Source organism: Eubalaena glacialis, chromosome 4, assembly GCF_028564815.1.
Source record: "Eubalaena glacialis isolate mEubGla1 chromosome 4, mEubGla1.1.hap2.+ XY, whole genome shotgun sequence".
Lineage (NCBI taxonomy): Eukaryota > Metazoa > Chordata > Mammalia > Artiodactyla > Balaenidae > Eubalaena > Eubalaena glacialis.
The window spans coordinates 185,420,992-185,481,939 of record NC_083719.1 but is presented as its reverse complement, the minus strand read 5'-3'; the positions used below and the strand labels follow the sequence as shown (position 1 = coordinate 185,481,939).

General features: G+C 55.2%; 2 protein-coding genes across 3 annotated transcripts; both read left to right on the top strand.

Annotated features, from left to right (window-relative positions):
• The first annotated feature begins 607 nt into the window (after positions 1 to 607).
• On the top strand, positions 608 to 12,573 carry MKNK2 (MAPK interacting serine/threonine kinase 2). Of its 2 annotated transcripts, none has more exons than XM_061190829.1 (14): positions 608 to 738; positions 881 to 1,016; positions 4,573 to 4,660; positions 4,758 to 4,859; positions 4,940 to 5,037; positions 7,098 to 7,177; positions 7,501 to 7,574; positions 7,823 to 7,927; positions 8,062 to 8,117; positions 8,208 to 8,303; positions 8,768 to 8,962; positions 9,401 to 9,565; positions 10,304 to 10,347; positions 10,695 to 12,573. In XM_061190829.1, exons 2-14 carry the CDS (start codon positions 966 to 968, stop codon positions 10,924 to 10,926), a joined length of 1,386 nt encoding a protein of 461 aa, XP_061046812.1. In that variant the 5' UTR covers positions 608 to 738; positions 881 to 965; the 3' UTR covers positions 10,927 to 12,573. The 2 variants fall into 2 exon arrangements, with proteins under 2 accessions (XP_061046812.1, XP_061046811.1); XM_061190828.1 differs by having other exon boundaries at positions 10,689 to 12,573.
• Positions 12,574 to 31,796: 19,223 nt separating this feature from the next.
• On the top strand, positions 31,797 to 54,784 carry BTBD2 (BTB domain containing 2). Its single transcript, XM_061190827.1, has 9 exons — positions 31,797 to 32,194; positions 43,626 to 43,745; positions 47,469 to 47,625; positions 48,844 to 48,949; positions 49,123 to 49,320; positions 52,411 to 52,603; positions 52,754 to 52,841; positions 53,193 to 53,339; positions 53,820 to 54,784. Exons 1-9 carry the CDS (start codon positions 31,806 to 31,808, stop codon positions 53,979 to 53,981), a joined length of 1,560 nt encoding a protein of 519 aa, XP_061046810.1. The 5' UTR covers positions 31,797 to 31,805; the 3' UTR covers positions 53,982 to 54,784.
• The last annotated feature ends 6,164 nt before the right edge of the window (positions 54,785 to 60,948 follow it).

Here is a 60,948-nt window from a genome sequence, read left to right as displayed (position 1 = left end):
AGGACTGAAGGACGGTCCTTCACAGGTCTGTTCCCACCCCCTAATGTGGTCCCCTTTCCCAGCCAACAATCGCGTGAACTCTTGAGAAGCAACCTGGGGAGGCAGCCGGGCCTATAAGCCTGTTGGGGTGCGCCTGCACGACAGCTGGGGCCAGGATCGGGAAGCCCAAAAAGAGAGCCATGGCAGATCCTAGAACAGAGATGCAAGAGGGAGCCATGGCAGGTTCTAGAGCGGAGGTGTCGTCCAAAGGAGTCAGTGTATTCTAGGCCCCGGCCGACAGACTGCCGTTGTTGCCAGAGGGCAGGGCCGGGCTTCGGCTCAGTGTCAAGGTCCCGCGGGCCTCCCGGAGCCTCCAGCAACCCTGCCCGCGCCCGCCAGGATCCTTCCCGGGTCCCGCCCCCCGAACCCCGGGCACCACACAGCGCAGGCGCGCAGACACGCCCCCGCCGCCAGAGCGGCCTTCCAGTCCCGCCCCCGCCGTGCGTGCGTGGGCGGAGCCATGAGGGGTGGGGTCTGCGTCGGGGCGGGGGCGGGGGGGGCGGGGCCTAGCCTGGCCTATAAAAGTGGCGGCGACGCGGCCCGCCCGGCTCCTCTCGGCGGTGGCGGCCTTGGCGGAGGAGTCCGCGGTGGCGGCAACGGCGACGGCGGCGGCGCTGTTCCCCGCGCGGTCCGCGCAGCGGGCTCCGGGCTGCGCGTCTCGGGCGGCGGCACTGCGGCCCCGGCCGGAGCCCGACCCCGGTGAGTGTGGCCCTGCGACCCCGGCCCGACCCCGACCCGGACTCGGGGAGCGGGCCCCACGGAGCCTCGCCGTCCTGGCCCGGGCTCCCGGCGCGCCTGCCGCGGCCACTCAACGCCCTCCTTTGTCTGCTCCCGCCCACAGGGTCCCTTCACCGGCCGCCCCCCCGCCCACGGGCCGCCCCCCGGGCCCCGCGTCCCCTCCCCCGCTGGCGGGGCCCGGACAGAAGATGGTGCAGAAGAAAACAGCCGAACTTCAGGGCTTCCACCGTTCCTTCAAGGTGAGGGCCGGGTCGGCTTGGGGCCGCCCCGGGTTGGACCACCCGAGTGGCCGGTGGCGGGACGCGGAGCCCGCCCCCCAGGATAACCCCGGGGCTCGTGCCAGCTCCCCACCCTTCGCCTGGAGCTGCCCCAGCCTGGTGTGCATTGTCGGGGCGGGGGGGGGGGGTGGCGGTGTCAGCAGCCCACAGTCCAATCTCAAGCACCCTGAGACCTGTCGGGTCTTTCTTCCAGAAGCCCCAAACCGGGCTGGGGACCCCTACATATGTGTCCCCTGCCGACCCGAGCCAGGCATGTGCTGGTATGGTGAGGAGGGGGGAGTTCAGTAGGCCACAGTCAGTCCCTAGCGCCCAGGGGCCTCTGGGGTCGTTCCTCCAGGAACCCCGGGCAGGGCTGAGGGGCGTCCTGCCCGTGGGGGCCCCTGGCTGTGTGTCCCCTGCAGAGCCCAGCCGAGTGTGCACTGCTGGGGACTGTCAGCAGGCCACAGTCCGGTCCCCAGCGTCATGGGGCCTGCGGGGGTCTGCAGGGTCCTTCCTCCTGGAACCCCAGGCGGGGCTGCAGGCCTCCCCTGCACCCTCCTGGGTGGTCTGCAGAATGGGGCAGTGGGCTGGATGCCCTCCCAGCGCAGCACGTCCCAGACACCCCAGGCCCAAGGCTATTTCCTGTCGGAGCAGGAAGTTTCTGCGGCGGCCCCATGGCTGTGGCATGGGGCCGCCGCAGTTCTAGTCTCAGATGAGCGAGTCTGGGGAGGGCAGGCAGGTGCTAGGCAGGGGCCCCACAGGGCCTGGCCCAGGGGACACAGTGATGTCAGCGGCCACCCCACCCCGCTGGCCGTGTTATGTAATGGCTTCCCTGGGCCTTCTTGGGCAAGAACCTGTTGCCCTCTAGAGAAGGCAAGACCTGGGTGTCTGTGCGTGTGTGAGTGTGTGTGTGCAGCACGCGCACGCCTACAGGCGAACTGCACACCAGGGTGGGAGGAGCGAGCTGAGACTGTTTGGGTTAAAATTCCCAGGCCCGTCCAGCCAGCGTCCCGGGCCAGCGCCCCACCCCTGCCCACACGCCTGTCGTCCTGGCTTCTCCCCCCAGGGCAGCCACAGCCTTGGCACGTCCAAGTGTTCAGGGCTGGGCGGGAGCAGGGTGGACTTGAGACGTCACTGGTGGTGGTCTGTTCTCTCCGGGGGCTGGGTGGGAGCCGAGATGGGGTCAGCGCGTGGGGCCGGCACAGTGGCCAAAGCAAAGTCGAACTTTCTGGATGGTTCTAGCCACCTCCTGCCAAGGCCTGCTGACTGGAGGCCCGCAGCCAGCCCTGGGCCTGGCCTGGCAACACTGCCTGGTACTTCGGGTTGGTCTCTGCAGGCCGTGCGAGAGCCCAGCGCTGAGGTGGGACTGTGGGAATCCTGAGGGAGTTGGAGGGACACTGGGCAGGGAGTGCTGGCTCTGAGGTGGCCCTCCCGGTGGCCAGAGGCCGGCCTCGCTAGGTGTCTCCTCCCACTGCACCCCAAGCTTCCTCGGGCCGTGGCCACCGCCCTCCCTTCAGCCTGGCAGCAGCGTCTGCCAGGTGTCTCTGATGTATTTTCCCCATTTCTACATGGGAGAGTGGAGCCTTGGACAGCGTGGGCATTTGTTTTAGCACCCCCCGCACGTGGTGACAGGGACACAGGAGCTGGCATGGCTAGTGTCCCTTCACCTTGGTGACTTGGCCGCCCCTTCTCTCCAGGGTCCAGCTCTTTGCATTGGAGGCTGGCACAGGGGTGTGGGGTCGGTGACAGGCCCCCTGAAGTCCTCGTGCCCTTACGTGGTCCTTTCGAGTCACCCCTGGGTGCTGGTCAGGTTAGGAGCTGAGGTCACTAGGCCGAGGTGAGGTAGCTGGTGCGGGCCGCCGCTGGCCCCGAGCCTCACGTCCACCCTCCCTCCTGATCACCCCACGTTGCCACCCTCGGGCCCCTCCTCCTGGGAGGAGGGAGTCACCTGACGCCTCCAGACGCCCCTGGACTGAGCCTTCTCAGAGCGCTGACTGCCGGTGCTGGCACAGCCGTGTGCCTGGCTCCCCGTGGGTGCCGGACCCCGGGGCGGGCAGGGGCAGGTGCTGGTGGACGATCCCCCGCCGACTGGCTGGAGCGCCGCCTTCCTCCCCTCCCCCGCCCGCTGGGCCTCCTAGCAACTATCTGCAGGGCGGGTGGGTGGCGAGGCCGGGAGGGCCCACGCCTGTTTTTCAGCCGCTCCCTGTGACCTCTGCCTGCCCCTGTGCTGCCGGACTGGCTTCCGGGCCTCCCGTCTGCAGGAATCTGGCCTGGCCCCTTCTGCTGTTAGGCCCCTGGGTATCTCCCTGGGGCTCTCCCGGAGTTCCTTCTCTGCCAGATGGTCCTCCTGCTGGAGCCCTGCTTCCCCTTGTCCCAAGGCCCAGAGAGGGGCAGTGACTTGACCCAGGTCCTCCAGCATCAGAGCTGGCGCCACTGCCGCGTGTACAGGGCCCCCACGCCCACCCGAAGCCCTGGCCACCTGGACCGCCAGGATTCGGGGAGCTAAATGAGAGCAGACTCCTAGGGAACCACGGTGGGGCCTCAGAGCCCCAACTTTAAAGCCTCAGCCTCGTGCGTTGCTGGGGGCCACCAGTCCTCACGCTGGATCCACAGAAACTGGAGGAACCCCAGCTGCCTTCGTTCCCTTGTTAGGATCCCACGCACCCCCCCCCAGTCCCAGAGGCCGTCAGGTGACCTTGAGCAGGCCCCTCCCTGCTCAAGGGCTGTTTCCTTAGCTGGACACCGTGGCCTGTGAGGGGCTCCGTCCTGGGGTGTCTGAGGGTACACGGGACAGTGCGCTGTGGCCGGGCCAGGGAGCGGCCCAGTGCTCACGCGGGAGACCGCGGGTGCCTTTCCCGTGAGCCCCCAGAGCCGGGTCCCAGTGGTGCGGAGCTGGAAGCAGACGAGCGAGGGGGGTCGGACCAGGAGAGGAGGCGCAGAGCTGGGGGACGGGGCGCATTGTGGGCGCGTCAGGAGCAGAGGTGTGGTGGCGGGAATCGTCTCGGGCCGGGAGGTGCAGCGGGGATGAGCGGACAGCGAGAGGCAAGGAGGGCAGTGGTGCCCCATTCCACAGAGGGGAGACTGAGGCCAGGAAGCCATGGGAAAGCAGGCAGGGCCGCCTGGCTGGGAGCCCCGCCCCGGGAAGCCGCTGACTCACTCCCTCGCACTGGCTGCCTTGTGCCTTTGCCTTTGATCCCTGTGCCGGCAGGGGTGCGGGCGGTCAGCCGGGCTGTGGTGCTGGCCCCATCCTGCAGGTGAGCAAACCGAGGCTCAAGACATGGCCTGGTGCCCCACGGCGACTCAGGCCTGGCCTGGGAGGCGGCACCCCCTCCCCTGCCTGCGTCTGACCTCCTCCCATACCACACCCCCTCCCCAGAGGCCCCGAGGGCCCTGGGCTGGGGGTGAAGGGTCCATTTCCTTGTGGTCAGGCAGAGCCAGGCTTTCTGCTCCGCAGCATGGGGACGTGGAGGCCGGGGCACTCTGGGTGCAGCTGCCCTGCAGGGTTGGGGCCTGAGCTCTGTCCTCTCCTCTCCTGCAGGGGCAGAATCCTTTCGAGCTGGCCTTCTCCCTAGACCAGGCCCACCACAGGGAGCCTGACTTCGGCCTGGAGTGCCCGGCCCGCCCTGGTGAGGGGCTTGGGGGGAGGGCGAGCCTCTGGCGGTGGCGGAGGGCTGGGCCACCTCCTGAGCCAGGTGGGCCTCACCTCTGGCTGCCCGTGCACAGATATGCCCGCAAGCCAGCCCATCGACATCCCCGACGCCAAGAAAAGGGGCAAGAAGAAGAAGAGGTGCCGGGCCACCGACAGCTTTTCGGGCAGGTTCGAAGGTGAGTGGGGCCGGCGGGGGCAGCGGTGTTGGGGAGATGGGCCGGCCCAGGGTGGCTCTCACCAGCCCCCTGCTCCGCAGACGTCTACCAGCTGCAGGAGGACGTGCTTGGGGAGGGTGCCCACGCCCGCGTGCAGACCTGCGTCAACCTCATCACCAACCAGGAGTATGCCGTCAAGGTGAGACAGGCCCCAGCACCTGGGCGGCCCCCCTCGCCCCTCCCCAGCCGTGCCTGGGATCTGGCACCCACCAGGGGTGGCAAAAGGAGGGGAGCTGGCATTTGAGCTGCCGACTGGCAGCCGGGGAAAACCAGTGTCTAAAAATGGCCTCAAGGCCGGTGACTCAGGCCACACCTGGGAATCCAGGTCAGCCTGGGCTGAGCCCCCAAGTCCGGGTGGGAAGTGACAAGGGGTGGCCCCGCTGCACAGGTGGCCAAGGACCTGGTGCCAGAGGGACCGCCGAGAACTGGGGGCTTCAGTCAGAGCTGATGCTCATCTGCTGGGTCACTCAGGCCAGGCCCCTGTCCCCAGGGATGACGAATGCTTCCCTGTACTGGTTACAAAGATTGAAAGGCAATGCCCTACTCGGGCCCTGGGGGAGCTGGGCATCAGGGGAGACCAGGGCAGGCCCGCGAGAGCCTCTTGCAAGCCCTGGGCCGCCTCTGACCCAGGGTGCGCCTGCGCAGCCTGTGCTGCCTGGCCGGGCGTCAGACCCTGTGTTCCAAGAAGCCTTCCAGGCTTCCCTCATGACCCTGCATCTGGGCTGGGTGGGGTAACGGGAGACTGGCTGCCCAGGAAGGAGGGCCAGGTGCACAGTGGCAAGCGGGCTGGCCGGAAGCCTCAGGCCCTGGTGGAAGCGTGGTGACCAGGGTGGCTGTGGTCCCCGCCCCTGGGAGCGCCCGGGTTGGGTGGGTGATGGTGCCATAGGACTGCACACCTGGCATCAGGCACATTCTGCACGGTCAGTGTCCTTCCTAAGGCCCCTGCTGGGCAGCCTGGCTTCTGTCACTATGACGGACAGGGAAACCAAGGCTCAGAGGGTTGGGTTAGTTGTACCGTGTGTGACCCCTCAGAAGGCCGTTCCCTCCCGAGAGGGACCACTGTCTCCTCCGTGGAGTGGGGGGCCCTAGCCACATTCCCAAGGGACGGAATGAGGTTCCGGTAACTCCAGGAGGGCACGGCTGCTGGCCTTATCTCAAGGAGCTCTAGGAATCTGGTGGTTCTGCCCCTCTGTGGGGCAGGTGTATTTGTCACTAGACAGGTGGGACAGTGTTTAGGGTGGTCGCCAAGCCCCGGTGACCAGTGGATGTGCGTGCCCGCCTGCTGCTGGAGCCTGGCCAGTGGAGCACACCACGTCCCCTCCCCCAGGCTGCTGCTGGGCTGGGAGCCCCAGGCACAGTGGTGACCCAGGCTGCCCGCCCACCCAGTGAGAGGGGGCCCTAGGTCCAACCTGGGAAGAGGTTCCCAGCAGGTGTGTGCGGCCTGGCTTTGCTGGGAGAGAGCTGGCACGCACTTTTTTTTTTTTTTTTGGCATGTGCTTTCTGACCTCCCCTCTCTGGGAGCGAAGCGGCTCACCCCAGGGGGTGGGCCCAGAACCCTCCCGTCCTTAGAGCTCCTGGGTGCCAGAGGTGGGTGGGCGCAGAGGCGTGGGCTGGTTTCCTGAGACTCTGGGGTCCTGGGAGGCTGTGCCCCCTGACCTGGCCTGAAACAGACTTGGGCTTACGGGGCCGGGGCATCTGTCCAGACTGGTGCCCAGGCAAGTGGGATGGCTTGGCTGGCAGCCAGGTGCCCCCAGGCCCCTCCAGTCCCCTGGGTGGTGTGTGAGCCGGCACAGTGGCCCCCAGTCTCCTGGTCAGGGAGAGGAGGCCGCTAGGCTAAGGAACCTGCTGCCCTAAAGGAGTATCTTGCAGGGGTTCCAGGCCCCAAATACACCCCAAGGCTTGTGGCAGTCAGGGGTGGAGAGCTACCGGCTCCTGTCCCGCTCACCCCTCCTGTGATGCCTCTGGGGAAACACATTGCCCCCAGTTTGTTTTGACACCAAAGTTTTGACTACCAGTAAATTCTGGGCCCCCACAGGATAGCTCTGCTTTCCAGAACTTCAAAATCTAAGCTCTGACGAGCTTCAGGCGTGACACAGGGGAAGTTTCTGGCAGGGGAGGGGGGGCGGGTCTCAGGCTGTAGGGGGTCTGGCTGACCCAGTTGGTGTCTGTGTGTGTGTCCTCCCCCCGCTGATGTTTCAGATCATTGAGAAGCAGCCGGGCCACATTCGGAGTAGGGTTTTCCGGGAGGTGGAGATGTTGTATCAGTGCCAGGGACACAGGTAATGTGACCTACCCTCCACAACACTGGGCCCCAAGCCATCTTTCAGTGGCTGAATGGGCCCGAGTGCCTCATCACCCCCAGCAAGCACTTAGTGAGCACCCACTGTGTGCCAGGCCCTGTGCTGGGCATTGTGGGTGGGCCCAGCGGCAGGCAGGCTGACAGTCCCGAGGTGGGCAAGGCGGAAGCAGGCCCGTGGCCCCAGGCGCGGCCTTCCTGTGGGTAGGTGGGGTGGAGAAGGCGGGCCCCTGCTGGGCCGGGCTGTGGCTGCCTGCAGGCCTGAGGAAGCCTCACTCCTCCCCCGCCTCCCTGCCCCAACCCCAGGAACGTTCTAGAGCTGATTGAGTTCTTTGAGGAAGACGACCGTTTCTACCTGGTGTTTGAGAAGATGCGGGGCGGTACGTGGGGCCTGGCAGGCTTTTCCATCTGATCCTAACGGGCCGGGGGCTTAGGGCCACCAGGGAGAACCTTTCAGGGGGGCCTGCACATCAGAGGGGCCTTGGGTCCACACGTCAGCTCAGGTTGGAGGACTCTGGACCCAAGGAGGCCGGAGTGGGGGCTTCCCTGCCAGGGTGGGGTGGGGTGGGTGCTGGCCGTTGGGCAGTGGAGGTGACCCCTGTGTGTTCTGCTCCATGGCCTGGCCCAGGCTCCATCCTGAGCCACATACACAAGCGGCGGCACTTTAACGAACTGGAGGCCAGCGTGGTGGTGCAGGATGTGGCCAGCGCCCTGGACTTTCTGCACAACAAAGGTGGGTGGCCACGCTGCCTGCCCCAGGGGTCCCTGGGTGTCTAGCCCAGTCCACCTGCCCAGGACTCCTGGAAGACGTGTCCACCCACCCACGGACCCCTGACCCGCCTTCGTGGTTCTTGATTCTCCCTGCAGGCATCGCCCACAGGGACCTAAAGCCGGAAAACATCCTCTGTGAGCACCCCAACCAGGTGAGGGGCACCTGGGGGTGGCCTTCCCTGCGGGCCAGGGCCCCCAGGGTCGGGACCCCCACCCTCACAGCCCCCTCTGACCCCGCCCAGGTGTCCCCCGTGAAGATCTGTGACTTTGACCTGGGCAGTGGCATCAAACTCAACGGGGACTGCTCCCCCATCTCCACCCCGGAGCTGCTCACCCCGGTGAGGGCCTGCGGGCTCAGGGCGCCCCGAGTGGGGTGCGGGGGGGAGGGGTAGCTGGCAGGGGCGGAGAGGGCGGGAATGGCCCCGAATCCGGTCCCAGGCTGCAGTTGCATAACTTCGAGGTGCGGAGCCTGCTTGGCGGGTCGGGCCTCGGAACTCGGGCTTCCGCTTAGCAACAGCCGCTGATTGGCCGGGCAGAGCGGTTGGGCGGGGCCGCGGTCGGGCGCGGTGAGGCTGGGCGGGCTCCCGGCACCTGTTGATTGGGTGGGGGTTGGGGCGGGGCCGAATCCCTCAGCAGCCTCTGATTGGCCGGAAGGGCGAAGGCGGGGCTGGCTCCCTCAGCAACCTGTGATTGGTCGGGCAGGGCTGTCTGGCTGCGGGCTCCGGGAAGTCCCTGTCGGGGCGCCCCCCCCCCCCCCCCCCTCCGCGGGCCCTGACGTCCCCGCTCCCGCCCCCGACCGCAGTGCGGCTCCGCCGAGTACATGGCCCCGGAGGTGGTGGAGGCCTTCAGCGAGGAGGCAAGCATCTATGACAAGCGCTGCGACCTCTGGAGCCTGGGCGTCATCCTCTACATCCTGCTCAGCGGCTACCCGCCCTTCGTGGGCCACTGCGGCAGCGACTGCGGCTGGGACCGCGGCGAGGCCTGCCCGGCCTGCCAGGTGCGAGTGGGGTCCTGCCGTGGTGGCCAGGTTCCAGCCTTCTACCCACCATGTGAGGCTCAGGCGTCATGGCCTGATCCCCCCAAAGCCTGGCCGCCCAGAGCCACCTTTCAGTAAATCGGGCCCCATTTGAGCAGAGCCCACCAAGTGCCTCCCCGAGGCCACTCTCTGGCCCAGCCTCCCAGCCACCCCCAGATGGGTGGGTCTCTGCCCTCCTCGGCCTGCCAGAGCCCCCGGCCTTGCCAGCTGAGCTCAGGGCACTTTCCCCGACCCTAACCCTGGGCCCAGGTCACATGCAGCTGGTGGAGGCTGGGGGCCTTGACAGAACTTGTCACTCAGCGGTGCTCCTCCGGGTCCAGGCTTGCCCCTTCAGGCATCTGCGACGTGGCCTCAGCCCTTGCTGGCTGCAGCTCACCCCACCTTCCATGTTCCCTCCAGAACATGCTGTTTGAGAGCATCCAGGAGGGCAAGTACGAGTTTCCGGAAAAGGATTGGGCCCACATCTCCTTTGCTGCCAAAGACCTCATCTCCAAGCTCCTCGTCCGTGACGCCAAGCAGAGGCTGAGTGCTGCCCAAGTGCTGCAGCACCCCTGGGTGCAGGGGGTGAGTGGGAGCCCCAGGGAGGACTGGGGGGCCGCTGGCCTCCATCCAGCCTCTGCCAGTGGGCTGGGGTGACTCAGAGCAGGGGTACGACAGACCTAGGCGGCTCAGCATCGAGACCCCCCCCAGAGCGGGCAAGCGCGCAGCAGGGAGAACCCCACTGCCTGCTGGCCAGGTTGGGTTGGAACTGCAGGAGCTGCTTCTCAGCGAGTCACCAGGCCCTGTGTCCTGGAGGCGCAGGGGCCTCTTCTCACCTGGCACAGAGTGTCAAGCTGAGGTCAGCCAGGTGGCAGGCAGGCGCCTGCCACCCCCCGTTCAAGGCTGTGTCCCCACCAAGCTCAGAAGAGCTTGCTGTTTCTTCCGCCCAGTTGTCGTCCTGGCGGGGCAGATGCCTAGGCCACCAGGGCAGGGGGCTTAACAAAAATACAAGTTGGCACTGTGGGGAGCAAAGACTGGAGACCCACTGTCAAGGCGGATGGGCTGGTGGAGGGGGCTCCCAACCCCTGCTGGGAGCTGGGAACCCTCTGGAAGGGGCAGCTTTGGTGAGAGGCAGGCCCCGCCCACGACGCGCTCTGGCAACGTCCACCACGCTCACCCGGCTCGGGCGGCGCCCCTCCCCCCAGCTCGGCTCGGTTCCCGGGCAGGTGCACCGCCTTAACCCCCGGTGCTGTCGCAGCCAGCTGGGCGCCCCGAGGCGGTCGGGCTTTGCTCTCCAGCCTCACCTCTCCTGTCTCCTTGCAGTGCGCCCCGGAGAACACCCTGCCCACGCCCATGGTCCTGCAGAGGTGAGGCCCGTGTGGGATCTCGGGCTCCGAGCGGGGAGCCCCGGGTCCAGGAGGGGGCGCTAAATGTTAAGATGTTTAAGGAAGACTACACGATCCTCTTTCAGTCTTGGCGGGGGAAGTCGTCCAAGCGCTTGGGTGTCCTTGTACCGGGTGATGAGTTTGTGACCCCACCGCGAATTCCAGTCCGCCGGCCCCTCCCGCCCCCTGCGGAGTCTGGGGCCTCCTGGGGCCTGCAGCCCCTCCCCCAGGGCACTGCACAGACCCCGGGGGTCCCGAGGGAAGCAGGGGGGACGGGCCGGCGGCTACCTCCCTCTCCTTGGTGACCTCCACCCTGTCCCTAGGAACAGCTGCGCCAAAGACCTCACGTCGTTCGCGGCCGAGGCCATTGCCATGAACCGGCAGCTGGCCCAGCGCGAGGAGGACGCGGCCGAGGAGGCGGGGCAGGACCAGCCCGTGGTCATCCGAGCTACCTCACGCTGCTTGCAGCTGTCCCCGCCCTCGCAGTCCAAGCTGGCCCAGCGGCGGCAGCGAGCCAGCCTGTCCGCGGCCCCCGTGGTCCTGGTGGGAGACCACGCGTGATCCTCTCCTTCCCTCTGTACATAGGCCGCCCCTCCCCCCCTCAAGTCTAAAGATTTTTTTAAGCTATTGCTCGCGGGTGACCAGCGGGCTGCCCTCCCCCGGCTGGATTCCGAGGCGCTAAGCTCAGCTCGGGGGTCTTTTTATATAAGGTTTTTGCTGTTGGGTTTTTTTCGTGTTCCCCTCCTTTTTTTTTTCCCTTTCAATGGTGTTAAATGCAGAGCAGGCGCCCAGGGAGGAGAGCGGAGGGCCTGTGGCTGGGTGGGGCCCTCCCGCTGCCCCGGCCCGGGATGCGCCGGGTACTGTGAAGGCCGCTCCCCGCCGCCCGCGTGACTCAGGAGAGGAGGGCGTGGCGTCTCCCCGAGCCGGCGGGACCTCGCCGCCCCCCTCCCCGGCCCTCAGTGTTTTCAGGGATGGGTCGACCCCCACCCACCTCTCCTCGACGAGACGGTAGCTTCCTTCCCTCCTCTCAGACACCCTGGCAGCCGGGCCGGCCGGGGGCTTCTCAGGTCTCCCCTGTCGCAGGGCGGGGCCTGGGGTCGGGCGGGGTGGCGCCCCCCGCTGGAGCCCCCCCCGACTGACAATCGGGGCTCCCTCGAACCTTGACCTTAAGCTGCGGCTGCCCGGGGCCCCTCTCCGGGCTTGTCCACTGGGGACTGCCCACCCGGGAAGGGGGGTGCCAGAGGAAGCGCGAGGAGCCGGACAGGCCCCCGTCAGCCGACGTGGGGGTCCCGCGGACCCCCGACCCGGGCACCCGAGTGCCCCTTCTCAGGGCTCAGTCTGACCACGGCCACGTCCTGCCCGGCCGCCCCTCGGGTCTGGCGTGGAAGCTCTGTCAGCCCCGTTCCCGGGATCTCGCGGGACACTCCCCCCCCCCCCCGCAGGGCGGTGTCTCTGTTCCGCCCACCTTCAGGAAAAGGCCGCAGCTGCCGCGCCCCTTCCGCCCGCGCCCGAGTCAGACGTCGCGTGACCCGCCGGGTTGGGGAGATTGACGCCCTTCGTCCTCGGGTGGGAGACTCTATGCAATTCACAGGCTTCCTTTTCCACGTGCACACGGGCTTCTGCCGGGGTTGGGGGCGCGGGCAGCCGCCCAGACCGCCCTCCGGCTAGCTGTTCGTCCTGTCTCGTTAGTTTTCCAGAACATCAGCTGACTTCCCTTCCCTGTTCTTGACGAATACTTGAATGTGGGGGGGGGGGGCGGGCCTCGAGGCGTGGGGGGCTCGAGTGCCGTCTCTGCGGCCCCCCGAGTCTCGGAGATTGTCGCCGTCCTTGGTGGCTGGTGGGGGGCCGCCGCCCCGCCCGCCCGCCGAGCTGTGGACTGGCCTTTCCAAAGACTCCGGGGGCGGGGAGGCCATCCCCCATCATTTCTCGCCCATCAGTGATTCCATGTTTTGCAACCGAGGATTCTGCCTTTTTGTAAAAAAGAAACAAATGGACTCTCGCCCGCTGCAGGCGCCATGGCTATTTTACTCCGGAAAGCTGAGCTGTGAGCAGCTTTTTTTTTTTTTTTTTTTTTTTTCCTCAAAGGTGGGACAGCCACTTCCTCCCCCACCCCTGTCACAACGACAGTGCGGCCCGGAGGACTGGTCAGAACCGTTACTGTGAACGAGCCTGGCGCTGGGGGGAAGGGGGCACAGCAGTGTTTCAACGTTAAGATGTGTAAAAAAGACAAAAAAAAGAACTCAAATTTTTTTAAAGTGGGGGAAAAACATCCAAGCACTTTAACTCCACTGTACCAGGTGAACTGATACAGCTCAGAAGTTTTCCTTTACACCAACTGTCAACGCCGGTATTTTGTATTCTGTTTTGTAAGGATTTAATAAAAGTCAAAAACTAGTTTGCGTGCCCGCACCCGGGCTTTCTGTTGCCTTGCGACAAGCTGCCTCAAACCTAGTGGCCCAAAGGCATTTTGATATTGCTGATGATGCTGTGAGTCACCGATTCAGATGGGGCACGGGTGGGCTCGGCTTCTCTCTGCTCCGGGACACCTGGGTCCTTGGCAGGGAAAGACTCATCATCCGCAGGTGTGGGCTGGGCTGGCACCAAGGCTGGCTCGGCTGGGAACGAGGGCCAGGTGCCCACACGTGGTCTCCTGCGTGGCTTGGGCTCCCTCGCAGCATGGCTGGTGGATCTGAGCGGCCTGGCCTCGGAAGCCTTCCTGCATCACCTCCCCATGTCCGAGCTTAGGTTGGGGTCAAGCGCACAGCTGTCCCAGATCCAGAGGGAAACGGGAAAACAGCTTTGCGTGGGGGAGGGGCGCCTTTAGACAGCGCAACCTAATTCGATAAAACCCGGTGATTCAAACCTCCCCCTCATAGCTGGCCCACCTCCCTCTCTAGACTCCATCCCCTCAGCCATGATTAAGTTCTTGCTGTATGCGGGTTTGTGCTGGACAGTCCAGGGCTGACTTCAGATCCTGGGGGGCATGCAGGGAGGGAGGCGGTGGATCAGGGAGGGCTCCCTGCAGGCAGGAGGCAAAAGGGGGTGGCAGGGGAGTCCAGTGGTTAAGGATAGCAGTCCCGCCTGGCATCGCAGTCTCTTCCAGACTGCTGTGCTTGTCAGTTTCCTCAACTGACAACAGGGATCTGAGAGGAGCCAGGTGAGGAGGCCAGCAGGTAGTACAGTGAGAGGGGCAAGAAAGAAGTAGATGTGGTCGCCTCTGCAGGGCCTGGAGTGGGGAGCAGGCAGTCCCAGGGTGGACCGGTCCAGGTCAGCCCCCGGAGCCTTCTGTGTCTGGCTTCTCTCACTGAGCATCACGTCCTCGAGGTCCGTCCGTGTTGCGGCGTGTGTCAGTGCCTCACTCCTTTTCATGGCTGAGTGATTGGTCCATCATCCGGACCACGCTGTGTTTATCTATCACCCATCGATGGACACTGAGGTTTCTGCTCTTTGGAGTTGTGAGTCATGCTGTGAACATCAGTGTACGTTTGTCTGGTGGTTGTTTCATTGCCCCCGGGTGGACACCCGTAGGAAGAATGTGAGCAGGGCACAGACCCCATCAGATGCCATTTTTGGGAGGACTGTTCTTGTCACCAGGTGGAGTGTGGGCTTGGGGCCCAAAGGACCCCGAGAGCCATTGTCACCCTTGCAGCCAGTCCAGTGAGGGCTGACGGGCCTGGTGAGGGTGGAGGCCACAGAGCACACAGATGCTGGGTGTCTGCCAGCGCCCGGGGACAGCCTGCATGTTGGCGGGGGGGGCGAGGGGGGGGCGAGAGGGGGGCTCTCCGGGCTGTCCAAAAGGCCTCCTGGCAAGGTGTATGCGCTAGGATCTCCTCTCCTGCCCAGGATCCCGGGCTCGCCAGGTGGCACCTTCCCCCACCTGGCCCTTCCGGAGGAACCTTCAGGCACACTTTGGAGCCTGGCCCTACCGCTGCATTTGCTCAGCCTGCCTGCTAGAGCCCTCCTCTCAAACCCCGCAGTCCCCCTCCCAATGCCTCCAGGCCCCGCCCCGTCCCTTGCCTGGCCCGGTATATGTGGGGGGAATGGGGTGGGTGCCGCATGCCAAGCCACCGCCTTCCTAGGTGGCACCGAGCCCCGCCCATCCCCGCCAGGCCCCGCCGCTGACCTCTGCCTGCCCCCTGCCGCCTGCCAAGTTGCAGCTGCCAGGCACAGCTTGTTCTCGGAGCTGCCGCTGTACATTTGATGTTTGCGGTTTCCTCTTGGCCGATCCCGCCCCTTCCACGTCCCCTGGAGGAGTGGCAGGAAAATCCCGGAGCCGGAGGAGCTGAAGCCTTTCCCAAGTTGGCGACCGTGGCCACCTGTCTGCATCTCAGTAAACGGGGCTCACGGGCTCATGGCAGGTGCTTCAGCTGGTCCGGGGCATCTGCAAACTGGGTCTGTCACCCCGAGATCACGGCGAATCACATATGTGATTCGGGAGCTGCCCTCCACGCTGCCCCGCACATACAAGAGGGCCACACATGCTGATGTACGGTGTTAAGAGTAGGGGAAACAGGGCGAGTATCTGGAAACTTTGTACTGTCTTCGCAGTTTTTCTGTAAACCTAATACTGTCTTTTAAAAAAGAAATTTTATTTTGAAAAATAAAGTGAACTGAAAAAGACACAGACACAAAAGGCCACGTAGCGTGTGATCTCACTTATGTGAAATGTCCGGAACAGGCAAATCCACAAAGACAGAGAGTGGATTGCTGGTTGTCAGGGGCTGTGGAGGGGGTGGGGGTGACTGCTGATGGGCACTGGTTTTCTTTTGGGGGGATGGAATGTTCTGGAACTAGAGGTGATGGTTACATAGCTCTGTGAATGTACTAAACGCCCCTGAAGTGTTCATTTTATTTAATTTTTTCGCCACGCTGTGCAGCAGGCAGGATCCTAGTTCCCCGACCAGGGATGGAACCCGTGCCCCCTGCATTGGGAGAGCAGGGTCTGAACCACTGGACCACCAGGGAAGTCCCTGAAGTGTTCATTTTAAATGGGTGAATTTCATGTTCTGTGAATGTCTCCTAAATAAGAATGAAAAAGATGACAGGCCCGAGTCTGTGTTGAGTCTGGTACACAGTGAGTGCTCAATAAATGCATGGAGGAATGTTTTATCACCAGCACAGGTGTCTCCGCCCCAGAGTGTAGGGATTTGTGCAGGTTTTGTTCCCGCCATTGTCACCAGTCACCAACCCAAGTCCTCCCCGTGGATCATCCCATCTCACAACCTCTTTCACTGTTCCGTCTCAGGAAACTGAGGCCTGTCCTGGTCTTAGACTCACCCAGAAGGAGGAGAAACTGGTTTAAAGCGAAGCCTGATGAAATCAAGTCGGATGTGAGGAAGGACTTACCCCGTTGGTGGAAGCCTGCATGGGGTGAGCTGGCGAGGGAGGGAGGGGGCGGGGCACCTGGGTGAAGAGCGTCACCTGCCAACCCACCTCGCCTGCCTCTGGCATTTGGATGGGCATCTGGAGCCCGTCGGCCCTGAGCCATTGTGTGCCGTGAACCCTCTCCGGTCCCCACACTGGGCTGTATTCATCCCCTCCGTCCAATGGGCATCACACTCCCCTGCACATAGGGTTTGGGGTTTGTGGGCAACTTCGGGAAGATGCCGTGGGGTTTCTGTCACGTCCGCCAACTCCAGCTCTCCCCGGCCTCAGTTTCCCTTTTGTGACCTCCTGAGAGGCGGCAGAAACCTGGGACAGCAACAAGAGGGGCTTGTCCAGTGCTGCATCCTTGGCTCTGGAACCAAGGAGGCCTCCAGGGTCTGGGTCCCAGGATGCTGGTGCCAAAGGCCGTTGGGGAGAGCATCTGGTGAGCAAGTCCCCAGCAGAGATTTGCAGACAAACAGGGACAAGAGCCTGTTGCCAGTGGGGGTTTTTTGTTTTGTTTTTTTGGCTGGTCCGCAGTATTCGGGATCTTAGTTCCCCAACCAGGGATTGAACCCGTGCCCCCTGCAGTGGAAGCGCAGCGTCTTAACCACTGGACAGCCAGGGAAGTCCCCTGTTGCCAGCGTTTTATCTGCACATTCAAAGGGGCATCCACCCCGCAGGTGCAGGGGTCGGAGTTGTGGGTCGGAGCCCTGATGCCTCCCCAGCTGAGGTCATCAGCCCAGTGAGTCACCCCTGGCCACTTATCCCTTCCCTGGGGACCTGGTGCCAGGCACACGATGGGGAGAAACCGGCTCGCCACCACTCCAGTCCTGGGCCAGGACCCTCCCCTGGGCGTGAAATTTAAGGGGGTGCCAAAAAACCTCCATCATCCAGATAATGTTTTGTGCTTAGAATGTTTACCGTGACAGCTGTAGATTCATAGCAGTTGTAAGGAATAACATTTTCCCCAGTGGCAACATTTTTGCAAAAGTCTATTACAGTGTCACAAGCGAGATCCTGACATTGCTACAAGTCGATACTGTCTCTTGTATCCCCTTGTGTGTGTGCCTTTCATGGTACCAACCAACACCGCTCTGGGCTCAAAGCAAAATAGAGCATGCTTTTCAGGTGACAAACACTCCACTCACCCCGTTCTCACTTGGAAATAGAAGGAGTCAGACTGGACCGTGGAAGCCGGTGTCTTCTGATAGAACCGCCTGGTGTGATGAACGTGTACTCCACCTGTGCAGCCATCAGCCACATGTGGCTACTGAGCATGTGAAATGTGGCCAGTGAAGAGGAGGGGCAGAATGCTTCACTGATTTCACTTTCATTTATTTACATTTTTGTGGCCCGGTGGGGCTGCTGGCTGCGCCTTTGGAGAACGCAGGTCAAAAGGCCCGGTCTGTGTGTTACCTTGGGTTTCACCCCAGGTCCTTGGTTGATCCTCAGTTTGTTCATCCTGAGCCCCGGGCATATGGTTGGTGCTCAATAAATGTTTGTGGTGGGACAGGTTGAGTGAGTGAGGTCTCTGGATGGGCAGTCCCTCCTGGCCTTCTAACCCCCTCCATGTGACTCTGGCCCCTCCACGTGAGACTGGGTTTGCCCTCACCTGGGCCTCAGTATGCCCATCTGCAAAATGGGTCAGGGCGCCAGAGTTCCAGGAGAGGGGGCTCCCCCTGTCCTCAGCACCTTCACCCCTCGCCGGTGTAGATCCTCGGGGTTTCACGCCCCGTGACAGCCACCCAGGGGGATACACTCCACAGCAGTGGGTGGCACCTGGGGGGAGGGCCACCGGGACCCCCACCCTAGCAAGAGATAGAAGCAGGGCTGCATCTGGGGCCGGGGGTGCTCTGGGCATCCCAACAGGGAGGAGGAGGAGTCTCAGATGGGGAAACGGAGGTGCAGCCACGTAAGTCACCTGCCTGCGGGTGCAGAGCTTTTGTGTCCTCAGTTGGAGCCGGTCCCGCCTCCTTCTTTCCCTCCCGTCTGCCTTCCTTCCTATCATAAAGGAAGGCACACGTTGTACCTGCTCTCTATCCAGAAGCACTTTACGCCCCAGAATGAATGTATATAAAATATATTTGTCCCGTGGGTTTAAAAAAAATCCTCAGTGAATAAATGTTTTCATTTACAGTCTCCACACTGGAGGGCACACTCCACACACACTGAAGGGTTTTCCTGATGGCCAGTGGGGTGCGGGAGGTCCCTGCCCACAGAGGAATTCTCCTCCCGCTGCCCACAAGACCAGTGGGCGTCCTTGCCTGGGTGTGTCAGGTGATGTCGCCTGCACGCTTGCCTCTTTGGTGTGCTTGTCCTGTCTTGTTTGTCTTGCCTCCTCGGTTGGGTGGGTGCTGGTATCTGGGGCCTCTCCTGGCTCGGGTAGGAGCTGGGGAGGGTGGGGCTTCTCCCTGTGAAGAATTTAGGGACCCAGAACCTTCTGGAAGGGGGGAGGAGGTGAGGAGCTGGAGTCAGGGAAGTGGCGGAGGTTGAAGGAGCTCAGGTGGCTGAGCCCCAGACCTCCTGCTGCTCGAGGATCTCTCTCTCTCTCTCTCTCTCTTTTTTTTTTTTGGTCTCACCTCGTGGCACGTGGGATCTTAGCTCCCCGACCAGGGATTGAACTGGTGCCCCCTGCAGTGGGAGTGCAGAGTCCTAACCACTGGACCACCAGGGATGTCCCAGGAGGTAGAAGGTCTATTTAAAAACCCTGCACTGGGTTCATTCGGGTAGAACTGCCAATCTTGGTTGCCTGTCCTGTTCATTCCCTTCCTTTTTATTTATTTATTTAATTAAAAATTTTGTTTGTTATTCAATTCTAGTTGATTTACCATGTTGTGTTAATTTCTGCTGTACAGCAAAGTGATTGTTATACACATATATACACACTCTTTTTTCATGTTCTTTTCCATTATGGTTTATCATAGGATACTGGATATAGTTCCCTGTGCTCTACAGGAGGACCTTGTTGTTTATCCATGCTATATAAACTGACTTGCATCTGCTAATCCCAAACTCCCAATCCTTCCCTCCCCCACCCCCCTCCCCCTTGGCAACCACAGGTCTGTTCTCTATGTCTGTGAGTCTGTTTTACTTTGTAGATAAGTTCATTTGTGTCATAGTTTAGATCCCACATATAAGTGATATCATATGATATTTGTCTTTCTTTTTCTGACTTGCTTCACTTAGTATGATAATCTCTAGGTCCATCCATGTTGCTGCAAATGGCATTATTTCATTCTTTTTTAATGGCTGAGTAGTATTCCACTGTATATGTGTACCAAATCTTCTTTATCCATTCATCTGTCAGTGGACACTTAGGTTGCTTCCATGTCTTGGCTATTGTGAATAGTGCTGCCATGAACATTGGGGTTCATGTATCTTTTTGGATTAGAGTTTTGTCCAGATATATGCCCAGGAGTGGGATTGCTGGGTCATATGGTAGCTCTGTCTTTCGTTTTCCATTCCCTTCCTTTTTGATGGTCACCAGGCCTGCAGGTTGGCCCTCCATGATCGTGCTGTCGGATACTCATGCTTTGTGTAGCCCTCACCCTCGTGGAATAGGATGGACCAGGTGACCAATGGGATACTGGGGAAATGACGGGGTGTGACTTCTCTCACTGTCTCTGGGATCACTCATCTGGGGGAAGCCGGCCACCATGTTGTGAGGATGCTCAAACAGCGCTATGGAGAGGCCCACGTGGAGAAGGGCTGAGACTCCTGCCAACAGCCCATGTCACCTTGTCCTTTGCTTCTGATCTGACTTCCTGCAGAGGCTAAGCCCCTTTTCCTGCAGAATGTCACTTCTGGCAGCTCCAGTGCTTTTAGCTCATTTCCTGAACCCCTGAATTTCTTACAAGTGGGAAATCAGAGTCAAAGGCTTGATGGAGTCAGGGTAACATTTTTGGCTTGAATACTTCCTAGGTGGCACTTGCATCCCCTCAGGTGGGATCTGGTGGCTCCATGTGCTACAGTTTATCCTTGGACTAGAGTGACATGAGGGACTTCCCTGGTGGTCCAGTGGGTAAGACTCCTCACTCCCAATGCAGGGGGCCTGGGTTTGATCTCTGGTCAGGGAACTAGATCCCGCATGCATTCCGCAACTAAGAGTCCGCATGCCACAACTAAGAAACCCACGTGCCGCAAGGAAGTTCCCACATGCCACAGTAAATAAAATAAGACCTGGCTCAGCCAAAATACATACATACATACACGAACTATTTTTTTAATAAATAAATAAATAAATAATAAAATAACTTAAAAAAAATCGAGTGACCCGAGTCACATGGATAAAACTCTCGGGACGAGCTTCTAGCACATAGAGTGGCTTGATTTCCCCTTTCATGACTCGCCTGCTTATCTCAACACTGCTGATCACCACTGCTGGAACCAAGAGTTTCATTAAGAGCTCCAAACTCCTGGCTGGTCTCAGTTGAAATTGTCTCTTTCTTCCTTTCCCCAAATCCAGTCACATCTTCAATTTATGATGTAACAAGGGCCGTGCTGTCCCTGTGGGTGAATCTTCTGTTCTGCGCTTTGGCAAACCCCATAGTCTGATGGGGTGTGAGACTTTAAATGGCCCAGAAATTAAATCCAGGCTGAGCACCTGGCACAGGCTGGGCCGCATCTGTTTGCGGTCACTGACCCATTTGTAAGGGGTACCCTCCTGGGCCAGGATGTCAAGGAGAGGCTAGGCTGGCTTCTCAGAAGCGTTTCCACCTTAGACGCCAGCTAACTTAGGCCAAGTAGAAGGAGGAAGCATCAACCCACAACTGACCTCGTTGTGTGGGGGAGGAAAATGTTTTCCTCTACCCTCTTAAGTTCGTAATTGGGAGCTGCGAATTAAACTGACAAAGGATATTTTAACAGGAGACAAAGCATACAAATGTATTAATTTTTAATTTTACATGCTTGGGGCATCGCAGAAAGAAGTGAATCCCCAAAGGAACAGTGAGATTTGAGAGCTCATAGGCCTTCGTAACAGAGGAAAGGGAGAGGAGAAAGGCCACTTATGGGAGAGCAAACAAATGTTAGGAGAGATAAATGGGCCTTTGGAGAATAGGTGAGACATATGATAGTTTGTGACGAAGTCTGTCTGGGAGCTGACTTGTCTTCTCCGAGAAGAGAAAATGAGTTGATTCCAGGCAGGGATTTATGACAGTATGAGGCTCTGTGTTTAGGTAGATAACAGATTTCAAGAACTCAGATGCTGTCAGCTCAGAGTAATTCTTACACCAGAGTGGCACATTTGGGATGGCTAATCCTGATCTCCAGTTGGCTCCTCCCAAATTTTCTGCCTCCTCTCCGAAATTTTTCTTCAATATCAGGCATTTTTGGTGTGAATGATATCCCTGACGGACAGCCCCAGTGTCCAAGAGTCAGGGAAGTGGGGTAGGAAATGATCTCCCACCTTGCTTGCCAATGATGGTTTCCTAAAAATTGCTGAAGCTCCAGAATGAATGAAAACTCCTGGGATTGGCTATGTTAACAGCGCCCTCTAGAGGCCACCACCAGCTTAGACAGGGCTGGGGGTGGTTCAGGGAGCCCTGGGTGTGAACCTCAAAACCCTCTCCAAGAATTTCTGCGAGGGACTCAGGTGTCTGATATCAAACAGGAAGCATATCAACATGGTGGGGCAGAAAGGCTTGGCGACATTCTCTGGTCACCCCCGCGTCTGGGTGGGGTCAACTTTCTGCATTCACAGCTAATCTCTGTGTCTTTGAAAAGATGCCAGAACTGATGGTAGAAATGTAATATTTTTATGCCAACTGAACTTAATTGCAGTATAGTTTACTAATGGTGACCTGCACAGATCCTAAGTGTACTTCGATGGGTTTAGACAAGTGTGGGAACCCATGTCACCCACACCCCATCAAGACCTAGAACATTCCGGCATCCTATAAAGTCCCCTCCACTCCCCCAGACAACCGTCTTCCTGATTTCTAGCACCGTAGAAATTACACCTGTTCCGGAACTTCATCCAGTTGGTCCCCCACGGGATGTCTTCAGCATCTGGCTAAAGAGCTGTGACTTTGCAAAGGTATGACGCGAGGTAAGAAAGTTTGTATTCAGAGAAATTTGAAACATTTAAAAAAAAATCTTTTTTGATGGGGACAATTTTTTTTTAAGTCTTTATTGAATTTGTTACAATACTGTTTCTGTTTTGTGTTTTGGTTTTTTGGCCACGAGGCCTGTGGGATCTTAGCTCCCTGACCAGGGATCGAACCTGTGCCCCCTGCAGTGAAAGCACAGAGTCTTAACCACTGGACCGCCAAGGAAGTCCCTTAAAACATTTTTTTTACTTGAAACATAAACACCTTTATGGATAGATGTGTTGGTTTCTTCCCGGCAGACATGGAAGGGTGAAATGTGTACAAAATAACTAAAAATCTTGTAACTTATTCCTCAAAAGTAATTTAACCACCTTGACCACCTATGGGTCCTAAAAATGGTGATTTGAAATAGCATTATGGTCAATTCACCAGTTTTTGCGTTTCATCCTGATTTGTTTAGAAAAGATCTTTTTTTTTTTTTAATTTTGCATGCGCTGGGTCTTCATTTTTCGTTGTGGGCTTCTCTCTAGTTGTGGCGTGTGGGTCTAGTTGCCCTGCGGCATGTGGGATCTTACTTCCCCGACAAGGGCACCTGCATCCCCTGCATTGGATGGCGGGTTCTTAACCACTGGACCACCAGGTAAGTCCCTAGAAAAAATCATCTTGCCAACAGGAAGGGAGATGTTCTGATCAAAATCATGAGCTTGACCTTTTCTAGGCTCTGACATTTCAAAGAGGGGAGGAAGGCATTCCCTTTCTCCATACAAAGGTGATGTTTTAAAAGTTTATATTTACAAATTTAAAATGGTTTCAAATCTAAGGGCTTTTATTAGAAGGCTTTCAGTTTAACATAAAGAATATGGCATATTAAAATAGAACATTTATTTCTCACATTTCAGAATATTTCCTTATGTGTTGCTAAAAGAAATGTGTCTCAGGATTTTGGCTTTTTTGTTTGTTTTTTAAATTAATTAATTAAATTTATTTTTGGCTGCGTTGGGTCTTTGTTGCTGCACGCGGGCTTTACTCTAGTTGGGTATCTAGAGTAGTGGGGGCTACTCTTTGTTGCGGTGCACGGGCTCTAGGCACGCGGGCTTCAGCAGTTGTGGCTCGCAGGCTCTAGAGCGCAGGCTCAGTAGTTGTGGCACACGGGCTTAGTTGCTCCGCGGCATGTGGGATCTTCCCGGACCAGGGATCAAACCCATATCCCCTGCACTGGCAGGCGGATTCTTAACCACTATGCCACCAGGGAAGTCCAGGATTTTACGTTTTGATTCATCTTTGCAGCAACAGGGCAGTTACAACAAGATGGAACTTTGGGGGGCTTCCCTGCGCTACTGAGCCTGTGCTCTAGAGCCCATGAGCCACAACTACTGAGCCCGCGTGCCACAACTACTGAAGTCCGCATGCCTAGAGCCTGTGCTCTGCAACAAGAGAAGCCACCCCAATGAGAAGCCCGTGCACCGCAACAAAGAGTAGCCCCCGCTCACCACAACTAGAGAAAGCCCGCGTGCAGCAACGAAGACCCAAGGCAGCCAAAGATAAATAAATTTATTAAAAAAAAAAAAAGATGGAACCTTGGGGATCACCCATCACCTATTTTACTTCCTGCAAAGATTTGCATTTTTGCATTGATGTTGAAATGGCTAAAGCTTTCTGAATTCTCTACCTTTGCTTTAATAAAAACCCTACCAGTTGGTGAACTACTATTCCAGAGAATGGAAAATAAAATATGACTATGGCTTTATACCAAAATTTGTTATACTCTAACTTACTGATGTCTTTTAAAACATCATGTGTGCAAACCTTTTTATTGTGAGTTGTAATGCATTTTCAGAAAAGTGCATGCAATGCCAATGGATAATTTAACAAGTTATTATAAAGCCAACACATGATCACGGCCAGCACCTTAGGAGTCCTCCCCACCCCACCCCCCTTGCAACCACAGGGGTCATCTGGACCCTGTCCTCCCTTCCCCCAGTGTAGCCAGTAACTTGAATTTTATGATTATTACTTTCTCGCTTTGTTTATGGTTTGACCACATGAGTGTGCAGCCCAAATAAATTTAGTTTTGCCTCTTTTAAAACTTTACATAAGGGAAAGTGTATTGCATGTATTCTTTTCTGTCTGGTTTCTTTCAATTAATATTCATCCAGGTTATTGCATGTAGCTGAGTGCATTCACTTTCATGACTATATGTATTCCATTGTGTGAATATACCATCAAATTATTTACTATTTGACTTGAGTTATTTTCAGACTTGGGCTTTTACCCCCCCCAAAAATTGTGGCTATGGATATGTCTGGCTATATACGTCTGTGTGTTTCACTAGAGTATATACCTAGGAGTGGTATTGCCAGGGTGTAGTGTTTATGAATCTTCAGACTCATGGATAATGGTAAACTCTTTCCCAAAGTTGTTGTACTGATTTATATTGCCACCCACCACGAGGATGCGATAGCTCCCATTGCCTTGCATCTTTGCCAAAACTTATCAGTACACCTGAATTTTTATTTCCCAACCTGTTGGGTCTGTGGTGTTATCTCATTGTAGTTTTGTTTTTTATGTTTATTTATTTACTTATTTATGGCCATGCCACACGGCTTGTGGGGGTCTTAGTTCCCGCACCAGTGATCAAACCCATGCCCCCTGCAGTGGAAGTGCAGAGTCCTAACCACTGGACTGCCAGGGAATTCCCTTATTGCAGTTTTAATTTCCATTCCTCTATTTACTAATAAGGTTGAACATCTTTTCATGATTCATTGGCCATTTGGATTTCCCCTTTTGTGAATCATTTAGTTAGGTATAGTCCAGTTTTCAACTTGGCTGCCTGATTTTTCTCTCAATGATTCCTAGGGTGTCTTTTGAATACTTTTTTTTTTTTTTTTTCCCCACACACTGCGGCCCCTGCATTGGAAGCACAGAGCCCTAACTGATCTCAGGTGGCCTCGGCCTGCAGTGGCTTGAAGCAGGATTTCAGTTCCCAGCCAGAAATTGAAGTCAGGTCGCAGCAGTGAGAGCGCTGAATCCTAGCCACTAGACCAGTGGCCAGTGACAAGGCCCTGGCCCTTTGGCTTTACAGAAATTAATTCCCACAAAGACATGGAAAGTAGTGAAACAAGTGAAGTGTTTATTAGGAGGAAAAAGAGTACGTGTGGATAGACACATGGCTGGGCTCAAAGAGAGAGCTGCGCCCTCATGGTAGTTTGAATCACTTATATGGGGCATTTCTTCCAGGTTTCCTTTGGCCAATCATCTTGCTTTGCCTGGTTCTGAGTCCGTATTTGGTATACCTCAGGGTCCTTCCCTGCGGGCCTGTGCATCTCCCAGACAAGATGGATTCTAGTGAAGAGGCCTATGGGTAGTTGACATCACTTACTATGGGGTGACGCCCCCTCTCTTTTGACCTCCAAGGAGCCTTTCTGCACATATGTAGTCAGGAAGGTCTCCTTGACTTCGAGAATGAGGAATATGTGCTCTTTTATCTCTTATCTGGGCAGGGCCCAGCCTCCTCTCTGTCCACAGGGGAGAAACTCCAGATGCTCAGACTGGGGCCCATCTATCTCCGGCCTCATAACCACTGGACCACCAGGGAAGTCCCTGAACAGTTCTTAATATTAATATAACCCAATGTTTCATTCTTTTCCTTTATTGTTATGTGACCTGTTTCAGAAATCAATCCTTGGGAATTCCCTGGTAGTCCAGTGGTTAGGACTTGGTGCTCTCACTGCCAAGGGCCTGGGTCCAATCCCTGGTCAGGGAACTAAAGGTACCACAAGCCTTGCAGCAAGGCCAAAAAAAAAAAAAAAAAAATCCTTACTGCAAGGTTATAAAAGTATTATTTTGTATCACCTTCTAAAATGTTATTGTTTCATCTTTCACATTAGGTCTGCAGTCCTCCCCAAATTGGCTTTGTGTTTGGTGTGAGGTAGGGGTCACGTTTTGTGTATTTTCCATAGTGATATCCAGTTGTCGCAGCATCATTTATTGAAGAGATTGTCCTTTCTGCACTGCTCTGCATTACCACCTCTATCATAAATCAACCCTCTGGATGTGGATACGGTCTGTCTTGGGCTCCTAATCTATCCATTTGTCAATCCTTCAGCCCCTTTCTTACTGACTACTGTATAACTGTTTGAGAAGTCTCAATAGCTATCTGAAACAGTATTGTGTGTGATGAGAATCCCGCATATAGAATGGCTTAGTTCTCCATCAACAATGAACCAAAGGGGGACTTGCCTGGCGGTCCAGTTGTTAGGACTCTGTGCTTCCACTTCAGGGGGCCCAGGTTCGATCCCTGGTTGGGGAACTAAAATCCTGCAAGCCATGTAGCACTGCTAAAAAAAAAAAAGAACCTAAGGGTCTCAACACCGTTGGTAATCTTTGCCTGAATCAATAATTTCATGAAGAGCTGAAAACTCTTGGAGATTTCATCTGCTTCACCAGCCTTCAAGCCCAGAAGCCCTCCAACTTCAGAATGAGTGTGATGCTGTCAGGTGGGGCCAGAGCAGGCAGTGTGCATTTGAATCTTAACTTACCCATGTACAGGGACTTCCCTGGTGGTGCAGTGGTTAGGACTCGGTGCTTCCACTGCAGGGGGTGCGGGTTTGATCCCTGGTTGGGGAAGTTCCTGCAAGCTGCATGGTGCAGCCAAAAAAAACAAACAAAAAAAATTACCCATGTACAATTTTCATTGCATTGCAGTTGGGTGGTTGTAGGGTCTCTTCATGAAGCCTTCAGACATTGAATGGCTTATGTTGTTTTCCTTCTGTCTCATAAAGCAAACTGCTTAGAGCTGACCTCCCTGACCCTCCAATAGCTAAATGCCATTATCAAGGAAGACCTGATGGCTCTAAGCTACCAAGTAAGAAGTGTCAGGAGTCAGGATACCTTTTTTTTTTTGGCTGTGCCTCGTGGCATGTAGAATCTTAGTTCCCCAACCAGGGATCGAAACTGCTTCCCCTGCATTGGAAGTATGGGGCCTTAACCACTGGACTGCCAGGGAAGTCCCGATAGAACACCTTCTGACTAAACATGAATTTAAACAACTAGACCAAAGGACTTGGGTGTATTGTACAATGACCACAAATTCCCCCCATTCCAATATGCATGCCCCTTTGCAATGGAACTCTTAGCCAGAGGGGGAGTCAGTTTCTCCACCCATTTAAATCGCCGCATGGCCATGTGACTTGCTTTGACCTATAGAATTCGGCAGAAGTGAGGTGTAGAAGTTCGACCACCATGATGTAAGGAAGCCAGTGTAGCTTTTTGGAGACTGGGAGACTCCATGCAGAACTGAGGCCTCCCAGCCAACAACCAGCACCAATTGCCCAATATGCCAGTGGAGCCATCTTGAACCTTGCAGCAGACTGAACCCTCCAGGTGTCTGTGGTCTCATAAATCAGCCCAGGTGAGATCAACAGAGGAAATGCCCCCTAACCTGCCGAATGGAAAAAAAACAAAATTCGAGGTTTTTCCCAACAACATTTGATTGTGAAAAATTTCAAATGTGTATCAAAGTTTAAATAAGTTTACAATGAACACCCACATTCCTAACACATCACTTCTACCATTCCCATTTTATTAAATCTGTCATCTCCCCATCCCTTTGTCCATGCATCACTTCATCTCGTTTTTTTTGTTGTTGTTTTTTGGTTTTTTACTTCATCTCATTTTTGATGCATTTCACAGTTGCAGACATCAGCCCACTGCTCCCTGAACAGTTTGGTGTGCATATCATTAGCATATGACTAACAAGAGTCCAATATTTGTTTATATTTTTTCTTTTGAAGTAAAATTGACAATGACTTGCATAAGTCTTAAATATGCTTTTGCTGAGTTTTGACAGATGCACACATCTGTGCAACTTGAACTTCTATTAAGATCTACAACATGTTTGCCATGGCTCAGGTTGAATCCCTGGTCGGGGAACTGAGATACAAAACAAAACAAAACAAAACAAAACATTGTATCAGGTATTATACATAATCTAGAAATAATATATGTATCATTTGTGCATAGGTTGTATGCAAATACTATGCGATTTTATATGAGGGACTTAAGCATCCTCGGATTTTAGTATGTGCAACAGTCCTGGAACCAGTCTCCCCAGGATACTGTAGGATACCTGTAAATAACCACACAGTGTCAGGGATTATCAAAACAGATGCAAGAACAAAGTCACTTCCCTGTCTGTCATTAGCGGGAGGTGTTCAGAGGTGGCCACCAGGGCCAGTTGCACCAGTTACACGCCTGTAGCCATGAGTAACAGAGAACACAACTCTGCTTGCTTAACTCCATAAAGACGTTTATTAGTTTACAGAACAAATAGCTGCAAGCTAGGGCAGCCTCCAGGCTCGGGATGCTAGGGGCACCCCACCCCTGCAGGCTTTTCCTCTCATCTCATTGGCCAGGACTGGTCATATGCCTGGTCCCTTAACCAATCAGTGAGTGAGTCATTCACACTCATCCTGATAGCTTCTGTGATCTTAGATCTTAATTTCCAACCTGCAGTTATTTTAGATATTGTTGATCTTACTGTCATGGCCTGGGTTTATATTTTATATTGCCAGATAAAACAAGAAATTACACTAGTTATAATAGGATCTTCGGAGACTAACATGGTTCACAAAACGATAAAAGAGTAAAATTATAATTTGGGTGAGGCATTTATAGAGCAGGAATCTGCAAATGTTTTCTGTAAAGGGCCAGAGAGTAAATATTTTCGGCTTTGCTGGCCATAATGTCTCTGTGGCAGCTACTCAAATCCCTGTAAGCCGGGAAGCAGCTGTACATAATGTGTAAATGAGTGGGCGTGGCTGTGTACCAATAAAGCTTTATTTACAACCACAGGTGGTGGGCAGGGTCTGGCCCGCAGGCAGGCTGAAGTTGCTGAGAACAGGTGTTTTGCAGCATTGTTAGAACTAAATTAGAGCAACACGATCTTCCAATCTTTGAAATTTATTATTTCTACCTGACCACTGAAGTAGTTTTTAATCAGTTTTCCACCACAAATTTGTGTGCAGTAATTAGAGAGGGGTCCCAATATCCAAAATGCAGTCATCGGTACTTTTCCCCACCCCAAGGAATAAGGGCTCTTTGGAGAATAGCTGGTTTTATGTTTCAGGGCAGGGAAGGTGCAGTATGGGCCTAGTATATCTTGTTGCCAGAAAGAAGGGATGCCTCTCTAAGTTCTGGGTGTGTTGAAGGTACACCGGAGCCCACTTAAAGGTATCCCATGTCAATAATGATTAGTTAATGACCAATTCATGAAACTACTCAAGTCTGAATGCCATGAATTCATAATTATCCTCAAAAGACAAGAATCAGGATTTTTGTTCTTTATCAAGCTGCTAGTTCTATATCCGTAGCCCGATTTTATTTGGGTGAACCATTTTTTAGCATCCCTACATAAAAAGGCTGACATCTTCTTACCAAATGTTATATATTCAGGGTGATCCCAACTATATAAAAAGATTCTCCTCTTTGTAAAAAATAAACAATAAAAAAAGATAATAAATACAGTATTAACATTGGTTATTTTTGGATAGTAATATGATAGATGACATTCATGTTCTTTCCTGAATTTTTTCTGGCATTTCCAAGTTCCCGCCTTTATTTTTTATATATTACTTTTAGAGTGAAAAAGAAAAATCTTTGAAAAAAATTTATCTCCAGGGACTTCCCTGGCAGTTCAGTGGTTAAGACTCTGTGCTTTCACTGCAGGGGGCACAGGTTCGATCCCTGGTCAGGGAACGAAGATCCCGCATGCCACGTGGTGAGGCCAAAAAAAAAAAGAGAGAGAAACTGTAAAAAAAATGTTTTTAAAAAATACTTTCTTGAAAAGAGAAGCAAATATTAAAAAACAAAAACAAAAACACTACTTATCTCCGGGTTCAGGATGTCTTTTTCCATGGTTATAACGTTGTATGGTTTGGTCTTTGGGAAATTTCTCACCCCAAAGAACAGAGGATGGCAAGTGGGATTTTATAAAATCCAGAGCCCAAGGCTGAGGATGGGAGTACATCCAGTGAGGTGGGGCTGAAAGACGTTGAGCTAAGAGGGCTGGTAAAATCTGTGGAGCTGGGTCCTCGGCCCTGGGGGTAAATGTTGTCCCCAGGTGAGGGGGTTTGGCTTTCAATTGAGGGAAGTACTGGTAGGGCTTTAAGCACTGGCTCCCAGAGACCTGGCTTAAGTTGGGAGGAGCCTAGATTCTAAAAAGAGTAAGGAAGGTTAGGTAGCTGGGGCTGGGGGTTGTCAGGGAGAGGGCTGGGTGGTTCTAGACGGCAGTGGAGGAGGAGGAGTGGGACCTGGACCGCAGTGCAAAATGAAAACATGCGGCCCCTTGTCGAAAAATTATTATGAATTTCACGATGGTGACAGCAGAGCATTCAATCAAGTGCAGGGGCTGAACGCCTGTGAAGGCGGCCCCTGTGGGGACCCAGGAAAAGGGAGCCGCTTCAAGGTCTGCTTTGGAGGTAAGAATTGGCCAGGATTCTGGCAGAGACTGGACGCTGAGGCAGAATGTCTTGCCTGTGGCTCTCCTGGGTGTCCATGGGCCACAGCCCACACGCAGAAATCCCTTCTCCATGGGATGGACCAGGTCCAAGACCCCTGGGGGTCTCCCAGCCACTTTTTAGATGCTAAATTATCACAGGTGTTACTCAAGTCCCATGCTGAGGTGGGGGCCGGCGGAGGGCCCCTCACCCCTCCCTCTCTACCCAGCCCCTGACTTCTGGGACTTTAAAGAGGTTACCCAACCCCTATTCATCTTCCTGACTCCAAGTCACTGGTCAGCATCCCTTCCTTCAGGAAGCCCTCTGGGCTGCCCCCTGCCCCCCTGAACTTGTACCGCTGTTACATCCCCCAGGCTGCATCTCCAGGTTGCAACCCCCAGGTTGCTCAAGGGACTCCATTTTATGCCCTCCTAGCTCCCTGTGCCTCATCTTCAAGGCATTCTGTCACTCTGACACTGTGGGTGCAGTTAGCCATTTGGGGGTTCCAGCTCTGCTGGCGCCGGGCAGCCGAGACCTGGCCCAGAGGAGGGCCCCATATATCTGTTGAGTCTGGGAGGCACAGAGCATCCTCCCTGCATTCAGTGGCAGCCTGCCCGGGCCTCAGCTTCCCCTGCCACACACACAGTGGTGTCCCATCCACTGGGCAGGCAGACCGACTGGGGATGGGGTCTGGGATCCCAGGTCTGGGGTTTGGACTCTGGAGTTGGGTCTGGCTTTGGGATTGGGGGTCCTGGGTCAGAGATTGGGATCTGGGTTTCAGGGACTGGAGCTGGGGTTTGATTTGGGGTCTGGGGCCGGGGATCTGAGTTCTGGAGCCCCAGGTCTGGAATCTGAGGTCTGGAGTTTGGGATCCAGAGCCTGAGTTCCGAGGCCTGAGGTCTGGGATATAGGGACTGGGGTCCCAGGTCTGGGGCCGCTGGGATGGAGGATCTAGGATTTGGGGCTGGCGATCCTGAATCCGAGGTCAGGGTCTTGAGGTGTGGGGTCGCAATTTCTGGGTCTGGGGCCTAGTGTCTGAAGTAGGGGGTCTGGGCTCTTGTACCTGGGTTCCGGCGTATGGGGTCCAGGGTCTGAGGTAAGGGATCAGGGGTCCAGGATCTGGGGTCGGGGTCTGAGGTAAAGGATATAGAGTCCGGGGTCCAGGTCCCGGGTGTGAAGTACGAGATCTAGCACTTGGGGTCCAATGTCTGAGGTCTGGGGGTCTGGGGTCCAGGCCTAGGGTCGGAGGTACGAAGTCCGTTGCTCCCGCGCGCCCCTGCCCCGCCCCCGCCCTCCTCCGCCCCCTCCCTCCTCCGCCCCCTCCCTCCTCCGCCCCCTCCCTCATCCCCGGCCCCCTCCCTTCTCCTCCCTGCTCTCCAAGTCCCCCACCTCCTCCCCCTGCCCCGCCCCCTCCCTCCTCCTCCCCTCTCCCCCTCCTCTGCCCCCTCCTTTCTCCTCCTTCCCCTCCCCCTCCCCGGCCCTCCCCCCGCCCGCCCCGCCCCGCCCCGCCGGGCGCCGCACCGACAAGATGGCGGCGGGTGGGAGCGGCGGGCGCGCGTCGTGCCCGCCGGGGGTCGGCCCGGGCGCGGGGGGCGGCCCCGGGCCCAGCGCCAACGCCGCCCCGGCCCCCGGCAACGCGGCCGCCGCCGCCGCCGCCCCGGCCCCCGCCGCCCCCGCGCCGCCCCCGCCGGTGTCGGTGTCGGGGCCGGGGCCGGGCGCGCAGGCCGCTGCGGGCGGGGAGCGGGCGGCCGAGGAGCCGGGGGCGGGGGCGCTGCTGCGCGAGCCCGTCTACAACTGGCAGGCCACCAAGCCCACGGTGAAAGAGCGCTTCGCCTTCCTCTTCAACAACGAGGTGCTCTGCGACGTGCACTTCCTGGTGGGCAAGGGGCTCGGCGCGCAGCGCATCCCGGCGCACAGGTGGGCCGCCGTCCCGGGACCCGCCGCCCCCGGGGACCCAGCATCCCCGGGCCCAGACCCCGCCAGCCTCCGGGACTCAGTCATCCCTGAGATCCCGCCACCCCTCCCCCCCGCCGGGGAAACCCGCCACCCCCGGGGACCTAGTCATCCCCCAGGACCCGCCCTTCTTGGAAACCCTGCCGTCCCCGGGACCCCACCACCCTCAGGACCCCGTCGTTCCAGGACCCAACCCGTTATTCTTGGAACCCCTGCTGGTCCCGGGGACCTGCCCTCACCCCGGGACACCCACCATCCCTGGGACCCTGCTGTTCCCAGTAACCACCATCCCCGGGCCCTACCACCCCTAGGCCCTGTGACCCTGCCAGGCCCCCTTCCACCCGTACTTCCAGATACTGGCCGTATTCTGGCCCTGCGACCCCTGCCCCTCCTCTCTCATCAGCGTCTCCTGGCTCTGTGACCCCTGACCCTGCCACCTTGGCCAGGATCTCCCAGGCCCAGTGACCTTTTCCACCCCTAGCATCCCTGTGACCCATCAGCCCCTGCCAGGCTCGCCAGGCTCTCCAGGCCCTGCAACCCCCAGCCTGGCCAGCCCGAGGACCCCCAGACACTACCATCTCCCTCCACTTCCTCCTTCCTGCCCCAGTGACCTCCTCCCCCGAGTGCCCCATCCTTCTGGGGCTGAGACCCCCAGAGCCCCACCAGACTCCCACCTTGTGAACCCAGGACCCCCAGTGACGCCCAGCTCTGCGATCACCCAGCTCCGTGACGCCCCATCCCCCAGGCCTCCTTTCGAAAGAGGGGGTGTTCTTGGTCCAGGCCCCATCCCTCTGCCAGTCTCCAGGGTGCAGCCCCCAGACTCCTGGGTAGGGTGGGACTGATGTCAGACAGCGTCCTGCCCACTGCTGGTTCCTCTGCCCCTGCTCGCTGGGGGGTGCTGGGGAGGGTTCTGTCTGGGGAGGGGGGCTTCAGGGGTTCTCACCACTCTGCCTGGAGTGTCCCCCAACCTGCTGTGAGGGTCCTCCCCACTTTTCTGACGTGTGGCCTTTATTTAACTTGTGCCTTCGAGATTCCTCTTTCTGGCTTTTCTTGGTTATTTATATACAAGGTCTAGATTCCTGTCCAAGGAAGCTTCCAGGCCCGTGATGGGGTCCCCAGTACCTCCCTGCCCTGTGTGTGTGTTGCGGTCCTCCCCCCTCTCCCGCAAGCTGTGAGTAGGGGGCCAGTTGATGTGTCACCTGTGAGCCCCCAGCCTCCCTCATGCCTTTCTTGTCCCACATTCCTGCTGTGTGGACCTCCCAGATCGAAGGTTCTGGTTCTTTGTCTTTTCAGCCTTTGGGTTGTTGTTTCATACGCATTGTTGACATTTTACCTGCAGTGATCAGGTAGATGACTCTACCGTGAGTGACCCTGGGCTCTGCTGAGCCTCAGTTCCCCCCCACCTCCCCACCCCCCCGGGACCTGGGACTGACCACTCAGACACCTCCTTCCCAGGGCCACAGGGAGGGTGGACCCTGTGACCCAACCAGGTCCTTATCACAGTGGCCCGGGGCTCATCCTGCATACGGGCTGGCTTAAAATGCAGGTGGGGATGTGACCCAACGCATAAAGGAAACACCTCGCAGCCTTGCTGATGGAACACAGACAGGAGTGGGGAAAATTCCTAATACCGTGCGCCATGCTCCCGGGCTGGACCTAACTCCCGCCTCTGTCCCAGGTGGGCTGGATTTGGGGACTTGCTTGTAAAGAGTAGATTGGAATCCCACCTTGGGGGAACCCGGCAGATGCCACCTCAGCCAGGTGGTCAAGGTCGACCTCAGGGTGATGTCCTGGGGGTGTCAGGGTCCCCCTGGAAGGAATCAACGAGAAGGGCACCTCACCTCAGTGTGCTCCACCCCAAACCCTTAACCCCAGTTTAGTGGGTTGAATGGTGGCCCCCAACAAGGTGTGTCCACATCCTGACACCCAGAACCTGTGAACGGGACCTTATTTGGAAAAAGGGTCTTTGTAGATGTGATTAAGAGTTTCAAGAAGAGATCATCCTGGATTATCTGAATGGGCCCTAAATCCAACAAGTATCCTTATGAGAGACACACAGAGGAGAGACCGAGAGAAGATGGCCATGTGACAACAGAGGCAGAGACGGGAGGGACACACGGCCGCAAGCCCAGGACGCCTGGGACCCCAGAAGCTGGAAGAGGCGGGAGGGGGACCCTCCCCGGGCCCCTCCGGGGGCAGCACGGCCCTGGGACACACTGACCTTGGACGTGCGGCCTCCAGAACGTGAGAGAGGAAATTCCTGTTCTTTCAAGTCACCCAATTTGCAGTAATTTGTTAGAGCAGCCCCAGGAAACCAGTACACCTGGTCCTATCGGAGAAAATACCAGATAAACCCAGCTTGGGGCCATGATGCAGGACGCCAGCCAGCCGGTTCTGGGAGGAGCCTGAGGACACAAGTGAAAGCCACGTGGGATCCTGGATGCGGGCCTGGGGCGGAGAGGATGTTAGTGCAGAGCTGGTGACTGGGGAGCAGGGCTGAGTCGGGGAGGGGCTTGTGCTAACTTTGAGGAAGGCCATGGGGTCTGGACCCACCATCTCCCAGGACCCAGGCTTGGGGTGGTCTCAGGCTGGGGCCGTGAATTCTGGGTACAGGGTGACCTGGGGCGTGGGACACAGGAGGGCCTGGCATGAGTGATGGCAGAAGGGGCCAGCTCTGGCCCCGGACAAGTTCAGACCTCATTCGGAGCCTCCCCCTGCCCCACGCCCCCAGTCGGCTTAGCCCCACCCCCTCGCCCTGCACTGCACTGCACTGCTTTTTGACAGCTTTCTCCTTCTAACTTTCTCTGTGACTGCCGTCATTGGCTTCCTGTGAGCAGGATTTTTTTTTTTTTGGCTGAGTCACTGCTTGTGGGATCTTAGTTCCCCAACCAGGGATTGAACCCCGGCGCCTGGCAGTGGAAGAATGGAGTCCCAACCACTGGACCGCCACAGGGTTTTGCTTCTCTCCCTCCTGCTAGGCCCAGGAAAATGCCTGGCACAGCAGGTGCTCAGGAAACCCGTGAGTCCACTGTCTACGCTCGTGGGGCTCTCTCTCAGGAAATACCGAGCATCTTCAGGGTAGCACTGTGCACAAATCGGATGGTCCCACATTAATATCTAAAATACCTTTATTCATCTATCACGGAAAACTTAGCAGTGCAGAGAAGTCCCAGAAGTGGAGCAGTCTGTGTCTGGGGTCCCTTCTCTTTCATCGATCTGTGTGTGCTTAGCCCAATAACACGTTTTTTGATGACTGTGGCTTTATGGTGGGTTTTGAGAACTGCCGTGGCTGTTTTTCCCAGTTTTACTCCTTGTCAAGAATTTTTTCAGCTGGTCTCACACACTTAACTCTTCCAGAATCAATCAACCATCCATCTGTCCCTCCCTGCATCCAACAGTCATTGAAACTGCTGACAGAAGACATCTCTTTCCCTGTGGGACTTACCTTCAGGTAAATTTGCACCAGCAAAGTTTTGTAAAGAGCCAGATAGTATATAGTGTCAGCAGGCCACATGGTCTCTGTCCCAACTGCTTAATTCTGCCATAGCAACACAAATGCATTAAGACAGAAATGAATGGGTGTGGCTGTGTGCCAATAAAACTTTATTTACAAAAACAAGCGGTGGGCCGGATTGAGTCCCAGGGCTGTAGTTGACCAGCCTCTGCCTCAGTGGTTCCTTATGATCTTTAGAATCAATTTGTCAAATGCTAAAGGAATTGCCTGGAGGGATTGGTCTTTGCAAAGATACAGGTTGGGAGAGCTGACAGTTTAGAATACAAAATATATCTGGGAACATGTTTATCCAGGGCATTTTTTTGAGTCCTTAGGAAAGTTTTGTAGTTTCTTCAAATAGGTCTTGCACGTATATTGCTAAGTTTTTTTATTAGTTTTTGTTTGTTTTTTCTCTGTTATGAGTAATTTCTCCATTGTATTTTTTCTAGTTGGTTCTTGCTGGGAAGCTGTAGATTTTTTGCGCATTTATTTTTATCTATTTGAATGATTTCTTTCTGAACCCTTCTTAGCGTTAATAATTGCTCCACTGATTCTGTGGTCTGGCGCTGTCCAGTAGACTTTTCTGTGATGATGGGATTGTTCTAGATCTATGCTCTCCAGTCCTAGCCACTAATCACTTGTGGCTGCTGAGCACTTGAATTGTGGCTCTTGCAACTGAGGAACTGAATCCTTTTTTTTGTTTTGTTTTTTTTGGACACACTGCGCGGCTTGCGGGATCTTAGTTCCCCAACCAGTGATTGAACCTGCGCCCTCGGCAGTGAAAGCGAAGAGTCCTAACCACTGGACCACCAGGGAAGTCCCAAACTGAATCTTTTATTTACCTTAATTTTAATTTAGATTTAAATAAGCCCTGAATTTAGAGTTTTAAGTGAGACAGTCACGTTATGGGCAATTAATTTCTCATTCTCTCTCATATTTCTGCCTCATTTTTTCTGTTCTGATTGCATTTCTGACCACCAGGGCATTGTTCCGTAACAGAGGTGTTTTTCACAGTTCAGTGTGATCATTGATACTGGTTTCTGACAAATCCTTTTTAATACAGTAACAAGTTTCTTTCCATCCCTTGTTCACTAAGAGTTTCCATGAAGTGTGGGCATGGGATGTTATCGAGTGCTTTTAATGGATTTTGGTTTGTTTGATCTGACAATTGGCCATATAGAAAATTATGCATTTGTGTGACAACTGCCATAGCCCAGTTTGGGAGCACTTCTGTCACCCCCAAAAGCCCCTTTCCCCACTTACCCTCAGTCCCCGCTCCCACCCTGATCCCTGGGCAATCACTGACCTCCTTCTCTCTCTCTAGTTTTGCTATTTGTAGAAATTTCATAGAATTTGAATGATAGAATGTGTAGGCTTTGGTCTGGCTTCTTTCACTGGGTGTGCTGTTTATAAGGCCCATCCACACCGTTGTATCGGCAGTTCATTTCTTTTTATTGCTAAAGTAGTTCACGTTACTGCTGAATTCCATTGCATGGATGGACCACGCTTTGTCCACTCACCAGTCGATGGGCATACGGGTTATATGGGTTATTTCCAGCTTTTCATTACGAGGAATCATACTGCCGTGAACATTCCACATTCGTGTAGAAATATGCCTGTGGAAGAACTCCTTTTCTCTTGGGTGAATACCTAGGGGTCTCATGTTGGAATTACAGGGTAACGTGACATTTTAAGAAACTGCCAAACTGGTTTCCAAAGTGGCCGCCCCATTCCCCACCCCCCAGTGGTGCCCGAGGGTTCCAGAGTGTCTTTGGCCTCATAGGCAAGTTGGGAAATATTCCCTCCCCCTCTCCTTTCTGGAAGAGTTTGCATAGGGTTAGTATTATTTCTTCTGGGAATGGGCTTTTGTGTATGGGAAGATTTTTTTAATATTTATTTATTTATTTATTTATTTATTTAGTCTCACCGGGTCTTAGTTGCAGCAGGCGGGCTCCTTAGTTGCGGCTTGAGGGCTCCTTAGTTGCGGCAGGTGGGCTCCTTAGTTGTGGCATGCAAACTCTTAGTTGTGGCATGCATGTGGGATCTAGTTCCCTGATCAGGGATCACACCCGGTCCCCCTGCATTGGGAGCGCGGAGTCCTATCCACTGCGCCACCAGGGAAGTCCCAGTGGGAAGATTTTTTTTTTTTTTTTTTTTTTTTATTGGCTGCTCTGGGTCTTCGTTGCTGTGCGCAGGCTTTCTCTAGTTGCGGCGCGCAGGCTTTCTCTAGTTGCGGCGAGCGGGGGCTACTCTTCGTTGCAGTGCGCGGGCTTCTCGTTGTGGCTTCTCTTTGTTGCGGAGCACAGGCTCTAGGCACGTGGGCTGCAGTAGTTGTGGCACGCAGGCTCAGTAGTTGTGGCGCACGGGCTTAGTTGCTCCGTGGCATGTGGGATCTTCCCGGACCAGGGCTCGAACCTGTGTTCCCTGCATTGGCAGGCAGATTCTTAACCACTGTGCCACCAGGGAAGTCCCGGAAGATTTTTAATGACTAGTTCACTTACTTGTTATGTGTTTGTTTAGATTTTCTCTTCACCAGTGAGTGTTGGCAGTTTGTGTCTTTCCAGGATGTCGTCCATTTCCTCTAAGTTGTCTTAAGTTGTTGGCATAAAGTTGTTTCAGAGTTCTTTTATCACCTATAGGGTCTGTAGTGATGTTCCCTTTTTCAGTCCTGATTTTGGTAACTTGTGTTTTTTTCTCTTGGTCAGTCTAGCTAAAGTTCTAGCAATTGTTGATTTCCCCCCCCACCCCCAAAGAGTGACCTTTAGGTTTCATTGATTTGTCTCTATTTTCCCATTCCCAGTTTCATTAATTCCTGCTCTCACTTTTATTATTTTCTTCATTCTTTGGGCTCGATTTGCTCTTCATTTTCTAGACTCTTGAGATGGAAGCTTACCTTGCTGATTTTATTTTTTTAATTAATTAATTATTTTTTGGTCATGCCACATGTGGCTTGTGAGATCTTAGTTCCTCAACCAGGGATTGAACCTGGGCCCTGGCAGTGAAAGTGCCAAGTCCTAACCACTGGACCACCAGGGAATTACTAGAAGCTTACCTTGCTTATTTTAGATCTTTATTTAATACATATATAATGTTTACTTCTAAGCACTGTTTTAGCTGCATCCCTTACATTTTGATGCGCCGTGTTTGCATTTTTGTTCCAGTTAAGATCTTTTCTAATTTCCGTTGTGTTCCTTCTCTGACCCATGGGTTACTTAGAAGTGTTGTTTCATTTCCAAATATTTGGGGATTTCTCGGAGGTCTTTCTGTTGTTGGTATGGAGTTTAATTCCTCTCTTTGGAGAACACGCTTTGACTGCTCTCAGTGCCTCTGAGTATATTTGTTTGGCCTTGCATGTCGTCTGTCCTGGAGAATGTGCCATTGCGCCTAAGAGCATGCATTCTGCCGTCGTTGGGCTGAGGGTTCCGTAAAGGTCGCTTGGCAACATTGTTCAGTCTTCTGTATTCTTGCCGATTTTGTCTGGCTGTTCTGTCAGTTGTGGAGAGTGAGGCATCAGAACCTCCAACGATAATTGTTGGATTGTCTCTTTCTCCTTTAACAGTCAGTTTCTGCTTCGTGTAGTTTGGGACTCTGTTGTGTATTCATTTGTACTGTTAACTATCCCCATGTACTGACCCTCTGTTTACATGAAACGTCCGTTGTTCAGTAATATTCCTTACCTTCACGTCTGTCTTTTCTGATATCTGTGTAGCCACTCCAGCTCTGTGGTGGTTTCCGAATGCAAGGTATGTCTTTCCCCAGCTTTCTCCTTTCATCCCCTTTGTGTGTTTGAATGTAAAACTTCTGAGCCCGTGACGTCCATCTGTCCCATCTCTGGTGACGTGAGCCTTGGTCATGGGGTAGATTTCTCCACTGGACGTCACCACCGTCCCCTTGTAAATCACCCTTCCCGAGGGATACTTTGGGACTGTACAGACATCCCATTTCCCCTCCTGCTTTGCCCGCTGGTGTATGGTGGTTCCTGCTGGAAAGAGTTATTTACTCTAGCATCTGCCATATGGTGATTTCCTATTTCCGTAACTCCCTCTGCATTTGTTAACTGGGGTTCTAAAAGGAAGAGCTGTCCCTTCTCCCTTACTCATCCATTCCTTCAGTTATATATTTATTTCATCATGGACTCATGGATATTTATTTTATCCTCTGGGTCATCATCCGGTGCGAACGTTATTTTGTTGTTCGTATCGTCCCAGATCTGGCTCCTGTGTCCGTTCAGCATTTCCCCGTCATGTTGGAGCGTGTTTTTACTTTCTGGCGCCACAAGATACCCAACGCTCATCTTGTCCTTCCCCTGCCCCAGCCCTGGAGTCAGCCATTTCTCCAAGGAGCTCTGGTTCGTTTTAGTGGAAAACGGTGTTTAGAAACCAAGACTTGGGTGCTGGGTGTGCCCACTGCTGCTGGGGTGTTGTTGTTTAGAGACCTTTTTAGCAGGTAGAGCGAGGAAATGTACCAACACACACATATCTCTGTTTATTTCTGTCTCTCCACCCGTCTGTCCATCTGTCCATCCATCCACCATCCATCTACCTGTCTAAAAGCCACGAGATCATCTTGATCACTCTGATTTCGGTTCAGCCCTCCAGAATTTATTCCAGCCCCCTCCCTTATCTATAACTGTTTGCTGCCACGATGAGGACCCTGGCTGTCATTCTGCACACGTCTACTTGGTAGCAGTAACCTAGATGTGTAGAGTAGTTTCAGAGCTGCTAACCCTCTCCTGTGAAAAATACTTTTACTAAGTAAAGCCCAGTATTTGTATGCAGTTCTTTTGGCCTTTAACCTGTTTCCCAAAGCTACTCAGCTGGTCTTTTCTTCCCTGCCCCTTCAGGGTAGTATGTCCTTCTTTCTTTTTTTAAAAAAAATTTTTAAATTGTGGTAAAATACACATACCACAAAGTTCACCCTCTTTACCCTTTTTAAGCGCACAGTTCAGTGGCATGAAGCACATTCACATTGTTTGCAATGATCCCCACCATCCGTCTCCATAACTTTCTCATCTTCCCAAACTGAAACTCTGTCCCCATGAAACACTGACTCCCCCTCCCCCAGCCCCTGGCCCCCACCATCTACTTCCTGTCTCTGTGGATCTGACTCCCCCAGGGACCTCCTGTGAGTGGAATCAGACAGTGTGTGTCCTTCTGTGTCTGACTTCTCTCACTGAGCATCACGTCCCCAAGGTCCATCCACTCTGTAACATGTGTCAGAATTTCCTTCTTAAGGTAACTAATACTCCTTGTATGGAGGGACCACATTGTGTTCATCCATCATCTGTCCATTGATATTGGGTTGCCTCCACCTTTGGCTGTCTATGAATCGTGTCGCTGTGAGCACTTGTGCACAGGTTTTGTGTGGACGTGTGTGTTCATTTCTCTCGGGCACGCAACTTAGGAGTGGAACTGCCGGGTCAGACGGTAACTCCACGTTGAACCCTCCGATGAATCACTGGCCTGTCATCCACCGAGGCTGCACACTTTATGTCCCCACCCGCCCTGCACGAGGGCTCTGATTTCTCCACGTCCGCAGCAACTCTTGTCATTGTCCGGATTTTTTATCCTAGCTGGTGTTTCCTAGTGGGGGTGAGGTGGTGTCTCATGGTGGTTTTGATTTGCCATGTTCATCGTTATGTTTTTGAGGATGGACGGATAAGGGAGGGTAGAAGACTCCTGGTGGGAGGCCAGCGAGGGGCCGGCGGGTGGGGCTGTGGGTGGAGGAGCCTTGGAGATGTTCAGACCGCCTTCGACCCAGTGGCCTTGCCAGCCCTGGGGTTTGTCGCCGCGTCCGCTGAGGGCACTGAGGGTGCATACAGCCTGGCATCCGGGGCTCTGCACAGACACACAGGCCCAGTTGGGCCACCTCTTACTTCCTGCCAGTGAATCGTTGGGGAAAGTTTTCCCCGTGGGAGATCAAGATGCTTTGTTTAATCTAGAAAGAAAGGAGGAACAGGAAGACACTTTATTTATGGAGAGTGTGCATGGGGAAGTACAGTGAGGCTCCAGGGGCCCAGCTGCGGTGGTGAATGAGGGGGGCTCCGAGGATGCGGTGGTGAATGAGGGGGCCTCCGAGGATGCGGTGGGGCAGAACAGGGCATGAGCGACCTGGGGCGGCCGAAACAAAGCACTGCCGATGGATGGGCAAAGCCACACAGATTTGTCCTCTCTCAGTTCCGGAATCCAGAAGCCCAAGGTCAGGGTGCTGCAGGGCCGTGCTCCCTCCAGAGGCTCCCGGGGAGGGTCTTTCCTATCTCCTCCGGCTTCTGGGGCTCCAGGCGTCCTGGGCTTGTGGCCGCGGTGCTCCAGGCTCTGCCTGCGTCAATACCTGGCCTCTCCACATATGTGTGAGTCTGGGTCCACATTTCCCTTTTATAAATCATTGGATTAGGGCCAGCCTGGATTAGGGTGGCCTCATCTTAATAAATGGCATCTGCAAAGACCCTGTTTCCAAATGGGGTACCATCTTGACGTTCCAGATGGACATGACTTTGGAGACACTGTTCACCCCACTACACTCACACTCGGTTTCCCACCTGGCCCCCATCTCTGGTCTGGCCTTTGGGGTGCCGTAGAGCCCCGGGCCAGATTGGGGACCAGACGAGGGCCTGACGGGGCTGGGAGCACCAGGCCACGATGGGGAGTAGGTGGGAGGCGGGCGGGTGGCTCTTCTCGCGGAGAGTAGGGGGCTGCCCAGGTGGGGTTCGCTGGGAGTGCTGGGAGCGTCCCCCGGGCACTGGGCAGAGGCCGGGAATCGGGCTGTGGCTGCCGATTCCAGCGGTTCCGCAGGGGGGTGGCCTCTCAGAGCCCTGCGTGTGTCACCGTGGGGACCCGGGAGGGGCTGCGACGTGGGGCCTTGCAGACCCAGAGGGCAGGGACTCTGCAGGGGGCAGGCCTGGAGCTCAGCCCCCCCCCCCGTCTCTGCCACCCCGGGGGAGGCTGTCATGGGGCGGGCCCTGGGGGCCATGGGTGCACAGCACAGAGCGCGTGACGCCAGGCAGAACCTGCAGGCCCCCGTGGCCACCCACGTCTGGATGCTCCCTTGGCCTCCACGCCCTTCCCCACGGACTCAGCCCCATTCAGGTGACCCCACCAGGCCTTCCCTGACTCTGCTCCCTCACACCCCTGCGTTCTCCTTCCTGCCCCGCTGTCAGGCTGTCCATGCCATGGACCCGTGGCTGCCTTTCTCCAACAAGGCCAGGGTCTCAGTGCCCGCAGCCCCAGCACGGGGGCCGTGTGTGTAGAGCAAGGAGGGAGTGATGAAGGAGGGGGTGAATGAGGGAGGCAGGGAGTGGTTGAGTGAGTCAGTGAATGAATGAATGAAAGGATGGAGTGAATGATGAATGAATGAGGGAGTGAATGAATGAATGAATCAGTGGGTGAGCCAATCAGTGAGTGAAGGAATGAGTGAGTGAATGAATGATGGAGGGAGTGGTTGAGTGAATGAATGATTGGGTCAATCTGTGAGTGAATGAATGAATGAGTGAGTGAATGAATCACGGAGGGAGGGAGGGAATGACGGAGGGAGGGAATGAATGACGGAGGGAGGGATGAATGAAGGAGGGAGGGAATGACGGAGGGAGGGAGGGAATGAGTTGCGTGGGGAGGGCATGAGCTCTCTGCCATAAGCCGTTCAGCCTCTGGGGAGATGATTTCGCTTCTCTGGCCTTTGTTGCTACGGATCCACATGCACTGCCTTCTCAGTCCTCAGGGCCTTCCTAACGGAAGCATCCAGGGCAGGATGCTCTGGGCACAGCATCTGCTGCAGGTGCTGGCTGGGGTGTCACTGCTGCGGGGACACTCGCCTTCCACATCCCGGGGCCCCAACAGCCCCCCGGGCTCGGGCGGTGGGGACCGGTGGGCCTCGCGGAGGGTAACCGGGTCTTCTGTGACACGCCAGGTTCGTGTTGGCCGTGGGCAGCGCCGTCTTTGACGCCATGTTCAACGGGGGAATGGCCACCACGTCCACCGAGATCGAGCTGCCGGACGTGGAGCCCGCTGCCTTCCTGGCACTGCTCAAGTAAGACTTTCCAGGTCCTTCACGCCCTGGGGGGAGGGACAGACACACCTGATGTTTAAAAAAAAATAGAGCCCTGATGACATTGCCTCCAGAGCCCCCAGCTCCTTGGAGATTTCTAGAACTCACCTCCTCAGTGAGGGATGGGCTCTGGACGCCTCCCCACTTTCATTTTTCTATTTTTAATATCAAGATGTAATTTACATACCGTACAACTCACCCATGTGAAGTGTACAATTCAATGACATTTAGTATGTTTACAGAGTGTGCAACCATCACCTCTAATTCCAGAACATTCCATCACCCCCAAAGGAATGGCATCCCCCTCCCCCAGCCCCTGACAACTAGGAACCCACTCTCTGTCCCTGTGGATCGGCCTGTTCCGGACGGTTCCCATCAGTGGAATCACACCCTGTGTGTCCTTCTCTGTCTGGCTTCTCTCACTGAGCATCGCGGTTCCAGGTCCACCTGCGCTGCAGCGTGTGTGAGTCCCTAAGTTTTCATCCTTTCAAGAGTTTTTGAAGAAATAGCCTAATGCAAGAATTTTAAATTCCACCTATATTTTTTCTTCCTGGGTTTCAATTTTTTTCTCAAGGACTTTAAAACAAATACAGTGGATGTTGGGGGTGGGAGTGCCGCCCACAGATTGCAGCTCCACCGGGAAGGAGGCCGGCGAGCTCTGTGGAACTCCCATACACCTCCCTGCTCCGTGGAGCACTGTCCTCCCCTGTCCGGAAACTCTGGGTGTAAATGGTCTGGGTGGCTTGAAAGGTTATCCCCAACAGTCAAGACAGCTTTTCAGATGTGGAGCTTATTTTTTTTTTTTTCCCCTTCTGTTTATAAAAATGGCATTGGCTCACAGAAAGAAAGAGAGAGAAAGAAAAAGGGAGGGAGAGAAGAAAAGAAGAGAAAAGAAAGCATAACGAAGAAAATGGAGTGAACCTGTCTCGCCTCTCAGCACCACGGGCGAGGCCGTGGCTGGTCACTCCCATTCATATCGGGTCGCATTTATATCACATGTTCACAGCGCCCCGCCCCACCCACTGTGTCGTCATCTCCTTTTTTCCTCTGGTGTCTGCAGGGTGTAAATTGGTTCCCTTCAGCTCCATCTAATGGTGTTGAATCCTGTGGGCTGATCACAGCACTCTGTGGAATAATCTCACTCCTCTGTCTTTAGGCAACTTTTCAGATGGTCCCTCAGACCAGGGGCCGCAGGCTGCCCCGGGGTGGGTGGGAGGGCAGGGGCTCTGTCTCCACAGCTCCCTGCCGTCATTGCAGAAGCAGCCTGGAAGGATTTGTAAACTGTGGGCAGGGCTGTGGGCCAAGGAAACTTTATGTACAAAATAGGGGACAAAAGCACGGTGAGATATCACTTCACACCCACCAGGATGGCTATTATTAAAAAACAAACAAACAAACAAAATGACTTGTCTGGAGGAGGTGGAGAAATTGGGACCCTCATGTGCTTCTGGTGGAAATGTGAAATGCGGCAGCCACTGTGGAAACAGTCTGGACGATCCTCAAAAGCTAAACATGGAATCACTATGTGCTCCAGCAGTCCCATTCCTGGGTACATCCCCCAAAGAAGGGAGAAGCGGGGGCTTGAAGAGATATTTGCACACCCGTGTTCACAGCAGCTTGATTCACAACAGCCAAAAGGTGGGAACACCCCAAGTGTCCACGAACAGTTGAGGGATGAACGAGGTGTGATCCATCCACACACCGGAATATTACTCAGCCTTCAAAAGGATTCTGGAATTCAGTAACACATTAAAAGGATCATACACCATGATCAAATGGGATTTATTCCAGGGCTGCAAGGATTTTTCAGTATCCGCAAATCAATCAGCGTGATACACCACATCAAGAGGTTGAAGAATAAAAACTATACAATCATCTCAATAGATGCAGAAAAAGCTTTTGACAAAATTCAACACCCGTTTATGTCATAAAGGATTCTGGCAACTTCCCTGGTGGCGCAGTGGTTAAGAATCCACCTGCCAATGCAGGGGACACGGGTTCGAGCCCTGGTCCGGGAAGATCCCACATGCCGCGGAGCAAGTAAGCCCGTGCACCACAACTACTGAGCCTGTGCTCTAGAGCCCACGAGCCACAACTACTGAGCCTGCATGCCATAACTACTGAAGCCCGTGCACCTAGAGCCCGTGCTCCACAACAAGAGAAGCCACTGCAATGAGAAGCCCGTGCGCTGCAACTAAGAATAGCCCCCGCTGGCTGCAACTAGAGAAAGCCCACGCACAGTAATGAAGACCCAATGCAGCCAAAAATAAATAAATAAATAAATAAAAATTAAAAAAAAAAGATTCTGACGCTTGCTCCAACATGGATGGACCTTGAGGACATGATGCTTAGTGAAATAAGCCAGCTGAAAAACGACAAATACAGTGTGAACCTACTCACAGGAGGTCCTAAAGGAGTCACATCCATAGAGACAGGAAGTAGATCGTGGGGCCGGGGGCTGGGGGAGGGGGAGGGGGAGTCAGGGGACAGTTTCAGTTTGGGAAGATGAGAAAGTTCTGGAGATGGATGGTGGGGATGGTTGCACAGCAATATAAATGTACCTAATGCTACTGATAAAAATGGTTAAAATGGTAAATTTTATGTTATGTGTATTTTACCATAATTTAAAAAAATGAAAAAATGTAAAAGTCATATCTATAAAAAAAAAATCAAGACCCCAAACAGGTGACGGGTTGCAGTTAGCCAAACCCTGCCTTAGTCTAAGCTTGGTGAGATGTGGGGTGGACTGCTATTCTCTCCGTCTCCCTCTCCATCCCTGTGTCTCTCTGTCTCTATATCTCTCCCTGTCTCTCTCTCTCTCCCTCCCCCTATCAGCTTGGGTTTTGGTAACCAAGCTGCCCCCTCGAGAGGGTGGACACTGTCTCCACTGGCACGTGAGCGGCTCACCCATCTCCCCGCGCATGTCTTGGCCTGTCCCATTACCAGGTCCCCCTCAGCACTGCTGACATTGGTGGTCATTCTGTCACTGACCCCGCCGGCCGCTGCTGGTCCCGCCGGACCAGGGCTTCCTGTGCATTCTCAGGGGAGTGAGTCCCAGGAGAGGGGAGTCACCTTCCAGGAACTTGCTCTTTGGGCGGCTCCCGGTTGGGATCCTCCACCCCACCCCCCCATCCCGTGTCCATGGTGCCCGTGGACGGACACTCGGGTGGTTTCGCGTGGATCGCGCTGCTGTGAACACGCGTCATTTCTCCCGGACGCAGAGGGGTGAGCTGCGCGCCCAGGGCCGCCTCTGAGGCACTCCCACCAGACGGGCCAGGGTTCTGATTTCTCACCATCTCCCCGTGGTTTTGTAATCGACCCTGACTTCTGACCCACATGTAGAGTCGGGCCGATGGCGGGTGGTCAACACGTCCGGTATCTGCTATTCCGGCTGGCACTTCTGGTCCCGTTAGTGGGGCATGGCAGACGGCTGTGGCCGGGTCGGGGGGTGCGGAAGCCTCTCCGCGTCCCGGGGCAAATCCTGTGCTGCCCACGGAGGAGCCGGACAGAGGCCCACCTGCTGTGTAGACTCGTTTCCAGGGTTGGCCTGTGGGCACTCCTTTTCCCGGGTAACTGCCTTTGCGGGGTCACGTCCACAGGTCAGAGAGCGACCGATGCTAATTCGGTTGGTTCCTCGGGCCAGGCCGGTGGGTGGGGGCTGGGCGGCTGTCCTCACGCCGCCGTCCGCCCCCCCCGACCCCCCAGGTTTCTCTACTCGGACGAGGTTCAGATCGGGCCTGAGACGGTCATGACCACGCTGTACACCGCCAAGAAGTACGCGGTGCCCGCGCTCGAGGCCCACTGCGTGGAGTTCCTGAAAAAGAACCTGCGGGCGGACAACGCGTTCATGCTGCTGACGCAGGTGCGGGGCGGAGGTGCAGGGGCAGGGCTGAGGGGTGGGGCGAGGGCACAGGGGCGGGGCTATGGTGCAGGGGCAGGGCTGCGGGGCGAGGGCGCAGGGGCAGGGCTGCGGGGGTGGGGGGGTGGGTGAAGGCACAGGGGGCGGGGCGAGGGCGCAGGGCTGCGGGGCGGACCGGGGCGAGGGCGCAGGGGCAGGGCTGCGGGGCGGGGCGAGGGCGCGGGACCCGCTGGGGAGCAGGTGCTCCGGGTCTCCTCAAGGATGCAGGTGCGTGGGTGCGAGTAAGGACGCCAGGGCAGGGGAGGACGGATGAGGGAATTTCGGAGTTTAGGCGCCGCTTAACTCTTGGGCCCAGGTGAGTGTCTCCCTCACCTCATCCTGCCCTTGTCCCTGCCCCTGGTGGCACCGCGGTGTTTCCCTGGTCGCCTTTCGTGCAGTGCACCTTGTTGGCAGGCCGGCCTCACGACAGTCATTTGCTAAAGGCTTCCCGTTGGTGTTTTGGTGCCCTTGTGCAGAGCTCAGGTGTGGGGGGAAAGGCGTTCCGTACTAGGTTTCTTGGAGGGGGACCTTTTGGGGTTGTCTGGTCTGACGGGCTGCGGCGGTCCTGGACCACTGTGGGCGCTGGGAACCTGGCGGGGACGGGGCAGAGCCCGAGTGTCATTGTGGCTCCACAGACCCCTCGCTGAGGTGGCACCTGGGCCTCGGCCCCGTCTGCTGAGTTTCTCTCAAGGGCCAGAGCCTGGACGGTCGGGTGGGGGCCGGCCGCTCCCGGCCATTTGCTGAGAGCTGCAGCCACGTGGGGTGTCCTAGCCTCCTAGCCAGGCTCCAGGCAGAGAGCGATGCACAGGGGTGTGGGCGTCGAGCTGCCCCACAGCTGCTCCGTCCCCGGCCCCCGCCCCGTGTGCGAGTTCTCAGACGGTCAGAAGCACAGCGCTGCCGCGTCCCGCGGGTCCTTCTCGGCCCTCTCCCCCAGGCTCCTGCCTGCCGCAAGGGGCGACTGGGCCTGCCTCCAGCCTGAACCTCTAGGTGCCCCAGCTTTCGAGGTGCAGGCCTGACCCCCGCCCCAGGCAGTGGTTACTGAGAGTCTGTGAATCTCAAGAAAGAAGATCCCTCTGGCCCCTCGGCCCGGGACTTGAAATCCGTGCCCGGGACTTGAAATCCGTGCCCAGTCTGCAGCCAGGGTCCGTCTGGCTGGGTGTTGACAGGCTCTCTCCCCTGCAGGCGAGGCTTTTCGACGAACCGCAGCTCGCCAGCCTGTGCCTGGAGAACATCGACAAGAACACGGCCGACGCCATCACTGCGGAGGGCTTCACAGACATCGACCTGGGTAAGGCCACAGGGCCGGGGAGGGCTCAGTGGTCACATGCGTCCCGCCGAGGCCCCGCCGCCTGCCCCACTCCGCTGCTGCCCGAGGGCCGTGGGTGGCCTGGCCGCGAGCCGGTCAGAGGTCATCCCCGAGGCCATGGAGGCCGGCGCTCGCTGATGGCCCCTCCCCTGCAGACACGCTGGTGGCCGTGCTGGAGCGGGACACCCTGGGCATCCGCGAGGTGCGCTTGTTCAACGCTGTCGTCCGCTGGTCTGAGGCTGAGTGTCAGCGGCAGCAGCTGGAGGCGACGCCTGAGAACAAGCGGAAGGTTCTGGGCAAGGCGCTGGCCCTCATCCGCTTCCCGCTGATGGCCATCGAGGAGTTTGCCGCAGGTAACGGTCAGGGGGCGCCGAGGGAGCGCTCAGGAGGGGCGTGACCCCAGGGACCCTGCTGCGTGTGACTCAGTCCCATGACCCTCGTCCCGGCCACAGCGGGTCGGGTGCTGGCCGTGTCCATGCGGGAGCCTGGACTGGCTCGAGAGGGTGAAGCTGGAACGACCCCCAGATGCCGACCCTCCCGCGTCCCAGCCTCTCCCACCCCCACGTCTCGGGTGTCCACACGCACGTGTCCGAGTGTACCAGGCCCCTGAGGGTCCCGTCTGGGGCTCAGGTCCTGGGAGCTGGGCTCTGGCGCCCGCGTCCTTGACGAGCCCCATGAAAGGGTGGGTAGTGTCTGGGACTGTGGGCCGCTGCTGCCGGGCCTGGGCTCGGGCACAGGTGGGGTTGGCCTTGACCCTGTCTCTCGTGCTGGGGGCACACTCGGGTCTCGGGGTCGTGCAGCAGCGGCAGCGGTGGCCAGCTTGGCGACCCCTCCCTTGGGGCTGGGCCTCCCCTTCATGTCATTCTCGTGGCTGGTGCCGACCGCGGTCCTGGAGCCAAACTGGCCTGGAAGGTTCTGGATGGGGCTCCGTGATGCAGCCCCGTGGCGGGTGCACCGCTGTCCTGCCTCTCCCCGGTCCGTGCTGCCCCTGCTCCCACCCAGGCTTAGGGTTGCCAGATTTAGCAACAACAGCAAACACTTTTTTTTAGTGTAAGCGTGTCCCGTGCAGCAGCTGGGAGACGCTTATCCTACAGATCAGCCCTCTTTGATCTGAAATCGAGACTTGACTGGGTGTCCTGTGTTTTATCCAGCGGTCCACGGTGTTCCCTCAGAAAGCCGGAGAGGCTGTCTCCACACTGGGGGTCACTCATCCGTCAAATACTTAGCATCTCCTGGGTACCTGGCCCTGGCAGCACAGCGGTGACCGAGGCAGCCTGGGCACTGCGGACATGGGGCTGGGTCCTCCTCTATGGGGGGCCATCCTGGGCACTGTGGGGTGTGGAGCAGCCTCCCTGGTCCCACCCCCTCGATGCCAGGAGCACCCCTAGTCTTTTTTACTTTTTTAACAGTATGAGAGCTTTATTTTTTTATAAATTTATTTATTTATTTATTTATTTTTTGGCTGCGTTGGGTCTTCCTTGCTGGGCGCGTGCTTTCTCTAGTTGTGGCGAGCCGGGGCTCCTCTTCGTTATGGGCACATGCTTCTCACTGCGGTGGCTTCTCTTGTTGCAGATCACGGGCTCTAGGTGCGCGGGCTTCAGTAGTTGTGGCTCGCAGGCTCAGTAGTTGTGGCTCTCGGGCTCTAGAGCGCAGGCTCAATAGTTGTGGCGCACGGGCTCAGTTGCTTCGCGGCATGTGGGATCTTCCCGGACCAGGGCTTGAACCCGTGTCCCCTGCATTGGCAGGCAGATTCTTAACCACTGCGCCACCAGGGAAGTCCCAGCACCCCTAGTCTTGATGATCACAGATGTCCCCAAACGTTGCCCAGTGTCCCCTGGGGGGCAGGATGCCCCGGGTGAGAGCCCCGAGCTATAGTGTTGAGCTGTCCCGGCCTAAGACACCTGCGTGAGCCTTGCTAGACCCCTCTCTCTCCAGCCCCGTTTGCACCCCCGAAACCACTCTCCTCATAGGCCACTGGCCGCCAAATCCCCTGGGGTCTCAGGTCTCCTGGAAGCGCCATCCCCTCACCCTTGGCCCCCTCGCCACTCCTCCCATGATGGGCCCCCAGGCCAGACAGCCCACCACCCCTCAGCTTGCAAGCGCCTGGGAGGAGTGTGTGTCCAGGGGTTGTGAGCTGGGCCTCTGGCCTTGTCCCTCTGCAGCACGGCCTGCGAGGCTTCAGCTCTTGTCACTCACTGTGTTGTAGAGAATTCTCCTGCCTCTTATGTTCCACTTGAAATTACAAGAATGTAGAGAGAAGTTTGAAAAATAACTCCCCCAAAGACTCCCCTGGCTCAGTGTGTCACAACTGAGGTCTGATGTATTTTTCTTTCTGTATTCTCTATGCAGAGATGTAAAAAAAAAAGGTTAATATCTGTATTCACTTTTATTTATTTATTCATTCATTCATTCATTCATTCATTTTTGGCTGTGTTGGGTCTTTGTTGCTGTGCGTGGCCTTTCTCTAGTTGCGGCGAGCGGGGGCAACTCTTCGTTGTGGTGCGCAGGCTTCTCATTGCGGTGGCTTCTCTTGCTGCGGAGCACGGGCCCTAGGCACGTGGGCTTCAGTAGTTATGGTGCATGGGCTCAGCAGTTGTGGCTCGCGGGCTCCAGAGAGCAGGCTTAGTAGTTGTGGCGCACGGGCTAAGTTGCTCCTCGGCATGTGGGATCCTCCCGGACCAGGGCTCGAACCCGTGTCTCCTGCACTGGCAGGCGGATTCTTAACCAGTGCGCCCCCAGCGAAGCCTTGTATTCACTTTTGTATCTTACTTGCTCTCGTGATCCATGGAGATCTGTTGCCCTGTTGCTCAGACCTGTGTGCCTGTGAGCTGCTGGGGCAGTGGGCCGGGCCGGGCTGTGGCTGACCTGCGGCAGAAATGAGCTCAAAGCTGGTGAATGAGTGATTCTTGTAAAGCGAGGGTGGTGCCGTAAGGCCTGCGTCAGGCGCCCTGTCCCGGCGCAGGTGGCGGGCAGGGGCGCGTACAATCCTTCCGCACCGCCCGTCCGCCCCACGCGCTGACCCCCGTCACCGGCTTATGGCTGCATCCAGGCCCCCACCTCCAGACCCCTCTCCGGCTCTGGGCCTCTCTTGGGGGCTGGCATCCCCCCGTCTGTGTAGGTGCCCAGGGTGGACGGGCAGGGCGGCGGGTGCTCCGTGGACCAGCGGTGGTACCCTGGGGTGGTCCCAGTGGAGGTCGGGAGGCCTGGGGCAGTGAGGGGGATTTTGCCCGATTAGCCAGCAACTCAGAGCACTGGCCCCATGTCTGCTTCGGACCCTTCCCCAAACGCGGCAGAAGGGCCATCCCCCTGCGGGGGTGGTTGGACCGGTGACGTTCTGCAGAAGAGAGATGCTGAGGAGTTGAGAGGCTGGGTGCCATGCTTTCCGGTGTCTTCTGCGTGCTCGGGGTCCGCCCAGCCTTCCCTACCCGCCCCTGTGCCCTCAGGGCCCGCACAGTCGGGCATCCTGGTGGACCGCGAGGTGGTCAGCCTCTTCCTGCACTTCACCGTCAACCCCAAGCCGCGCGTGGACTTCATTGACCGTCCACGCTGCTGCCTCCGCGGGAAGGAGTGCAGCGTCAACCGCTTCCAGCAGGTGGAGAGCCGCTGGGGCTACAGCGGCACAAGCGACCGCATCAGGTAGGCGTGGGCCGGGCGCGGGGCCGGGAGGCGCAGGCAGCGAGCACAGCTGTAGGGGCGGGGGGCGGTGGGGCTGGTGGTCCTCCGTGGGGAGGGGCGGGCACTGGACGGTCGAGCTAGCTCAGCATCTCCCTCCTCTGACGGGTTCAGGTTCTCGGTCAACAAGCGCATCTTCGTGGTTGGCTTCGGGCTCTACGGCTCAATCCACGGCCCCACCGATTACCAAGTGAACATCCAGGTACCGCTCGCCCCCAGGCCCCGCCCCTCCAGATCCCTCCTCCCACCTGTTCCTCCCCACCTCTTCCCTTCTTCGTATCCCTTCCCATCCCACCCCGTCCCTCTCAGTCATGGGTCTGCTCGTGTTCCCCCCAAGGTGGCACGAGTGTTCTGGAGTCTATGGGACCCAGGACGATGCCTCCCCACCCCTGCCATTGGCCTCCTCCTTGCGGGTCACGGGTCACGGGTCGGACCCCCAGCTGCAGGGCCTGGAGGTGGGGCTCAGCCCTGGGGTCCAGGCTCCTGGGGGTCCTGCGGGTGGGCACAGGGGCAGGGGTGCCAGAGTTAGCTGTGCCTGGCTCCTGGCCCACAGATCATCCATACAGACAGCAACACGGTCCTGGGCCAGAACGACACGGGCTTCAGCTGTGACGGCTCCGCCAGCACCTTCCGAGTCATGTTCAAGGAGCCGGTGGAGGTGCTGCCCAATGTCAACTACACGGCCTGCGCCACGCTCAAGGTGTGCCCGACCCCAACCCTAGCCATGCCCCTGACGCCCCACCCCACCCAGGACCGAGACCCCAGCCCTGATCCCTGAGCCGTACCCAGGACCCCGCCCCTGATCCCTGAGCCAAACCCGGGACCCCGACCCCTGAGCTGTAGCCGGGACCCCGACCCTGACCCTGGTCCCTGAGCCGTACCCGGGACCCCAACCCCGAACTTGATCCTGACCCCTGAGCCAAACCCGGGACCCTGATCCCGAACCTGACCCCTGAGCCGTACCCGAGACCCCGACCCCGAACCTGACCCCTGAGCCGTACCTGGGACCCCGACTTGGACCCTGCCTCCCAGTCCATTGCCCACCTCTGACAATGTGGGGCTAGGAGCACGCAACCCTGCGTCGCAGCCGTGGAGGGCCTGCTGCCCGCACTGGGTCAGGATCCTGCGCCCTGTCCACACGCAGCACATCCATCCTGACCCGCTGGGCCCCACCCCGCAGGGCCCGGACTCCCACTACGGCACCAAGGGCCTGCGCAAGGTCACCCACGAGTCGCCCACGACTGGGGCCAAGACGTGCTTCACCTTCTGCTACGCGGCCGGGAACAACAATGGCACGTCTGTGGAGGACGGGCAGATCCCTGAGGTCATCTTCTACACCTAGGCTGCCCCGTCCCACGCCACGCCCGCTGCTCCCCCTGCCTCGGTCCTGGGCGCCAGGAGGGCTCCTCTGTTCCGAGGTGGCGGATGGGCAGGGCAGCGGGAGACAATCCCTCAGGACTCAGGGGGCAGGGCTGGCCTGACCCTGCCCTGAGCCGAGGGTCCGCCTGCTGCCCCTGCAGCTCAGGGTTGCCTGACCAGCTGCCCGACCATAGGATTCGTGTAGGGTGTTGCCTCGTGTTTGTTCCAGCTGCACGTGGCAATGCATCTTGGATTCCCATTTCTCTGGTAGGAGACCACGTACGGGGCCCCTAGTGGGCCTGGGTCCTGCATTCCTCTGTTCTGTTCACTGGGGACACTCAGACCGCCCTGACCCACCCCTAGGACGCGGGCTCGAGCCCTCCCGAGGTCCTGCAGGCCGGCTTCCTGCCAGGCCCAGGCCCAGCCCGTGGGCCCAGTAAAGGACCATCCCTGTCCAGCCCTCCTGGATGGCCCCTCCCAGCCGCTGCAGCTGTGGACACGGGCGGCAGACCCCGTCTGCCTGGGAGGGGCGATGCTGCGGGCCACACACGGGGGCCGCATCCCAGCTGGCCCACCCGCACATCCTGTAGCCCCACTCTTCCGGCCCCCAGCGAGCACTCTGCCCAGAGGTGCTGGAGGGCACAGCCCCTCCCTGACCCCCAGGTACTGTCCCCTCCCCACCGTCGTGCTTCCACCTGGAGCCTGTGTCCTCCCCGAAGCCATGGAAGGTGTGTCCTCACACCACACCCCAAAATGTTTTTTTTTTAAATAAAGGAAAGAAACGTACCGGCCCTGACCCACGTGCTGCTTCCCAGCAGGATGGGCCCCTGGCAGCTGGAGACCTGTCCCTTCTCACTGCATCTGTTTCCCCACTGTTAGAGGGGCCAGCTGGGCTGGGGGGCCCACAGGAGGGGCCATCTCCTGACACAGACTTCTCACCTTCAGGGCGTCCAGATCACGCGGGGCTCCACATGGGCTGCAGACCCTCCCCGGACCCTCTGTCCTCTGCACAAAACCCCGGGGCTCCCATTGTGCCCCTGCTGTGCAGCGATCAGGGACCCTGGGCAGGGTGGGCAGAGCCACCAGCAGGTGATGGCCACGCAGTGGGGCTGTGCCCTGGTGCGGCCCTGGGAGCCTCCTGGCACTTTCTGAGGGTGTCAGCAGGGCCCCCACTGCAGTGAGCCATGCAGGGATCTTGTCAGCTCTGCCCTCTGGACCTGGGGCTGCACCCCAGAGCAGCCCTGTTGGCTCTGCACCAGGGGAGTCCCCCTGCATTCACACCCCACCCCTGGCCCCTCCTTCTGTGCAGTGAGGACTCTTGGGTACAAGTAACGGTTTACGCCCAAGGTGGCCCAAAGGAGGATGTGGCATTTTACTGTCTTAAGGCAGGGATGATCCGGACCCAGGACTGGGCTGGCTGCCAAGACCCACTCTGGCCCTCAGGCTGTGTCACCTCCTGAGACCAGCCACACTGCAGGCAGACCCCAGCTGAGGGATCCACGGGGTGGGGGGGCCAGGCCTTCCACTGTAGTCCCCAGAGCAGTCTGTCCTGGGGGCCACTGCAGTTCAGGGCTGCCGCCTCAGGACAGGATGACTGACAGATGGTGTCAGATGAGGGCACAGCTGGGGCACCCATGGCGGGTGGGCATGAGTAGGAGCAAAGCTTGGCAACAAGATGGTGGGGTTGTCAGAATAGCCCCCGAGACACCTGGGTCCCACTCCCAAGACGTGTAGCTATGTAGGGTCACAGTGACCTGCCAAAAGGAACATGCAACTCACCTTCTGGAGAAAGACAACAGTATGAGCCTCTACCAGCTGTCATGACAACGTCCTACAGCAACTCAAAAATTACAAAGCAAGAGAGAAAACGGAAACCAATCCACATGTACTTCAGAAATTGGAGTTACCACATACCTCAACATAATAAAGGCCATATAAAACAAACCTACAGCTAACATCATACTCATGGGTGAACAGGTGAAAGCAATTCCTCTAAGATCAGGAACAAGACAAGGACTCCCACTCTTACTTTTATTCAACATAGTTTTGGAAGTCCTAGCTACAGCAATCAGAGACGAAGAAATAAAAGGGATCCAAATTGGAAAAGAAGGAAAATTGTCACTATTTGCAGATGACATGATATTATACACAGAAAATCCTCAAAACGCTACCAGAAAACTACTAGAGTTCACCAATAAATTTGGTAAAGTCGCAGGATACAAAATTAATATACAGAAATCTGTTGCATTTCTATACACTAACAATGAAATATAAGAAAAATTATGGAAACCCATGTACCATTGCTCAGAAAAAGTAAAATACCTGAGAATAAACCTACCTAAGGAGGCAAAAGACCTGTACGCAGAAAACTATGAGATGCTGATGAAAGAAATTGAAGATGACACAAACATATGGAAAGATATACCATGTTCCTAGATTGGAAGAATCAATATTGTTAAAATGACCATACTACCCGAGGCAATCTACAGATTCAATGCAATCTCTATCAAATTACCAATGGCATTTTTCACAGAACTAGAACAAAAAACATTTTAATTCATATGGAAACACAATCCCAAACAGCCAGAACAATCTTGAGAAATAAGAAAAGAGCTGAAGTCAGAACACACTCCATGACTTCAGACTGTATTACAAAGCTACAGTCATCAAAACAGTATGGTACTGGCACAAAAACACACATATAGAGCACTGGAACAGCATAGAAAGCCCAGAAATAAACCCACGCACTCACTGTCAATCTATGAGACAAGGATATACAGTGGAGAAAAGACAATCTCTTCACTGAGTGGTGCTGGGAAGACTGGACAGCTAAATCTAAAAGAATGAAATTAGAACATTCTCTAACATCATATACAAAATAAACTCAAAATGGATTAAACACCTAAACATAAGACCAGATACTATAAAACCCCTACAGGAAAACATACACAGAACTCTTTGACATGAATCACAGCAGTATCTTTTAGGATCCACCTCCTAGAGTAATGGAAACAAAAGCAAAAATAAACAAATGGGAACTAATTAAACTTAAAAGCTTTAGCACAGCAAAAGAAACCATAAACAAAATGAAAGGACAACCTACGGACTGGGAGAAAATATTTGTAAACAATGTGACCTACAAGTGATTAATTTCCAAAATACACAAACAGCTCATGCAGGCTCAATATCAAAAAAACAACCCGGGACTTCCCTGGTGGTCCAGTGGTTAAGACTCTGCACTCCCAAGGCAGAGGGGCTGAGTTCGATCCCCAGTCAGGGAACTAGATTCCGCATGCCACAACTACAGGATCCTGCGTGCCGCAACTAAAAAAAAAAAAAAAAAAAAAAGATCCCACACGCAGCAACGAAGATCCCACCACAACAAACACCCGGTGCAGCCAAATCAATAAATATTAAAAACAAAAAAACAAACAAAACCCACAAGCCAATCAAAAATTGGCAGAAGATCTAAACAGCCATTTCTCCAAAGAAGATATACAGACGGCCAACAGGCACATGAAAAGATGCTCAACATCACCAATTATTACAGAAATGCAAATCAAAACTACAATGAGATACCACCTCACACCAGTCAGAATGGCCATCATCAAAAAGTCTACAAACAATAAATGCTGGAAAGGGTGTGGAGAAAAGGGAACCCTCCTGCACTGTTGGTGGGAATGTAAATTGGTACAGCCATTATGGAGAACAGTATGGAGGTTCCTTAAAAAACTAAAAACAGAACTACCATATGATCCAGCAATCCCACTCCTGGGCATATATTTGGACAAAAGCATAATTCAAAAAGGTACATGCAGGGACTTTCCTGGTGGTCCAGTGGTTAAGACTTCGCCTTCCAGTGTAGGGGGTGCGGGTTCAATCCCTGGTTGGGGAGCTAGGATCCCACATGCCTCAGACCAAAAAACCAAAACATAAAACAAGCAATATTGTAACAAATTCAATAAAGACATTAAAAATGGTCCATGTCAAAAAAAAAAAAGGTACATGTAACCCCTATGCTCATAGCAGCACTGTTGACAATAGCCAAGACATGGAAACAACCTAAATGTCCATCGACAGATGAATGGATAAAGAAGTGCTACATAGGGACTTCCCTGGTGGTACAGTGGTTAAGAATCTGCCTGCCGATGCAGGGGACACGGGTTCCAGCCCTGGTCCGGGAAGATCCCACGTGCCGCGGAGCAACTAAGCCCATGCACCACAACTACTGAGCCTGCGCTCTAGAGCCTGTGAGCCACAACTACTGAAGCCCACGCACCTAGAGCCTGTGCTCCGCAACAAGAGAAGCCACCGCAATGAGAAGCCCGTGCACCGCAACGAAGAGTAGCCCCTGCTCACCGCAACTAGAGAAAGCCCGCGCACAGCAATGAAGACCCAACGCAGCCATAAATAAATAAATAAATAAATAAAATTTGAAAAAAAAAAAGATTTCACAAGCTGTGAGGCACAGCCAATAAAAAAAAAAAAAAGTGCTACATATATAAAATGGAATACTAAATCAGCCATAAAAAAGAATGAAATAATGCCATTTGCAGCAACATCGATGGACCTAGAGATTATCATACAAAGTAAGTCAGAAAGAGAAAGACAAATATCATATGATATCCACTATATATGGAATCTAAAAAATAATACAAATGAACATATGTACAAAACAGACTCACAAACATAGAAAACAAACTTGGTTACCAAAGGGGAAAGGTGGGGGGGAGGGATAAATTGGGAGTATGGGATTAACATACACACACTACTATGTCTAAAATAAACAACAAGGACCTACTTATAACACAGGAAACTATATTCAATATCCTGTAATAACCTATAATGGAAAAGAATCTGAAGAAGAACAGATATATAGGTAACTGGATCACTTCGCTGTATACCTGAAACTAACAGAACACAGTAAATCAACTATACTTCAAAAAAAATAAAAGAAATTGGAGTTATCAGAGAATTCATATATTCAAGACAGTAGAAAAATGGACAAAATAGATGTAATAATAATTTCAACAAGCAGAACACTCTTTGACATAAATTGTAGCAATGTCTTTTTGGATTCACCTCCTAGAGTAATGAAAATAAAAACAAAATAAACAAATGGGACCTAACTAAACTTAAAAGCTTTTTAACTGCAAAGGAAACCATAAACAAAATAAAAAGACAACCTAAGAAATGGGAAAAAACATTTGCAAACGATGCGACCTACAAGGGATTAATCTCCAACATATACAAACAGCTCATGCAGCTCAATATCAAAAAAACCAAAAAACCCAATCGAAAAATGGGCAGAAGATCTAAATTGGCATTTCTCCAGAGAAGACATACAGATGGTCAAAAAGCACATGAAAAGACACTCAACATCACTAACTGCTAGAGAAATGCAAATCAAAACTATAATACGAGGTATCACCTCACATCAGTCAGAATAGCCATCATCAAAAAGTCTACAAACAGGGACTTCCCTGGTGGCGCAGTGGTTAAGAATCCGCCTGCCGGGCTTCCCTGGTGGCACAGTGGTTGAGAATCTGCCTGCCAATGCAGGGGACACGGGTTCGAGCCCTGGTCTGGGAAGATCCCACATGCCGCAGAGCAGCTGGGCCCGTGAGCCACAATTACTGAGCCTGCGCGTCTGGAGCCTGTGCTCCACAACGAGAGGCCGCGATAGTGAGAGGCCCGCGCACCGCGATGAAGAGTGGCCCCGGCTTGCCACAACTAGAGAAAGCCCTCGCACAGAAACGAAGACCCAACACAGCCATAAATAATAAATAAATAAATAAATAAATAAATAAATAAATAAATAAATAAATAAATAAATAAAAAAGAATCCGCCTGCCAATGCAGGGCACACGGGTTCGAACCCTGGTCCGGGAAGATCCCACATGCCGCGGAGCAACGAAGCCTGTGCGCCACAACTACTGAGCCTGCGTGCTACAGCCCGCAAGCCACAACTACTGAGCCTGCACTCTACAGCCCGCAAGCCACAACTACTGAGCCTGCGCCCTAGGGCCCACGAGCCACAACTACTGAGCCCGCGTGCAACAACTAGTGAAGCCCATGCGCCTAGAGCCCATACTCCGCGACAAGAGAAGCCACTGCAGTAAGAAGCCTGCACACCGCACCGAAGAGTAGCCCCCGCTCACCGTAACTAGAGAAAAAGCCCGCACACAGCAATGAAGACCCAACACAGCCAAAAATAAAATTAATTTAAAAAATGTCTACAAACAATAAATGCTGGGGAGGGTGTGGAGAAAAGGGAACCCTCCTCCACTGTTAGTGGGTATGAAAATTGGTGCAGCCACTATGGAGAACAGTATGGAGGGTCCTTAAACAACTAAAAAAAGAGCTACTATGTGATCCAGCAATCCCACACCTGGCCATATATCCAGAGAAAACCATAATTCAAAAAGATACATGTACCCCAGTGTTCATAGCAGCACTATTCACAATAGGCAAGACATAGAAGCAACCTGAATGTCCATTGACAGATGAATGCATAAAGAAGATGCAGTACATACATACAATGGAATACTACTCAGCCATAAAAAAGAATGAAATAATGCCATTTGCAGCAACATGGATGGACCGAGAGAGTCTCATAGTAAGTGAAGTCAGACAGAAAAGACTAATATCATATGATATCACTTATATGTGGAATCTAAAAAATGATACAAATGAACTTATTTACAAAACAGAAACAGACTCACAGACTTAGAAAACAAACTTATGGTTACCAAAGGGGAAAGGCGGGGGGAGGGAATAAATTAGGAGGTTGGGATTAACATATACACACTACTAGACATAAAACAGATAACCAACAAGGACCTACTGTATAGCACAAGGAACTCTAATCAGTAGTCTGTAATAACCTAAGTGGGAAAAGAATAGATATATGTATAACTGAGTCATTTTGCTGTACACCTAAAACACAA

Excerpts from the sequence above, each read along its gene's own strand:
- MKNK2 (XM_061190828.1), top strand. The coding sequence starts at position 966 with ATGGTGCAGAAGAAAACAGCCGAACTTCAGGGCTTCCACCGTTCCTTC. Across the intron at positions 1,017-4,572 it reads GCTTCCACCGTTCCTTCAAG|GGGCAGAATCCTTTCGAGCT; the intron begins GTGAGGGCCGGG and ends CCTCTCCTGCAG. Across the intron at positions 10,348-10,688 it reads ACGCCCATGGTCCTGCAGAG|GAACAGCTGCGCCAAAGACC; the intron begins GTGAGGCCCGTG and ends CCCTGTCCCTAG.
- BTBD2 (XM_061190827.1), top strand. The coding sequence starts at position 31,806 with ATGGCGGCGGGTGGGAGCGGCGGGCGCGCGTCGTGCCCGCCGGGGGTC. Across the intron at positions 32,195-43,625 it reads CAGCGCATCCCGGCGCACAG|GTTCGTGTTGGCCGTGGGCA; the intron begins GTGGGCCGCCGT and ends GTGACACGCCAG. Across the intron at positions 49,321-52,410 it reads CATCGAGGAGTTTGCCGCAG|GGCCCGCACAGTCGGGCATC; the intron begins GTAACGGTCAGG and ends CTGTGCCCTCAG.